Source organism: Cryptomeria japonica, chromosome 9, assembly GCF_030272615.1.
Source record: "Cryptomeria japonica chromosome 9, Sugi_1.0, whole genome shotgun sequence".
In the NCBI taxonomy this organism is placed as follows: Eukaryota; Viridiplantae; Streptophyta; class Pinopsida; order Cupressales; family Cupressaceae; genus Cryptomeria; species Cryptomeria japonica.
This window is the reverse complement of record NC_081413.1, coordinates 467,398,033-467,458,980: the sequence shown is the minus strand read 5'-3', so window position 1 is coordinate 467,458,980 and position 60,948 is coordinate 467,398,033. Positions and strand designations below refer to the sequence as shown.

The following is a 60,948-nucleotide window of genomic DNA, read 5'->3' as shown; positions in this document are numbered from 1 at the left end:
AACTCAAAAAATAAGGAAACATATATTCATGATTTCAATTCAATACAATAGTTGTTTGTGTTTATTTTCATTCTTGGAGTACTCAATAAAATACATAAAAACCCAATAAAATAAAAAGGGTACATCACAATATTGCACATCTATTCCCTACTCTTTTGATTATTTAAAAGTTGATGATCTTTGTAAACATCTTCTGTTAGTAGAGGTCTAGTATTAACATTTTCTTTATGAACATTTCAAGGCATTCCCTAAACTTCAAAGGTCAACATAATTGTGAATTCTAAAGCAATTAATTAGTCTTTTGTGGGGGGATGACCCCACAATGCAATGGTTAGCTGTGAGCCTCCTACATGGGAGTTCTTGTGGATAATTAATACATTCTCTCCAAGATAAAGAAAACTGACTTCACATGCCAACCCTCACACCCCAACTCACCCTAAATGGGGAAATAAAATAAAATTTTCTTGATTGTTGTATTTGTCATGTTGTAGTTGAAAGTGAAATTTGCAGCATTTGAGCATTTTGTTGTAACTTGTATACTATTTTTTTAAATCCCTAGCATATTGTCACTGAATAATGAAAGCAATTTAGTGGTCCATGTATTATGAAAATTGAAAAAACTTATGTTCTCTCATGTGAACTCTCAATTCCACACATGTTATGTATAAAAGATCTATAATGTATATGATGAATGCTTTATCAATATTATCATATGAATATTTGAAATTTTCCTCTATCTTAAAATTTCCCTAATTTTGTATATACATCCCTTGCCCCCAAAACACATCCCTCATCCCCTGACATCCCCATCCTGGGAACTTGGTTAAAAACCTTTCACATTGAGCTCAAGTTTCAAGTCTCCAATCCTTCCAGCATTACACTACCATCAGCATAGCAGACTTAATTTAAAGGTATAACCAAGTGCCCCAACAGGTAAACTCGCCATTAAAATACATAAAGATTACCAACTGTTTTTAATAGTACTGTAATTACTTTGCAAGAAAGTCAGAAGAAATTTATTATTCATGTTTGCATATAAACCTTCAAAATAATACTAAGATTAAGTACTCCAGATTTCTGACAACAAAAGTAGCCTATTAGCTAATGCAACTGCAGCCAACCATCAGCAATCAAAGGAGGATAAAAAAATAGCATCAACAAATATTTGGCTATCCCATTAACTTGACTCCATAATCAAACAGTAAAAAGGAAAAACATAGAAAGATTTCTTCCCCAGAGTTCTAGTTTTTGAAGACAGCAAACAGAATTCTGAAGCCACTCCCAAATCTCTCCGATACCTTGATGACATGCTGAATCACCAATTGGAGCTATTCTAGGCTTTCTCTCGTCCATGTATGGCTGCAGGATCAAGTTTTCAGCTACTTTGGCATTTATACTACCACTATCACACCAGAGCCATTCCCAGACAAAGAATATCATGGATGCAGCAGAACTTAGATAAAGCAAGAATAATAGTCTCTTTCAGAAAGTCAAGGCCTGCCTCCTTGATGGAGGGAAACTTCATCAAGATTCCAGTAATCTTAAATTGCTTTTTATAACTATGTTGGTTCTGCATTATTCAAACTATTCACAACTCATTCATTGAGCAATTAGCATTTTTTCTGAAGTTCGTTCCCTATGCTTTAATCATCACTGAAGAAGAACCATTGTTTCTCTTGGTAAGATGGGGATCACGAGTTCTATCACAAGAAAAATTAAATATAGAAGGATCCACAGGAGTTAACTCCATACATAACTCCTGTCTAATGCCAATGGTTTCTACTGCATTATTTTATTAGATTCCAAATCTTAATCAAACCAAGACTTCACCTTTCCATCATGATATTGGCATACTCCTAATCCCTCAGGTGTTGTGTTATCTTTATAAACTCTGTCGGTATATTACAAGTTGCAGGAGAGAGTGGCCACTTACCAGGGCAATTAAATATACTAGCTGACCCGTTATTTAGTATGCAATCAGTATATGCTGATCTAGTATGGTAGTCTTTTCTGATTATGCCATTGAGTTCTAGTGCATAATTGGGCTAATTCAGAAAGGAACACTACCCGTTAGAGTTAGCCATCAGTACAAAGAACATTATATTCCTTGCAAACGATAGAGCAACCTCCAACAGAACAAAGTATCCGCAGAATCTTCTGTCAACTACCCAAGGGTTTGATGGTAGCTTTTTGAGATTACATTCTCCAAACCTAGCACAACTAGTGCGATTACCTTCACCCTTCAGCTAAGCTTTATTAGACTAACATGTTCAGTGTGAAATACCACCTATCCTCCTTAAATTACAATTAAAAGTCAGTTTGTATAAATTTTACCCTCTCAAGATTACCCTGTTAAACTATTTATCAACTTCTACATCCATGGCAGAACTCTCTCCCTTTGAGGCTGCCTTCTTTCGCTTCCTTTCCACTTGTTTCTCCTTTCCCTTCAGTAATTCCTGGGAGAAGGCTTTTAGTGATGCTAATACATCTTCATTCCTACGAGCTGTAAAAAATTTAAAGCAGTTTAGCACAGACGGTAGAGAAGAGTGCGTTTCATAGGTGCTTGATAATTGTTTAAAAAAATTAAAAAATTGGCTTCATTCCCAAATATAAAGCTTCTAAGAGAATCTTTATTATCTATTGTCTATATTCTCTTTAATGCGTCAGAGGAAAACTACAAAAAATCTTACCAAGTTATAGCTTTTTCCTAGTTATAGCACAAAAACAAAGTAGTCTTATGAACTTACCAGAAAGAATGACATCGTCTATGTTAACTGATTTGCGACCTGCATGTTGTGCAAACATCTCAAGGTCCCTTGCCAGCTGTTCTGTCTTACCAGGAGAAGAGAAGATTGAGTTAATTATGACAAAACCAAGTATCTAAGCGACAACAAGCATGAAAAATGGAGGCATCAAAAGCACATAAATATAGAGTATACATAGAGAAGAGAAAAACATTTTTTTTGCATCCTAATATTCATTGGAAGAGCTATTGGACAGGTCACAATTAAAAATGAGAAATTGACAACTGTCATAATCATGAAGCATAACTTTAGGACATTACTTGTACTGGTAAAGGTTTATCCATCATGTAGGGCCACTGAAATAATCAACAATTAAATATTTTTTTATGGCAAATGTGATCCATGCATTCTTGATGACTTGCATCCTTACATTTGTTGGAAGAGTTTTTGAATGAAAAATGAAAATTTTCCATTATGAAATTCCTTGGAGGAGTTATGGGACAGTTTGTAAGAAAATGCAAGAATCAGGTAGCTGTCATACTGGTAATTAGAACAGAGTGATGGGATCACCCACCAAGGCATTCGCCCTTGGTTGTGAACACCACTTTTGCAAAGTGATGGTCAGAGACAAATATTGACAGGTCAGCATCTGACAAGATAAACGTAACTGGCCTTGTTTCTGCTAAGAAAGGGTGTCTATTTTATAAATCTTGCAGCCATTTATGTGACAATATATTCATTATTCAAAATGACTATGAAAGGTAAAATTCAAAAGGTCTATTTACATGAACATTCAATGGCATTTTAATTTTAGTCCATTTGGGAAAAATGAGGGTCTTTTTCAGGAAAATAATTCCATATAGAAGATGATTACTATAGGAAATCAAGATGATTATAAAGTAAAAGCTATGTTCCACAGTGTTTCAGGGATGGCAATCCAGAAGGGCTTTTGGGGGGGACGGCAGTATGTGTGTGTGTGAATCAGAGACTCCAATTTTAAAAGGACTGCCTCTATTCCCTCCCCTCCCCCCTTGCCTCAGCAAAGTTAAACCACCTAGAGGAGGACAACAAGGGCACAGATTTCAAACAGCTGACCTCCCACTGACAAATCACTCAATGTAAACCAGTCCTATCGATCAAAACCCCACACATGAGATATTATCTATATATATAAGGAAGCTCAAATTTTACATGTGTAGCTATACAAGAGATCAAAATACAAGTTCAGACATTCATACGGTGTGAAAACATGGTAGGTTCCCTTATAATGCTCTCCTCTCATCAACTCATGGTTACCACCCTAAAGCCTTTAATTGCTGCTCTTTCTCCCATTTTCTTGTCTATCTACCTTTTGTTATCCCAATTCGCAATTTCCTCTTTCTTCATATTGTCAATTTTGATTCTATCAAATGTCACTTATCTACTCATGAATAACACCTCCTCTTCTAAATACATACGTTTAGGTACTAAATAAAGGAAAGAGAAAGGCATGCAAAAACCAAAATTTAAAGAATTTGAGAATTGTGGAAAGGAACTTGCAAAAAGGATAGCCAGCCCTCAAACAAATGGAGTGGAAATAATTTGAAGATGATGGCATGAAACAATGTTTTTACCAAGGCCACAATTATCAACAAGACGAGCATGTTTATGGTAATCAGGATTAACAAATATTTGGGACCAAAACATGAGGGCTAGCATAAGGTTAACATTGAGATAGGGGAAGGCCTAAGGGGATTTTATCAAAATGGAACAAGGAGACCTGGTGGCCTTGAATACAAGAAGTCGACAGCCTTCTACTTGGAGATTGGCAAAGTCCCTTTGAACACCTATAGCCTCTAATTATATCCTTGCAACTTCTCGAAGAACACAAAACATTATTCATCAACCGCATTAGGTGGCTTGGGGATTTCACTACTAAAAGGAAATAATAACCATTGATACAAACCTTGTTTGGCCATCAATGTAGTCTTCCACACATCTTCACACATGATGGATGATATCTAGATCAGAATCCAAATTGTTGAAGTACTTCACTTGTAACTAATCAAATACATCACGATTGAGTGTGAAGGTATCTATTCTTAACAATGCTATTATTATGAACCCACTAATAACTATATATTCTCCATATGTCATCTTTCTTGTGTACCAACACTACCGACTATCCTCTAGTGGATGTGTTGGGCCTCAACACTCTTTGGTCCAAGAGATTCATCAAATTCCAAATTTGACTATCTATTGGATATAATTTTTGGCAGCAATGCTTTGATTGAGTCTCATGTTGCCCTTCTTGCTTTGGAGCCAATCCTTTTAGCTATTGTAAAACTTTTTTCAACTAAGCTAACAATTCCTTTGATTACTTCTTTCGTTTATTATTTTAAAATCATAGCTCTCATTGGAAAGTTTCTTGCTTCTAGTTCCAATTCTTCATTTTTAGCTTGATCGAGAATCATTTCCCATCCTTATCAACCTATATTGGTTTTCTCATTGAAGAAATATTGCATTCATTTCCCATGAGTAGGGCTGCCAAAAACAGCGTCATACATTGAGAAACAGAATATTGCATATAGCAAACCAAATTCTGCACTAACCTAATTCACCGTCTTTGACAACCAACCCAACAACCCCCATGAAGGTAAAAATCTCCTCTAACAAAATCAAGACCTTTTATTTCTTTTTGAACAATTTATTAGAAAGATACATAGATACACGTTTATTATAGACAATCTGCATTGCTATTTCATATTACAAAAAAAGCTACAACGGCTACCTTTTTTTTTGTTTTCTTACCCATATGAAATTTTCCGTATTGTGATAAGTTTCAAACCAAAAACTTGTCATTTCCTATGAGTAATACTTGATTAATTGTCATGGTCATCAATGATGTTTTACATCTATAATTAGTATCTTTGCAGGGCCAAGCAAAGGAGCTTTCCAACACATCCAATGAGGCAAATATCGGAGCTCCGATCAAGGAGAAAAGGGCAAAAAGTTTTAAAGGCATTAAATATTGTAGCCCAATGGAGAGGCATGTGCCACTCCAAAGAGGTGCATAAAATTTAAATTTGGAAAGTTGCAAACCTACATTACCGGGTCTTGTAGGGAGACCCTGGGGTCCGGGTTTGGATCCGGTTCCCTGTGGATTCGAACAGGGTCCAACCCACAACCTATGGGTTCGGCCTTGTGAACCCAGGAAGAACCTGAGAAGAATTTTGATGCTTTTCAAGGGACCTGTGAAGAATTTGACCGAAATGTTAATATTTTTTACTTTTTATAAGTGTTTTTTTAACGAAAAAGACAAATCCGACCTCCCCCACCCTAATTTGACCTCTTAAAACACCAAAAAGGTAAGACCTATTTCATTTTTGCACAATAGATTGAAAAAACAAAACTTCTTTGCTCGTAAATCTAATTGCTTCAACCCTGTCCTAAAAGCATCTCTAGAAAGCAATAAAAAAGGCTACTCATGCAAACATTAAGTGCCCTGATAAAAGTAGACTCCCCACAAGCCATAGATAGTATATTGTAGTACGTGGACAGTCAAAATTAGTTAAATCCATTAAACAATTTAACAATGAACCATTGATAAATACTTTGGAAAACAAGATACTTTAGACACTAGTCTTGGTGGCATCCTCACCATCAATTACAGAAGCTTACAACTTACCAAAACAAACTTAATTGCTAGTACCACTGCCAATGCCACTCCCAGTGGCATTTTTTGTGGTTCTTCTAATTTACCACAGCATATGGAGGATGATGATGATATTTTTTATGACCCATATGATATTTTATCGTTGATGGCTGATTGTTGACACTTGACATTATTATTTTTGAACTAAAACGCTAATATGGTGATGTATTTACTATTTTGCTATGTTTTGATTAAGTAAAAGCAGGTATTTGAAAGGTACCCGAACCTTGTACAAGCCAGGAGAACAGAACTGCTAGAAAAAAGTGCCTGATCACTTCAAAAAGACAAAATAATCCCACCGAAAGGGATCAACTAACATAACATATCATTAAAAACCCAGAACAGACAGCGAAAGGAAAGCACAGAGACAGCAAAAAGACTGAACCTAGGACACCAACAGAGACCTAAATACTATTCATAATTTCCTCAGCATGGACAACCATTTGTTTCATGTTGTTCGCTGAGGTCTTCAATTCCTCCAGCTCACGACCTTTGATGCCGCCCTTGATCTTTGTGTTAGCTCTGGTCCTCCTTTCATGACCCTTCTTGTCCAACTGCTCTTTATCACCATCCTTCTCAGCATTGTTCTCAAACCTGTTGATAAGGATGTTCATGTTGTCCACCGACGATTTGAGGATTTGGAAATTTTGGTTTGCAATCTTCTTGACGTTGAGTTCCAACCTGTCAATTCTGCTGCCAAAGTCATTCATTTTATTTGCCATTTCCTTTCTATCTCCCATCTCATTGACCTTTTTTTCCATGGCTATGATTTTTCCAACCATACATTCAATAGCTTCCGCATTATGCAGAACGGCAACCAATTCTTTAACATGTTCAACCAGGGGCTTATCACCAACCATAACTCTTGCGATAGCCTACGTATCTGTTTTCAAACTATTGATATCCTTCACCATGGTAGCGACAGTCTCACAGAAGGCTTTAATAGTATCATTGTCACCATTGCCACTTTTATCCCCTTTATCCTCCTTTTGCAGACTTGTGGTATTCACGACCTCAATATTGCCCATCACCAGGTTACCCTCCCCTTCTTTATCCTGACCCTCAACCTTCTTGTTTTCTTCAGTCTCCTCCTCAAAATCAACCAAAATGTGGTTGATGTCTGAAATGTTACCCTTTTTAGTATTCTTCCTCTGAGTCTGCCTTCCAGTAGCTTTCCCTTTCTTTTTTTTAACAATTTTTTTCTCAAAGGATGCGGTTTTAGAATCCGACATTTCTGATTCCACAATAATCCTTCTCTTCTTGGCCCTATTCTTCCCTTTTTTGCTAGTTTCTTCCGATTCTCCCTCGGTCTCCGATTCAAAGTTAAATCCGCTAGCTTCACTCTCCGTTGTCTCATCTCTTGCATTTTTGCCTTTAATAGGCTTTTCAATTCACTTCCCCTTAAGCATATTATAAACCAGGGCCATAAGCCCCTAGTGGAGGGCATGGTCGCCTTTAGGATCCTTCTCAACCTCCTTTATAGTATGATCCATTGAGCATGCTAGGTAATAGGGTAGGCTCACCTTTTCCCCATGACGAAAGTGGTTGAGCAAAACAAAGTGATGCCCGTAGGCTCTGGTAAACCTACCATCTAAGGTAATGTATGCAATAGAAGCGAGTAAAACAAACCTCCATGGCCTGCAAATTCTCTTCGGAGCATGGTAGGAGTTGTCGATTTTAATCATCTTTCTCCTCTCTTCGTCCGTGATAGGAAACTTATCTGTTGCTTTATCTGATATGCCTCGGTCCCTGTAAAATTTCATTCCCTCAGTAGTCATCCCCGTGGCCTCGGCAATGACCTCTTCATCAACATTCATCATCTGGGATCCGATAAGGATTTTGCCATTTTTCCAGTTCTTGATGAAATAGCTATGATTGTGGGGTCTTTCCCACTTAGTCGCTCCATGAAAACATTCAGACCCCCCTGCTAAAGGATATCCCAAACTTCTTTGTTCTTTCTCCAATCACAGCAGAAAGTAGGTTCAAATCTTTTCTTGTTACCTCCCATTTTTCCAGCACCTTCCTTGCAATTCCTTCTCTCAGCTTGATAACCTCTCCTCTGGTTTCTGTGGGTACTCTGTAAGAATGCCCAGAATCCGTGCCAGATAATAATGATAAGACACCTATATAAATGCTCATTATCTTCGATAAAACCCTGCATCGAAAAAGGCGGAAGGGGCATTAGAAATAATGATTGAAAGTACAGCGTTGCCTTGTCTGGCTCCAATCCTAATTAAGCAGGGATTTCATATCACTTGCAATCTCCATTTCACCATAATTAGTAATGATGTCTCCCGATTGGCAAGCCAAGTTGGCTGCCCAATCAGCACAGGAGTTGGCCTCCCTATACACGTGTAAAAAACACACATTTCAAATTCTTCACTGATTTTCCTAGTTGCTTTAATAGCATTACTAATTGACCAAGAAGGCGGGAATTTCATATTTAAACAATTGATTATGTTTAAAGAGTCTCCTTACATCAAACTTTAGTGCATTTAGCTTCCTTGGCAAGGATCATCCCATGGTAAGCCGCCATGGCTTCGGCAACATGATTAGTCTGATTTCCTATGGGAATACATTTTATGATTTTGCATATTCCCCATTCATCCCTTAGGACCACTCCACATCCTACAACACCCGGGTTACCCTTTGAGGCCCCATCAAAATTGATTTTCATCCATCCCTTGGGCGGACTGATCCATATCACACCCTCTCTAGGGTTGATCTGAAAGCACTCTTGAACCTTTAATCTCCACTTTTTGTAGATAAATTGATCATCCTTATCTTGAGGATTATCAATACCGCCTATGATATTCATATTTTCCACTATACTTCTTATTTTTTCAAACACAATTTTAACCTTAGTAGTCTTTTCTCTGAAAACTCTATCATTTCTCTCTTTCCATATGCCCCAACACATGTGAGGTAAAGCAATTTTCCATAATAAGGTTGTGGATTTATTTCTTGAAGGATGATGCCAAGAATTGAAAATCTCTTGAATCGACTTGGGGAAACCCCAACTGACTTTGAAGTGATCCAAACAACTTCCCCAGACATCAGCAGAGAAAGGGCAATGAAAGAGCATATGATTTATAGTCTCCTCATTCTGCTTACAAAGAATACAAAAACTAGGCATACTAATACCTCTTTTTCTGATATTCTCAGTAGTAAGAATTTTATCTTGAAGGGCTGTCCAGAAGAAAATATTTATCTTAGGGGTGAGGCCTTTCACCCATGCTTTAGCCCAGCATGGGCTTTCCATGTTGTAGAACTGTTGATGATACAGAGAAGCCACAGTAAAAGTACCACTAGCTATGAATTTCCAAATTAAATGGTCTTCTTCTTCAACCCTCACCATAGAGTTCATGACTTTATTCAGACTACCCAAAGACTGGTCCACCTGAGATAAGTCCTTCCACTATCCATCTTTCCAGTAATCCTCCACCTTGGTTCCAAATCTTTCCTTGCATTGGTTCTGAAATCTGTTCCACTCAGGGTTTTCATTCAAAGGGATCTCCAGAAGCCAAGGGTCATCCCAAAACTAGATAAGATTCCCTTTCCCCAATTTCCATTTTGCACCTTTGACAATTAAGTCTCTTGTTCTAGAGACATTTTTCCAAATATTGGATCCAATTGGGATAATCTCCGCTTTGAGGAAGCTTTGAAGTGTCGGACATTGACTTTTATATTTGTTATCCCATATCGTTTTCCACTCTCCTTGATTTCTATATCCTCTCCAAATCTGCTTGGCCATAAGGAACACATTTATGTCTCTTATTCTTCTAAGACCCAGACCTCCTTTATTTACAAGCTTGCAGACCTTCTCCCATGCAATCAAGTTCATTCTCTTCTTCTCCTCAACCCCTGTCCATAAAAAAGATCTCTAAATCTTTTCAATGGCCTCCGCATACTTAGCAGGAATCCTAAACATACTGATGGCGTAGAGAGGAATACTTTGAGGAGTGGATTTCAAAAGTTGAACCTTACCTGCTTGACTAAGAAGAGCACCCTTCTAGCCAGACAGCTTCTTGTGGAATTTATCCACCAAGGCTCCCCAAAAAGTATCCGGAGGATCATGGCATAAGGGGAGCCCCAAGTAAGAAGCAGGCAGACTACCAATTTTACAACCCAGAATATTACTAATTTTGATCCTCCTTCTCTCCGAGGTATTGATAAAATAAACAAAGCTTTTAGACCAGTTTATAAGTTGACCAATAGCATCTCCATAGTTATCCAAAGCCTTTTTTACTCTTCTAGAATCCTTCACTGTAGCTTTCCCCATTATTAAAGAGTCATCAACAAACTACTAATGGGAACATATTTGATCTGCCGAAGAAGGATTCAAACCACAAAACTCCCTTTTCTCAACCAGCTTTCCAATACATCTCCCCAGACATTCCACCATAATGATAAAGATAACTGGGGATAGAGGGTCCCCCTACCTGAGACCTCTAGAAGCTTTAAAGAAAGGAGAAGGAGATCCATTCATTAAAACAGAGAAAGAAGCCAAAGAGACAAGTTGCCTGATAAGGCTAACACTTCTGGAGCTGAAGCCAAAAGCAGAGAGAACATCCATCATAAAATCCCAATCCACTCTATCATAGGCTTTAGAGAGGTCAAGCTTCAGAAAAAAACCTTCTTTTTTAGAGAAAGACAAAGTGGATATTTTCATAGACAGAGATGATTGAATCCAAAATTTGTCTACCCGGGACAAAACCGCTTTGCTGAGGCAAAATGATGGAGGGGAGCAACTTAAGAATTCTAGAGGTAAGAACCTTGGAGATTATCTTATAAAGAGAGTTGCATAGACTAATAGGTCTAAAGAGATCCATTGAGTCAGCCCCCATCTTTTTGGGGATAAGAGCAATAAAAGTACCATTAACTTCTTTCAAAAAATTTCTAGCACCAAAAAACTCTTTTACAGCTCTGGTAACATCATCTCCAATAATATGCCAGTACATTTGAAAGAAGAACATAGGAAAGCCGTCCGGACCTGGGGCCTTGTTGCCCTCAAAGGAGTTGACAGCTATCAGAATTTCATCATGGGAAGGGATGGCAGTCAGGTGAGCATTCTGATCATCCCCTAAAATGGTAGGTATTCTGTTCAGGAGGTCCCTTTGGGCCTGTATATCCAAATTCTGATCCTTAGCAAGTAAATTGGAGAAAAAGTCCATAGCAGCCCTGCTCATGGAATCATCTTCTACAACACATCTGCCATTCACTTTAATTTGAACAATTTTGTTAATGGCCTTATGTCTTAATGTGGACATATGGAAGTATTTAGTATTCCTATCCCCTTCCTTCAACCAGACATTTCTTGATCTTTGTTTCCAGTAGGTTTCCTCTTTAGCTATAATATCATGATATCTCATAAGAATAGCATCTTTAGTATCTCTAGACGTATTAGTGTAACCATTATTTTGTATCTCATCCTGGATTTCCTTGAGCTCTAAGAGGGTTGTAGCTTTTGAGGTAAAGATATTCCCAAAGCATTCCTTATTCCACTTCTTAACATTATCTTTAACAATCTTCAGCTTTTTGACCACTTTGTACATGACATTTCCTTCAATACTGACCTGCCACCAGTCCTTAATCTTACTTTCCAGATCCAGGTGTCTAGTCCACATCTTTTCAAATCTACAAGGGAAATGTCTCCTTCAATACGCTTTTGCTATGTTATTTGAACTAAAACTTTAATATACATCATGATAGTTGAGTTTTGACTATTAATATGGTGGTGTATCTTGCTATGTTATTTGACTATTAGCATAGTGGTGTATTTTGAACTTAACTACTAATGCATATATGTATATATATTTTATTTTCATATCCTTTTGTACTAACAATCCCAAAACCCAAATTTTTTTTGAATGAACCTCGAACTTGAACGCGAGCTCGAACCCAAACCAGCAACTTAGTTCAAATACTCTAAAATAGCTTTTATCAAGCTCGAAATAGTAAAAACCAATGAAACTGAGAGACGCGTTTCCGACCCCCTGAGATGCATCTCGAAGCCAAAGACGTGTCTCCAATACTAGTACCGTTTCCGGAGACTCGAGGGTGCATAGGACACCAACGGTGGAAGAATCCTGACGTGTCTAACATCTCCGATCAAAAAAGCTCGATGTCTCCTAAAGAATCCTGGTGTCTCCTGCATGAAATCAAGTAAACAAGTGTCTGAAAATGTGCTAAAACGACATTTCATGCTGCGTAAAACTTTCACGAGCCATAGAAGCCCACTCTCAGCTGCCAGTAAAGAAAGGAGACCCATTCACAAGCAAATCAAACAAAAATATCCCAGTTTATTATTTTTTTTGAGATTTCAAAATTTCATTTAAATATCTGCGAGTTCAATATGTAATGAGCTAATGATAATCTAATATGAGATATGTAGTGTGAGTTTTGAACTCTTTGACTCTATATGACACAATGACATTTGTGATTTGACATTTTGATTTGTCTATTTCAACTTTAAAGTTAATGTGAAAACTTAAACTTTACCATTGTTTTTGTTTTCAAAGTTCTAAGTTATGATATTTTTTGGAAATTATTAAATTATATTAAGAAAAAAATTGTTGTCTCCAAGTACCCCCATCTCCTATTTTTGAAAATTAGTCGTACCGGTACCAATACCAATCTTCAAAGTCTCCAAGTCTCCCCGTCTCTTAGTGACCTTGGTAAAAACAAAAGTTATGCAAACCTAAAAACAAGATTTAATAATTTATAAACCCTATGAATATTTTTTATATATGAACATTGAATTTTAAATTTGAAAACAAAAGAAAAACAACATTTAACAATAAAATGCAAAAATCACTCACAATGATGAACCATTGAATGCTTAATGCAAAAAATAAGAATGAATGAATTTGTGAAATCTTACCGTGAAGGCTCGATGAATGCTTCAAATGGTTCATTGATGAAGGCAATTGAAGTCCTTCTCTTACTCTTCCTTTTGCTCTTACTTAGTGCAATGACAAAGTGTTGATGCCAATTTGGATTGACGGTGGGCATGAATATTTATAGTTTTTTAGGGTTTCGAGTGTGAGTGAGGCAACTTTAGGGTTAGGGTTAGTGAATTAGACTTTTTGAAAAAAAAGTTTTTTTCTTTTTTAAATTGACACTGTTATTTCGTAGACCGCATCTCTTTGATCATCCATTCAGCAATTTTGTCTTTTGTATGTAAACTAATTGGATTTTACGAGAAACTTTGTTAACTAAAAAGTCTGCAATTGATACTAAGAAAAGATGCAAACAACTTATAAAAACTTAATTACTGACACAAAATTCTAACAATTATTACTAAATTGAATTATTTGTGGGTGTCATTACATTTCTCCCCCCTTGAATTGAATTGCTCCTAAGTTGTTGTTGTCCTTTGTATTTTAGTAATTATTTAGTATTTTCTTACATGTTAATGGAAGATGTCAACTTTGGTCTCCGTACCACTTAATAGACTAGATGTTGTAGGATGTTTTAGAGTTTGTTAACAAAGTGGTTGAGAAGACCAAGAACATGACAAGATTCCTTTAGTGCCTCAACCCTTAGCCATGAAAAGATATTTGCAAAACAATATAGAGCTGATATATGTTTAATTACTCATTTTCTTACAAACATTCTTTCTCTTCAATCCAATATGTTGAAAAAAGTGCTTGATTTTTAGGTATTAGAGGTGTTGTCCGCTTCATCATTTTACAAGAAATTGAAGGGTAACTGCGACATTGGTTACAAAGATCTTATTCAAAACTCATATGGGAGGTTTTCATTTGTGTTGACTTGTTTTAAAGATTCTTAGCTTGGTTGATGAAAAGAAGGCCTCAATTGGCAACTTCTACATATACTAAAAGCAGTTTTTTTATTCTCAAGACTGCATATGGCACAAGAGAAGAGCACAGTATTTCTTGTAGACCAAGATAGGCACACACGCTCTACTCAACCAATGCCAAATTTTGGGAGTGGCTTATTTATAGCCTTACAATGACTACAGGATTTGGTAACACCAAATCTTACCTATACTTACAAGTTACCTACTTTATTACAGCAAAGGAGAAAATTTGTGCTTAATGGCCGACAATATCAATCCTTGCTTTATTGTACATTAAGCTTTATTTAAGGTGGTTGACATGAGGGTCTGTTGAATTTTGGACTTTCAAATTTAACCTATACTCAGAAAACTGAAGTTAATTACTAAATCAATATATTTGATGTTTAGTTTAATTACTTTCAGACTTAGACATAAACATAAATTGAACAAAATGAACACAACACACAAATACCCTGGGAAAACCTCCTAGGAGGAAAAACCCACCCAACAGATCTTCAGAACTGACTATGAATTATGTCCAATTGTAACAATACATTACTTAGCTGGTAGCTTTGATGTGGCACACCAATTTGTCTAAGCCTTTCACATAGCAATACACCTCTTGAATCTGTTTTGCATATAACAGCAAGATGACCTTCAGATGAGCAAATCTGGAAATTGTCTTTGGCTTCACATATGTCTTGCAATTCGCATCTTCTATTGAAGTTCACCCTTGTATTAACAATCGCCTCAATGCACACTTCCTTCACTTCGCATTTAGAATTCTTTCTTTCTGATTTTCGCACTTACAGAATGATTATCGCACGTGATATCATTGTGTTAATGAGGTCAAGTAGTTGTTTATTTATATGAGGCAAGAAGACCTATTTGAGATTGGCTTGGTGCTGATCCCTTTTATTTGTTTTATTACTTTATAGGGTCGGCCCTATTAGAGGGAACATGTTTCCCTTTTGAGTGGCGTGTGTCTTTTAGTTATAGGGTCGGCCCTATTAGAGGGAACACGTTTCCCTTTAGTGTGGCGTGTGAGAAGGGAGAGAAGGGCCCAGCCCTTGGCGGATTCCAATGTTGCCTTAAGGCAATTGGAATCTGCATTCCAGATAGTTACAATCAACACTCCCTCTTAACTAGGGAGAAAGATAATCTTACAACCAGGTTACAAAATTAGGGTCTAGCCCTAAGTAATACATACAATGTTTAAATTGTAATCTGAACTTAGCTGTCAACTTCAAATACTCCTTAGAGAGGATCACAACAAGTAGCCACAAATAGTAGCCCATAGTATCCATCTTGTACTGCCTGTGGAGGGTGAATCCAAAACTTTAACATGCACACTTGCAAGTCATGAATACATACACAATTATTCATGCACATCATGGATTCTTTCCATGCCATCCATCACACATATCCATCATTGATTGCCTTTGCCTCAGTCTTCTCCCAAAGAAGAATGTACCATCATAATCTTCCATCTTGCACCCAAGCATAGAGTGGAGTTACATAACCATTGTCCTCCATCTTGCACACAAGCATAGAATGAAAACATAGTCCTCCATCTTGCACACAAGCATAGAATGGAATCTAATAAACATAATCCTCCATCTTGCACACAAGCAAAGAATGGAATAAACATAATCAAAATATTGTAGTCTTCCATCTTGCACACAAACATAGAATGGAACTACATAACATAATCTTCCAGCTCGCACACAAGCATAGACTGGATCCACCTTACATTGCCCGTAGAGGGTGGAGAGGATCTTTTCTACCATCTTACATTGCCCGCGGAGGATGGTAACAATTACTCTTCTCCCTGAAAAGATTACACTACCACCTTACATTGCCCGCAGAGGGTGGTTGATACAACACAATGTATCACTAAGGTTGAGACTCCCTCTCAACCAAGGCGGTGTTCTCCACAGCTCCAAGTCTATCTTTTGAAGTACTCAAGCTTCAAGGGACTTGGTGAGAACATTTGCAACACAGGATTGTCCTGCCATAAAACATTGAATTGTCAGGTATCTCTATACAACCCTGATAATAAATCAAAACAACATAACAAAAATTTTGAGAAACCACATTGCTTCTCTTGATGCAACACTTGCAACAATGTATTTAGCTTCAGCAATACTCAATGCAATTGAGCACTGTTCCTGTAGGTCCAAGAGATTGCAGCGGGTGAATGCTTGAAGTGTTTTCCTTGTTCGTAACACTTCTTGACCAATATGAACCTAAATAGTCTTCTAATGATGGCAGCTTCAGCCCATAATCAATTGTGTCTTGCAAATATCAAAATATGTTTGGCTGCAACAATATGCTTAGCTTTGATTAGCTGAAGCACTCACCAATCAACCTGCCTCTATTCAAATGAATCTACAAGATCATAGTTGGCTGCAGACATACCCAACTTCTTCAAGTTAGTTTCCATACAAGTTTACAATCCATAATTCTAACATAACAATAGAAAACTTGACTTAGAATAATTTCATTAGAGCCTTGCCACACTTCTAACCTAGAAGTAATGCATTTTAGATTTAGATATTCCATCTCAATTCTGAGCTAATTCTTTCTTATATTAAATCATGAGACTATCTTTATCAGTCAGAGTTAGATCATCCACATAAGGAATCAGAATTAGCATTTCAAATACTTTAACGAACAGGTTAGAATCTTTACAAAACCCTAGTCTTATCAAGTACTCTTTCATACCAAGAGTTTTATTGAAGATCATAGGGCTCCCTCTTAATCCTCAATATCAGACTGATAGCCAAGCATCATAGCATCATAAGTATTCATAAACAAGGATGAGAAATGCCAACTTCACCTTTTATGAATTGGACCCATGGTGCAATTATGATCATGACATATCTTCAAACTTCTTCTAATTGAGTGTGAAGATCCTTATGCCTTATTTCAAAACTCCCTCTAAAGCCACATCAATCCAAGCTTATGGATTTTTGATGTCAGTATGGCCTTGGCCCTCGACATACATCACCTACTATATGAGGTTGTTAAAAATGACCTTGGGTGAGGATCACAACATTCATGATAAGTTAGATGCATCCCTTTAACAATATAACCAATGAAACATAGAATGCTAAGACAATACTTATGTGACACAAATTAAAAGAGCCAACCTGTAACATACAACCTGAAACTTGTACATCACCATACAGGTTATAACAAAAATCTAATTTTTTTTTTCATGAAGGATGTACAAAGAAACTCATAAGGGTTAAGTCATGTTCATTTTCTGCCTCACCAGGGTTTCCACAGATTTGAGAGTACATGCATTCAACCATTAGTATGACCTAATAGAGTCTACAATTAGCTCACAAAAGTACGATAGTTATCAACTAGAACAATTCTAAGTCAGCAATTGAGGATATAGTGTATATCATTAATTTCCATAATACTTCACACTTCATGATAACAAGTACTCAACTGAAAAAATGAGTTTTATGTATCTAATATAGAATCATTCAATTGATAGTCAAAACTCAATCATATCATAGATGAGGAAGTACGAATACCTTTTAATAATGAAGTACCACATGATGGTGACATAGAATGTTTATAAGGAGAGTGAAGTATACTTACCAATGAAGATACTAAACAAGCAATGATAGTGAGAGCCTGATAGAGAACTATACTTCCATGAATCAATAGCAATTAAAAAGCTGCAGTATATAATCAAAATAATTCTAATAAAGGATATAAAGGTATTTCAGATCAAACCTCTAGTCATCCAACAGCAAATACATCAAAGGAATTAATCTTCGGATCAAGCATAAAACAGCAGTCTAATATTATTTTCAGATTTGCCCTTTTCAGCACTCCATACTCCAACAACTGCTGGTGGTATATATATATGTGTGTGTGTGTGTGTGTGTGTGTGTGTAATGTCCCCTAATGGGACCTTCTTATATTAAGATCTGTGCATAGTGATTACAATATGGGAACACTATTGTCAACTAAGCTTGGTCTGGACACTGCACAACAGATTAGTCAACATTTTCATTATGCCTTGATAGATTATATACATATCATAGTTATATGAAAGATTAGAAAAACCATTTCTCTCCCTACACCAGTTCCCATTATGGAGCTCAAGGAGAATCACCCAAGGTGCCTCGATACTATCCCTCTCCAACAAGCCCAAGAGCACCAAGGACCCATCAACTTGGCCTCTTGGCCCACACTTGGGGTTGGCGTACCTGTTGGAGCCTAGTACTCTTGCTTCCTTGTATTCTCCCTCCTTAATTGGATGGTGAGATTGAAAGGTATTACAGACTCCATCACATAATTTACTTAATCGTCATATGAACGGTTAGAAAAGCATTATTAAACTGTCATACATATGACAGTCTATATTAATATTACTATTAAATTCTGCATAAGAACATTATCAGGGTTCATATATTAAGCATACATATTCAACTCATCCCCATGCATACCACAAAGAACAAAGATGTTACTACCTGTAACTCAATAACGGTTGTGATCTAATCCGATCCATGGTGATGTCACTGGATGCTTTTGATTCCTTTCCTTTATCTCTCAATGTGAGGGAGAGGTCACACCTCTTCATCATGTATGCCCTTTCCACAATTAGCATCCTTTGAGAGAGTGCAACTCTTCATTATTTCTGCCCTTTGAAAGGGACACAACCTTTCATGATCAGATCTGCAATTCTTATTTAGATCAGATCTTAAACACTACATAAATATGCAGCCCAAACGAAATAATAAGCCCTTAAAAACAACCTTAATCAACCAAGAACCCTCTTATAATATTCGGTTTAACAAGGACTAAATAAAGATTCTTTAAAAGTAGTAAATATAAGGATCTCTCAATAAGACGACTTTGATGACAATGAAAACATTAAATGTTAAATGAACGAATCTTTTATTTTAAATTATTGAGGGAATACACCTAAATGTGTCAGATTCACTATCAACCTGACGAAGACTTCCACACAAATTGCAAATACTACCATGCAGGCTTCTCCATTGGTTGAAGGTGAATCATATCCTAATTGTTGCAATTGCGCCCTCATTTGCATTAGGTTCGCTGATCAATGAAACTTGTTTCCAGCCTACGGAAGATGTTCACAATTTGAAGACCTAATTCATTGATCAACACGCCATAACCTAATTCTTTCTTTTGGTTTCAGTGTTGCTTCAGATCTGATTTCTATTTGGCCCTGTCACGAAAGAAGGAACAAGAGACTGAAATTACATGATTGAATCTGATCACTGGTTAGTACGAACCTGGCTCTGATACTATGTTGAATTTTAGACTTTTAGATTTAACCTATTCTCAGAAAACTGAAGTTAATTACTAAATCAATATATTTGTTGTTTAGTTTAATTACTTTCAGACTTAGACATAAACATAAATTGAACAAAATGAACACAACACACAAATATCCTGGGAAAACCTCCTAAGAGGAAAAACCCAGCCAACAGATCTTCAAATCTGACTATGAATTATATCCAATTGTAACAGTACATTACTTAGCTGGTAGCTTTGATGTGGCACACCAATTTGTCTAAGCCTTTCACACAGCAATACACCTCTTGAATCTGTTTTGCATATAACAGCAAGATGACCTTCAAATGAGCAGATCTGGAAATTGTCTTTGGCTTCACATATGTCTTGCAATTCGCATCTTCTATTGAAGTTCACCCTTGTATTAACAATCGCCTCAACGCACACTTCCTTCACTTTGCATTTAGAATTCTTTCTTTTGATTTTTGCACTTGCAGAATGATTATCGCATGTGATATCATTGTGTTAATGAGGTCAAGTAGTTGTTTATTTATATGAGGCAAGAGGACCTATTTGAGGTCGGCTTGGTGCTGATCCCTTTTATTTGTTTTATTACTTTATAGGGTCGGCCCTATTAGAGGGAACACGTTTCCCTTTTGAGTGGCGTGTGTCTTTTAGTTATAGGGTCGGCCCTATTATAGGGAACACATTTCCCTTTAGTGTGGCGTGTGAGAAGGGAGAAGGGCCCAGCCCTTGGCGGATTCCAATGTTGCCTTAAGGCAATTGGAATCCGCATTCTACCTAGTTACAATCAACAGGGTCCACCAAAATTTCACACGCAATTTACACTTTTGTACAATGATTACATCCACCTTCTTGGTGTGCTGTCATCTTGAGTTCCATTCAAGGATATGCCATCTAACAGTATTTGGAAGCAAATGGATGCCAGGTATGTTGTAGCTATCATCAAATCGGAGGACATAGTAGCAGTTATAGGAATGTTTTAGTGTCTTGACAGCAAGCTGGCCAGTGTTAGGATGATACCAGTCTCCAAGTAGCTTTGTAACATCATGCTTGATAATCCATTCAAGTTGGCTGTTTGCAAAATTGATGGCAAGATTAAGAATATAATGAAGAGTATCTTGTTCTCTCCAAGCTTTGCATGGAAACATCTTGTGCAATAGAATCTTACAGGAAGGACTAAATATCTCAATTAATTCATGTAAACTATGAAAACCTTCTGGAAACCTCCTAGTAATATCCTTGTATCCGAAGATGATTTGGGCTTCTTTGTACTGACGAACCAGGTATTAATTTTAGGATCAGACAGTAGCAAGATAATCAGAAATAACAGAACCAAATGTGCACAATAAACACCAAGTATATCCTAGGAAAACCTCCCTCTTGGAGGTGAAAAAACCCAGCAACAATTCTCAGATCTTATTATTCAATAATCAGTAGGTATCTTTACAATTTAGCTTCAGCACATGAAGCATTTAACACCAGCACAGTAGTATTAGGTCTACAAGATAGGGAGAACACACAAATGATGAACTTATCTGCAATACACAAGATGTTTGCTGCCACAAGAGAGTTCGATGTCTATTGAATGGAGTTCACTGTCACTGCAAGGTGAATTGCAGATCTGATCAACTATTCGCTGTCCAAAAGAACAGTTCGCTGCACCTAGGGTGAAGTTTGCTGCCCTCAATTGATGGTTCGCTGTCTACAAGAAGGTGTTCGCTGTCTTCAAGAAGGATTTGCTGCCTCCTTAGATGAATTCGCTGGATACTGCTGCTAAAGGAAGATATTTGCTGATTAGAGAATGTAATCGCTGTGTGTATGATGTGTTTGAACAATGATATTGACTTTGCATATATATGTGCCACTAGCATCCCAATTCACTTAAGTCGGCCTTGTCAACTTTGGCACCAAGAGGGATAGGTCATAGTTAAATACAAATGAGAGATGATCACAAGTTACATATACCGCCCACTTAGGGCTTGGCTAATACAGAAGTCATTTATGCCTTCTAAGGCCGGTAGGGCCACATACACGCTAGGTGTGCTAGGTCGGCCCTAGAAGGGCTCCGACCTAGCTACATACATCAACACCGGGTGTTTCAAAAAACTAACTGTCCTCTACTCAAATCAGGAGATAAAATATGAGTTTTTTTTAGGTGCTTGGTATGATTTGAAGGTGACCCAACCGTCATATTGAAATATAAGTGTAGGGTTATTAAAGAAATAATCTTCTAATATTTTTCTCTGGCATTCTTCAAGAAGTTCCTTGATTCTTTGTATGAGAGAAGACGGCGGGTCTTTAGGAAGAAATTTACTAGCTATATCAAATCTTCCAATAACATAAACATAATGCTGTGCTTGAGGAAGATGATAGAATTTTATCTCTTTACGGTTTCCTAATATAGTACCACTAGAATGAAAAACAAAACACTTTAACTGCTTCAAAAAATCTCATCCTAAGATAAGGTGAGCTTTATGCATTCATCTTGCCAAAAATAACATAGAGAACTAAACTCTCCTAGGTTTACAAGTATGTTACAGGGTTTTTGTTTCATAGATCTTATGATACCAAGACCTTTCACAAGGATTTTCTGCTAACTCCAATATAATAGGGGAAGGACGTGACTCTTAGCAAAACTAATAGTAGAGCCAATATCTATAAGAGTTATGAAACTCCTATTGGAACCTTCTAATTTAACAGATATAACAGGCTATAGTAAAAGACAAAACTTCATAAAACCTTTTTTATATCGGGAAGATCACACAAGAAAGGTTGGTAAAAATATAATAGACTACACAAATAATAACAGAAGATGGGGTTGGGAGCAGGTTGATTATACATAGTAGTGTGTTCAGAGTTCTCTTCTTCAGAAATTTTTTCTTCCTTTTCTTAGCTAGATAAATTATTTCTTTGAAGGAAGTCTTCTAAGGCATTAGCAAGATTTCCAGCTTTGCACTGTTATCACATTTTGTAGAATAGGTTTCTTGCTCAGATTCTGAAGTTAGTTCTTCATCATATATTGCCTTGCTGTAATATGATGTGTACCCACAGTTTGCATATGAAATGCATTCATTGCAACTGCATGAGAAGCTTCTTTTAGAAAAATCATTATCATCAGAATAACCATAAAAATCTATATATTTTGCCCTTCCTTTGACCCAAATACTTTGGGATCTTATCAAAACCAAGTTTATGTGGGTCTAGACTCTAAACAAATATAGAGCCAATGGAAAATAGGGAAAAGTAATGAATTCGTTTGAAAATTTACAATTTTTTTCTCCATTTAAGAAAAAGATCATCGCACAACCAAAATGATACATTTTGAAGAATAAACTTCTTCCATCAACAACCAATGGGAGCTCAAAATCCTTGAAGAAGAGGGTACCAACTTTACTTACTTTAAACCAGTATTTTTCAACATCTGTTGCTTTCTCATTAGTTTATTTGATATAATTCAGTCACATATCATTTATTTTTCAATGTTCACCAAGGATACAATATATCCATGAAGTTTTCAACTACTAAATGCTAACCTGGACTTCATTGAACACCTTATGAAATGCATGGCCCTAAATAAATATACCTTTGTCGCATTTCCTTTTAGAAGTCCTAATGAGAATTCTATAACACAAAAGAGTCTTAGATCTAGACCAAGGAAAGATATACTTAGCTTTACATTTTTAAGGGTTAGGATGCAAATCTCTCGTTATCAAAAGATAGGATGATAAAATAAAGAATAGTAACTTCAAGCAAAGTAGTACTTTGTTTAAGGAACACTCGTAAGACCGTGACCGAGCGTCAAATTCCGCTCACCAGTAAGGTGGCTCACATGTCTAATGGAGCATTTGGCAAGGTTGTCGAATAAGAGTTGTGAGATACATTCAAGGGAAACCCATGTCTACAATTCTTTAAAATTCGAGCAAAATTCATCCAGCGCCACATCATAGGTAGATCGTAATGCCACCAAATATTTACCAGAAAAAGGAAAAAACTCTACATCCCTTGCAGCAATTAAAAAGCAGACAAATCTAGCTAACATATGACAAGGTTGTGGCATAACATTAATGGAATACATTACAAAAGCAAACCATAACCTGACCCCAGCTTCAACCCTTAAAAAAACACACTGCAATGCAAATTTTCTTAAATTCCCAGTAATCTATTGAAGTTTAGAGAGATTTTAATTTCTGTCAAATCATTTTCGATAGCACAAAACATACCAGTAAATTTAACTGTTAGGTCGACCAAAGCAGACATCACTGGCGGAGACACTTCCATCCCGTGCTTTTGGGCTGTCAGGTTATAATTGAAAAAAGGAAATTCAAAACTCTAGTAACTGAGATTAAACCACATAATATAGACATAATCAAAATAACAGGGTGCTCTCTTTGTACCCATTTGTTAGATTCGTATACCTATTTGTTCTCTAGCTAATATAAGATGCATCTATGATGTCAATCGAATTATGATATAATCGTCAAAACAAGGTGTCTCCCTAATAGAGAACCAGGTTCAAAGCGAGCATGAAACTCTCCTGTGTATAAAATATTGAAATTGAGGATTTTGCAAAATAAAATTGAAAAAAGAAGAAGAAAAATCCAAGGTCTCATCTTTCTCCCTCTGTGGAATTAAAACAGAAAACAGTGTAGTGTTGAAGAAAAGAATTGGGTACCTTCAGCTTCAGCTGCGTTGATGACTTGGAGGCGAAAGCGGTCTCTGAGAAGGCCTGGTGCGAGAGCGTCATTCAGAGTCAGACGACCTCGCTCGTCTTCGAGTGCATCTAAATCGTCATCCCATTCCCCCATTGTTCCGAATTTTCCAGTGTTTAGTCTTTCGTTTAATTTGTAAAGGAATGAAGCGGGAAGCTCATATAAATAGGTAGTGAAGTGCGCATTCTGTTCATCACTTGAGCATCCAAGTTGTAATTATTAAGTAGCAAATTTAGCACTTTAATAGGGCTATAACATTATTTTGTTGGTAAGAGCATTTTGTTATTTATTTGGAATATTAATAATAATTTTTTAAAGAGTTAGGGTGGTTATAGTTTTTTTTTTGCGGGGGGGGGGTGGAAGATGTTCAATGCTTTTTGTTGGTGTATGTTGAGTCAATTGTAATACTATTTAGATTGTGTGAATGAATTATTGAATTGTGACTTTTGAGGGCTTATTTTTCTTTTTTTGTGAAAGGAGATGTTCAATGCTTTTCGTTGGTATAGGTTGAGTCTATTTTAAATATGGATACCTTGTTCATGGGTTTTTCAATTATTCTCAATTGTGTGGAACATAGCAAAATCAAGTGGTCTTCACCTCAACCTAGTTGGTGGAAATTAAATTTTGATGGTGTGTCCTAAGGAAACCTAACCCCATTTTGGAGTCTATTGTGTGATTTATGATTTGTATGAAAGAAAAGTATTGAAAGCTACCACTAAAAAAGTCTATCTACAAAATAACAATGAAGTGGAAGTTAAGGTTCTTCTACTAGGTCTTCAATTGGTTGGAGTGTGCAAAATTGACAACATCATAATCAAAGCTAACTCTTTGGTTATCATCCTATGCCTAAGAAATGGGCTTTCTTATAATTAAAATTCAACAATATTTTGAATGGATCTTGTGACATTCTTGATTCTATTCACAGGTATTAATCAAAGGGAGAACTTGGGAATGGATGAGAATCTTTTACATGGCCAAATTTTCCTCACATCACACTTAGTGAATTTTATACATCTTAATTACCCTACATGGTGGTGGCTTCATTCACATGAATTTTCATTATTGGTTATGTAGTACATGCACAAGCCCATTCTCGTGTCCCTTTTAAGAGATTGGGAGTTGGTAATTCCTCCTTACCCATGCTAGAGAGTTGTTAAAGATTGAGAATGGGACATATTGCTCGACGTAGGCTAGAGAGTCATTGAAGGTCAAGGATCAAACCTACTACCTTACACATGTAAGGGAGTGTTGGAGGTTAGGGATCAAACCTACTACCTAAAAGATGTTGAAACATTAGTGAAGATCAAGGTTTAAGGATATTACCTAACCCGTGCTAGAGCAAAAGGATAACATGAACTCAATGACATAATGGGGATCAAGGATTAGAGATATTTCTTGACCCATGCCAAGGCGAATGGTAAGAGAAACTTTGAACCTTTGAAAAAGAATTTTGTAAGACCTATGAGGCCTACCGGTGATGTAGCATGTGAAAATTCAAATTTGGGCCTTGGTGCCATTTTGAGTCCAAGCTAACTAGTTTGGTATTTTTGCTAGGGGACATAAAATAATAAAAACATTTCAATTATAATCATTCATGTCGTGTTGTTATATTCTTTAAGCACTATATGTTCAAGCTCTCTTCTATGGATGAAACCCCATAAGAGATCGATTAGTGGATGAAAACCCATTGGTTTCTAGAATCGGAGGATGGAAATTCCTTGGTTCTTTGAGGGCATTCTACTTAGGGAGTGCATTGGAGCTTCAAGGATTTGCAAGAAATTTTGAAGAGCCAACGTTTGCATTGGTGATTAATATTGTATGTTGTTGTGTAATGATTGTCATTGAAACACCTTGATGTAGAGATTGTATCCTAATTAATACAAGTTATTGTTGGAATTTGACTTATTTGTGCAATTTATTTGTATTGTTTGAGTATAAGTAATTATTGAAATTTGAATGTAGTTTAATGAAGATTATGTTTCTTTTTTTGGTGAATAATATCATTTATTTTTCAAATTTATTATCACGCTTCAAGGAGGTCCTTAGAACTAAAAATAAAGAGTTGGATAGAGAATTTTGATCTTCTTTAAGGGAGTCCATGGTGGAGATGGTAAGGAAGTTGCAAGAGATGAATCAATAATGAATTATTGGAAAATCTACTCCAAACGATGTAGAAGGAAGTAATTCAATAAATTTAGTTAGCTCAATTTTGAAGACTTTCAAAGCCAAATTTTTAAATTGAAATGAGATGAAATTCCTGGAAGAAGAAGAATATATACACCCCTAACATGAAATGGTGAAGCACTATGCTGAATATAATTCCTTGGATTCTACCATCCATAAAGGCATCACTTTTGTTAAGTATTATGAGATGATGAAGAGAAAGAAGCATAGAGCATGAAGGTGTGAGGATCAAATCTGCAAGGACATTCAACATTGCCTAAGAAAGATCAACATACCCACATATGATGGGTCAAGCGATTGTTCAACCGGGGAAAGGTTGTAGAATTTGGATACATAGCCCTCTTTGAACCTCATGTTTGAAGAAGAAGTCATCAATTTCACCACTTTACACCTAGGGGTGTGACTCACGAATGGCAGTACAATAGAATGACAACCTAAGGACAAAGCTCTATCACTACCATAGAAGAGTTTAGCCAAATATTGATGAATATGTTCAATAAGAAGGATTCAAAGATTTTTTCCAAGGAGCTAATGCAATTAAGGTAGGAGCGTACAACTGAGCACTATGTGGTATAATTTTAGAGGCTACCAATGATGGCTCTAGATGTGATTAAAATAAGACTAATGGTTATTTTTGTAGAAGGCCTCCTTGAATTATCAAGGATTTGGTAAGAGCATTTGATCTTAAACCCCTACAAGAAGCTATCAAAAGAGCTATGTGTTTGGAGGACCTAGTTGTTAGGGTTTAGGAAAACCAGAGCAATAAACAATATTAAATATGATGCAAAATAAATGGCAAAAATAACAATCCACAATAACACACAAATTTAACATGTTTCACCCTATGTAGGCTACATCCATAGAGAAACAATCGTCCACTTTCTTTTTTATTATCTAGCGAAGAGTCAAATTACAATCTGATGATATTTCACATTACACTACTTATTTATCAAGCCCTTTTCAGCAATTTACAAAGGTTGGTTTACATACCAAAATAATAATTGACTCCTTTATTAAACAATGATCAATTTTTGCTTCAAGAGAGCTACCCCCAAGACCTTGACTGGGGACATTGTCCCTAGAATCATGGGCTCCACTCCTAAGCCCCACAAGAGGGGGTTTTCCCCCATTAATTGATTTGGGGAGAAACACGACTGACAAAGTCACCAAAATTTAAGCCCAACAACATGATCAATTGCCACATACCAACATCAGTGGCCAAAAGCAAATCCTAGTCTAAGAGTGCACTCTTGATGCCATAATAAAATTCTCATATAAGATCATCCCTCATCTTAAAGCACTACCCCCAAAATCAAGCAAGATGGATGAGATGAAGAATGAACTCAAGAGGAAGAAGTTGTGTTTCTCTTGTAGAGAGTGATGCGCTCCTAGACACAGATGATTGGGTAAACAACAAATAAACTATATAGATGTGTTGTTAGATAAATATTTAAATTCAAAGGATGGACTAGAGATATTTGAAGAATTCGTCAAACATATTTTTGAAGAACGTGCAACCCCTAGGGAGAGTACACTTGTTGCACTCTTTGAAGACCCAAAATTTCTCCACTTCAAGGTTCATTGAGTGCTACCAAGACAACGATGACTATTCTAATTAAAAGTGAGGCCATTAACAAGTTTACCAATGGAAGATTGGTCATGAAGAGGGAATTGAAGTTAGAAGAATTTAAAGGGTTCAACGTTGCATTAGCTGATACATCCACTATTCTATGAAACCAAGTAATCGAGCAACTCAATATTACACTAGGAGATCATAATGTATGTGATGACTTTAATGTGATTAGCTTGGGAGATATTGACATGGTTTTGGGAGTATAATGGTCGCACTATCTAGAGGAGTCTTCATAGAATTGCCAAATTGTGGAACTTAGGTTAACAACAAATGGGAAGAAGATCATCCTTAGAGGGATCTCCAATGGAGATCCACTAATGGTGATAGCGAAGAATATGAAAATAATCTTCCATAGAGGCCAAGTAGCATGGAAAATAAATTACTTGATTGTTCCCACAAAGTATCTATCATGAAAGAAAGGTATACGTCATGTTGACCTTCAAAATATTCATGATGCACATTATGTATTTTTTAGCAACATGCCTCCCAAGCTACCATTAGAGAAAGGGTTCCAAAATGTTATGGAATTAGAATAAGGGGGTGAACCTATTATCACTACATCACATCACCACCCACGAGAGCATGGAAGTTGGGCATGCCTTTTTTAACGTTTGGGATTGTTTTGTTTTATCTGTTGGGCATTAATTTTGAAATCTAAGCTTGCACTCTACTATGGAGATGTAAATATTCTCTGTTGGTTGCTATACATTCTCTATTGGTTTCTACACACTTTCTTGCAATTGTTACAGTCACAATAAGGAGACTCTTTTGAACCTACCATTCTAACTGAAAACCTTTTATTTTGAACAATATTTATATTTAATTTATACATATAAAATTTAGTGATTAATGAAGAGAAAAACTATTGCAACAGTATTGATATTTATTGTTATAATTTTTTCCTTTGATATTTTCAATTTTTATTCATCTATCAATGGACTTGTTGTTCTACTCCATTTTTCTTATATGTTTTTTATATTGAAAGCAACATAACAAGGGTGTTGTCCCTATAACATCCACAACCCGAAGGTGTCCAAAATTAATAGCAAAACTATATCAAACCAGTAACAACAAAAGTCACAACAGTTCAACAGCAATAAACATAACCATTTGGATTGTAACCAGAGTCCAAAGCATCGGCTAACAAAGAAACATATCATAATAACCTAGTAAGTTTATCAAAGGAGCCAAGCTCCTATAAACAAAAAAAACAAAAAGAAAGTCCCCTAAAGCATTAGGCATTACTAGATTTTTTTACCCCCTAGCCTGCTTGCAACGAGGCATTGTTCCAGTCCTCAATTAGGAACTTAAACAGTTCCTTGTGAATGCCTTCCTCGCTTGAAACATTGCTAATCACCTTTTCCTGCATTAAACAAAGTGAAGTTGTTGAACTATGCATAACCTTGAGGCTGACTTTGCAAATGCTGCCCATTTTCAATTCCAACTCAATAAGCCCATCCTTTACCCTGTGCAAATCCTTCCCCATATCCTTCAACTCTTTCTCAACCTTCTGACATACCACACAACTCTCACCTACAACATTCATCTTCACATCTTCCTCCATGGCAACCTCCTCTAATTTTTCATCCCCAATTGGCTTCCCCTATTCGGCCCAGTTGTTATTAACTAACTTCCCTAGGTTCTTGTCCAAATTCTCTAGATTCTTGTCCAAATTCTCCCCACCATCAATATTTCCGTTGTCCCCTTTTTGTTTATAATCTCTACCCTACTCTCCTTCCTCATCTTTCGAGCCATAATCAAACAAATTTCATCTCTTACCCTTCCCAGACTCATGGGAGGCAAGTATGTTCAATCATCTCCTACCTTCATTCCTACTACTCTCCCTTTCTTCCTCTTCCTCCTTACTTGATTCATCAAAAATCATCATCTTCTTGTGGCTTGATATCTTCCCTTTCTTCTTATTGGTCAATGCCTTTTGGGTTTTGGGCATATCTATTTAGTGATTACCACTAAAGTGGAAGGGGTTCTAGGGGAAGCCATGAAAACAACCTCTAAATGGGGAATGCAGTGTTTAGTCCAGGCACTAGGTGCACCAATTAGCAAGGGGGGAGCACTTATTGTAGGGGCTTCCATAACCACAATGTTTCTAGGTGGACAAAGGGAAAGATGAAATGAATATAGCCTATAAATCAAGCCCTGGTGCAAGGGCACCAACTTTTTATCTTACTATTTCAAATCTAGAGCCTCTTTGAAATAGTGTTTCCGAGGAGCGAAATAGATAGAAAGGGAAAGAGATGGTGTCATGGTTCCTAAAATGATTCGGGAGCAGCATACGGTGGAATCAATAGAATTTACGATGACCTTTGAGAGTAAAATATTTTATTATCATTAAAGTTGTCATTTTCCAGTGGTTAGGCAATTCTTTCCTCGCATATCCACCTTACAGCTTCACAGGGGCTTCCTTCCTGCAAAAGAACCAGTTTGGACTTTCACTATTTGAAACATGGCTTGTTCTCTTCCACTTCCCACCTTCCATGGAGAGGCCAGGTTCTTGCACAATCACTTATTCACTGACCTTGAATGAGATACCACGCACAGTGACCCTCTTGTTCACCTGGGATGTAGCAAATTGAATCGACAATTCTTCATCAAACCCTTGCATCAAGTCAAGGTATCCATCAAACTCTCCTTCCTTGCAAATGTGCCACATAATTTTAATATTTTTAAACTCATTCGGCTCTGTATGTACAAGGTTTCCTCTCATTCTACAAGTAGTAAGAGTTTTTTGTAGAAAAACTAGAGAAACACAAGAGAAAATTGTGAAAAAAATTCCAGAAGAATCTCAATATATGTGAAGAAATTTTTTGAATAGGTTGTCAAAGTCATAAATGCACCCATATCTTCCCTTAATCTCTCACATGTGCCAAAAACACAATAAGCAATGTGAAGTGATAGTCAAATTGAAATCCATAGGCTTTCTTTCCCTAGGGATTAACTCATCATGATTACTCCAATTCCCACACGGCTCGCTATAATGATGTTAGTGCATAATATCATAGCAAAATGAAATACACATGAAACATAAAAGGTGGGCCCCAATCCACATTAGCGCATGGTAGTTGCCAAAGCCAGCTTGACTATGCTCTCTCCACCTAGGAGTCCACCTCATCTGACACATCATCCAAAGCTCGCATTTTTCAAAATTTAAATTTTCTCGTCATCCACATTCAAACTTATAGCCCCCAGCCCAAGTTAATAGAAGTTGCAAGAGCCAACTCCTAAAAGATGGAAATTACCCATTAGACTTCGCAGCTAGGGTCTCTCCATGTAGGAGTATCTTAACATTATTGGGGAGGGCATCCTTCCTCCACCAACATCTCCATCCCTCAAGTTGAAGGACAAGCATCACCAAGTCATCAACAACCATATTGTCCTCCCTATAGACATGCCCAATTTCTATGTACTCAAGCCCCATGAGAAACCTATGAATGTCTCAGATTATCCCCTCAATGGATCAATTAGTCTTGCACAACCCCTTAATTGCATCAATTATAAGTTTGGAATTACCTTTAATGACTAAGGTTTTCAATCCAATTGAGATGGCAACTTTGAATCCTGCAACATATTTTTCTAATATATTATTTGAGCTTATATGAAATACTTTACTTTGTTGTCATCTATGCTATTTAGATTAAACCCAACACAAAGTTCTTAGAGGCTAAAATTTTTGGACAAAATTTAAGTTGATGTAAGTTCACTCTCTGAAGAAGTCGTAGGTCACAAGAAATATGCACAAAAAGTGACATGGTAGAAGTGGTGTTCCACAAGCCATGCAGGATAACAACTAGTGACCCAATTAATGTTGGAATGGACAAAGAGAGTTGAAAAACAAGGGCCTTTAGCACAATCAACTTCAAGAGAAATACCAAACCTCCAATCATAGGACAAGGAGAAAGGGATTGCAATCACTAAAAATTCTCTTTAAAATTGTACATATAAGGAAAGTTTAAACAACTCACTCTAAGCTTCAATTTGTTTATGTGGCTCATCTGAAATCATGCTAAGTTCTCTAGGAGGGTCCACCTATTAGTGTGATTTAAGATGAGCCACCTAAGAAATTCAAATCTTAGAGTGTGCTATTTAAGTTGAAATGTAGGAACATCCAAGATCTAGGCATCGTAATATAAGAAGTAGTTGATGAGAATGTAATCATTGGGAAGCAATGATCACAAATATTTTTCACAAGTAGAAGGAGCACAACCATCCCTAATACAACCAATGAGAAGAATTGGAGGTGATGAGCCACCTACACAATAATGAGTTCTACCATGTGATTATATGCTAAGCATGCATTTTTCTTATGCAAATAGTTGAATTGCTTTCGATCTAAATAAACATACATCTAAACTAGAAGTCATCCTTCAACTCAACAATCATATACAAGAGATTATATCCATCAAAGTCAAAGATTTTTTTGTGGAAGATGAAATTCTAACCATTTCACTCTGCATACCAAGCATAGTTGCAAGTACAGATAAACATGAATAAACAGCTATAGAAACTTCCATATATGTTGAAAGCCAAAGTTAGAGATATGACAAATAGTTTGCAGGGGGATACAAACTACATTTGTATAGGTATTGTTTTGCACAAGATTTCAATGGAAACAAATCCTTTTCAAGGAAATTTCTAGTGTTCATTTTGACAATATTTAGGTAATGTTTGGATAAGATTTTGAGCATTATGGGGATAAAATATAAAATTATATCCCAATAATGTTTGACACCAATTTATTTGAATTTTTATATAGTGTTAAATATTGATTTTTTTGAATTAGACGGGTATGCCACGAATAGAAAAAGTATAGTTAAGGATAGAATTTCTACAAAGCCTATATTTTGAGTAATATGTGGATCATGATGTATATTGTATAGGGTTTTAAGCTAGTTTTTAGAAGAAATGAGATATATTATTAATAGACGAAGTGTAAAGAGTAAAAGTTTTCAAAATTCTATATTTTGAGTAATGTGTAGATATATATTATATAAGATTTTAAGAAATTTTTTAGGAGAAATAATGAAAATTTCAATTTGTAAGTTTTATGTGTAAATTTGAAATAGTAATTGTACAAATATTAAAATAAAAGAAAATTATATTAAATTTCAAGAAATTTAACTATAGTTGAAGTGACATTGAGGGGATATTCTATTTAAATTGCATAGTAAATAGTTTGTACTAAATTTTTCACGAGGGATTTGTATAGAAAAATTTTGATTAAATGATGGTATACATTAACTTGTATGATTATTTTACTAAAGCTTATCTTACAACACAAAAATTTGTTCCAAGGTTTAAGGTTGTAGCATGCTTTTAGTGAGTGGTTCTATTATTTGATAGGTTAACACAAACGGGTTTGAAGTGTTATCCACTAAGTCAATTTTACACATGAGTATTTTGGCTAACAAAACAAATTATTTCCTTTTTCCACCAAAGGTATAATATACAATGGCAACCTCGACATGTTGGTGAACAATTTGATGAATTTTTTTTTTAAAGCATTGTGTCAATAGTTGTACCATTCAAATAATTAAAAAATGTTCTCCATAGTACAACAAAGTATTTTAAAAAAATTCAAAATTTTATTAGTAATTTAACTTCACTAGCATATATATCTTTCAAAAATCTATATGATATATCTTGAGAGATATCCTAGCTTAATATTTTTAAAAAAATAATTATGATGGAAAGATTGGTATAAATAATGGCAGAGAATTTAAACAAAAAAAAAATTCTAATCCGAATTTCTATGTCTATGTAAAATTAAGTATAATTATTAAAAATATATTTGCCCCCTTATAATAGACATTCTATTATGGAGGAGTTTTAATGTGTATAGGTTCTTCACATCTTCCTAGTACCTAACATCTCTCCATGTTTTAAGAGTAGCAGAGTTCCAATTTCGTAGAATATAGAATTAATTGATAAATATGCTTATGAAAATAATAATAAAAGATAAATTATTTTATTGCAAAAATGGTTAAAAATTAAACACTAATAATAAAGACTTGAAAATGTGACAATTTTTCTCAGGCTTGTTAATGGGCCTCATTGAGTTGATCCAATAAAGAAGCCTAATGGAGAAGTGGTGTGACAAAGGCCAAATAAAGGATGGATTAAGATTAACTTCGATGGTGCTTCCAAAGGCAACCCAGGTCTTTTAGGTGTTGGATTTGTCGCAATGGATGATAGGGGTAATATATTAGCAACCAATGCATAGAAGATTGAAAATGGTACAAACAATGAGGTGAAAGCTCAAGTGGCAATCATTGCAATCAACTTGGCTTTTCACCTCTCTGTTACTCACCTCCACTTTGAAAGAGACTCCCAAGTGATTGTAAACTCAATTGTTAAGGGAGAAGCACAATCTTGGAAGTTGGACAAGTATGTTAAGCTTATTGCCTCAAAATTAAGGTAATTTTTGAATTTTAAGGTCTCCTATGTTAAGAGAGAGGGGAACAAGGAGGCATATGTCTTATCAAATTGGGGGTGACGTGTAAGAGAAGGCGATCAAAAGGTGTGGTGGGATGATTTTAGGAACTTGCACTTAGTAGCTAAGGCGAATGATGTGATTGTCGAATGGGACAAGAATCATTCTTATTGATATGTAGAAGTTTAAAATGGAAAGGGGTGAGTGACTAATGAGGGAGCGTAGTCGTTGGGCTCTCTAAGGGATGCTATTACTAATGGAGTTGGCAATGATACGTGCGATATAGGAGCGAGTATGCTTTTGATCACTTTCATATTTGGCCTTGGCATCATTCCATACTTTTTGGTTTAGAAGGAAGGTGTGTGCATAGCTTGTGGAAGAGTGCAAGGCTTTTAAGTTTGTGGTTCCCATGCAATACAGGGGCAAGTATACTCTTAATCACTTCCATATTTGGCCTTGGAATCTGTTGTCACAAAAGTTTGCACCCTTGCTAAACACTAATGCTCAATAACCTTGTGAAACATGGAAACAACCTTCAAGTGTGGGACCTTGTGCATGTGAGGTTGAATCTCTATAGAAGGCCAACTTCCTTTCCAATCAAGGTGCAGTGTTGAACCAACTCAACACTTGAAAAAATCTATTCTACTAAATTACGTAGAAAAGGGGAGAAAGAGATGCTGAAACATGAAAGAAGTGATGCACCAAGATCAAAATTAGTCTTTCCTTGCCTATGACTATACAATATATTAATAAGAACCCTCCAAAAATACACAAATTTCTACCTTTATCAATTCCAAATGACACACATGAAGATTAGGATTCATAAGATGTTGAAAGGAAAGATAGATTCACGAAGCAACATCTATGAGATATTAATACAATCAAATGATCTTGAAATAGATAAAGAATGCATTCAAACACAAGGCAAGCTAATTTGCACAAATAATTTGAGCCAGAAAAGGAGGTAAAACATAAGATTTTATTGAGGCCAAGGTAAGGTTAAATTAAAGACAGAAAAACATGAATTCTATATGAGAATCAAAGGGAGAGGACCCTAAGAATATATTACAAAGTTTCCTTTATAGCTTAGGCTTAACTCTGGTAGAACATTAGGCTAAGAAACCCTAATCGACTAGGGTTATATTACAAAGAGAGATCGAGACCAGGAATCAGATGGAAGATCTGATGTTGCATGTGGGAGCAGATCCCTAGAGTGTTACTACAGTCAATGGAGACAAAAAATCATGAAAAATTCGTGCAGCCCCAACGGGAGATGGCAACCGAAGTCCTCTCTATTTGGCCAAAAAAGTCCTCTATGCATCATAAATGTGCATGGGCAACCCTAAGAAATGTCTATAGAGCCTAGAAGGAGTAATGGCAATCACCTTGTGATATCTTGTTGGGTGAAAATTTTGTAAACTTGATAGAACTTACAAAATGTGGATTTTCACCACAATGAGACAATACCTCTCAAAAGGAAAGGTATAATATCTCCTACTTGTAAGGGAAGTCTCCCCTTGTTTATTGCTACTAAAAACCACTATCACTTAACTAGGAACTAAAATTATGCACACTAAGCTAATAAATAAGGTGTTACTTTCACCATATTCTCTTTTTTTCAGAATAGGTGTTCTTCCTTCATCATATCCTCTTCTTCCAGAATAGATGATCCTTTCTTACAATAAACTTTAAAGTACAACCAAGCAAAATTAACCAAGAATCTCATGAAAGCTCAAAGACTTTCCATGACTTCCTATAAAGCTTCAAGAACAAAGATGAAATACATATAGCACAAAGACTTCAACATACACTTCACCTTAAATGCACAAACGCAAAAGGTAAAAGCGGCACAAAGAATGCAAGTTATCTCTTTAATTGAGCATGAAATGTTAGCTTCAAATGTGATAAGTAGCTCAAAGACTACAAGATCAAGTTTGATAATATATCATTAATTATAAACATAACAAGCAACTCAAAGACTACAAGATTGGGTTTAAATCTCTTTCAGATAATACTAAAATACTCACAATCAACCCCGAATAATGTTGTCACATTACAAATTTTTTCCAACACGAAGATTAAAATCAACTCGTCTCTTCTATTGATTGCAATTTGATTTACATCTAAAAACAAAGTTTTAGAATGCTTCCCAAACTAGCAGAGTTTTGTTGCATTGCCCAAAAGATTAATAATAAGCCCCTTATTACAATGAGATCCCTCATATATATAGAGGAGAAGTGCAACATGAAACTAGGAAAAATACAACTAATTTGTGACCAAGTCAAAGGTAGAGACCTATTTGACTTAGGACACGTGCAGTCCTACATGTGTACTAGTGCATACATAGAATGACACATGAGGTGTCGGTGTCTTCTTACAAAATGACACTTGAAGTGTCGATGTAAATTACAATATTCTACTACACTAGAGATGCATAAAAATGACTAAATTTCCAGAGTCACATCTTGATTATGATCATCCTTCTTCATAAAGTCTTCATATTTTTGTCAAGTAGCCTGAATTTCATAATCATCTGGTGTTCGCAATGTTTGACGCCACTGAGGATGAGAGGAAGAGCGGATAGGAGTCTTGCTTCTTGAACTTCATTATCTTTTCCCTAGAGATGGTTTTTGATATTTGAATAGCATTGTAGCATTGGGGAAAGCATCAACACTTGTAAGGAGAAATTCATCAACTATCTTGATCATTTGTATTGAAGAGGATCATGCATTACATATGCCAAATTTGGTATCATTAGGGTTTCCAAAACCCACATTATATCATGGTAGAACATGTGTAAATCAGGCCTACAAACCCTACTTACATGTGTGCATTTGGTGTAATTCGGACTCATACACTCAATTTACACAAAGAGGCTAAGTGTGGCTCAAAGGTGCGGTTCGGGTTCCTAGACCCAAACTACACTTGGAATAAAGGCTAGGTGTAATTCAGACCTATAAACCTAAATTGCACCTTGGGGAGAAACATGTGATTGGTGTAAATTGGACCTATAGGTCCGAACTACACTAATTGAGTGCGTATCAAAACCAAGTGTAAGTCAGACCTACAGGTCTGATCTACACCTAAGTGGGAGGATCAAATTTTATGGTGGGTTTATAAACCTACAATGCACTTGAAAAGGGAAGAACTCAAACTTGGTGTAAGGCATGTGTAAGGTGGGTTTACAAACCTGCCATGCACAAAGTCTATGACACAAAGGGATGTGAAGTGCAAGGCAGGGTTGTAGATTCATCATCCACTAAGCAATGACTTTTGATGCATGGCAAGCCTGCGACCCCGACATGCACCACCCAAACATAAGCAATGGCAAGGGGTATACGGTGTTGTTCGAGTTCTTAGGCCCAAAAAACACCAATAACATGGTGTAGTTTGGGTCTACCAACGTGAACAACACCAAAAGGTGTAAAGCAAGTGCAAGGAGGAGGTGCAATTCAGGCTTTTAAACCCGATTTGCACCAGGAAGACTAAATGGTGTAATTCAGGGTTGCAAACCTGAATTGCACCCGAGCACTTAGAATTTACAAGACAGATAAAAGACCGAGAAACCTCAAATAAATGTTCTAAGATGGAAGATCATGCATGGGAAATGACACAAATTACCTCGAAAAGCATGCATATAGCATATAAGCTACAAATGGGTTAAAAATTTATAGGGTTGCCCCAATTTTTCCAAATTGGGGATAACATTGGCTTTGATCAGGGAACTTCCTTTGATCGTTGAAATGAGTGAAGGGGGTAGAATCCATAAATCTAACTGCCTTTATCATCCACTGGGATACAAAGTCAAGTAACAAAAGATATCAAAACAAAAAAGGATGACACAACTGACTAAAACAAAACACGAGTGAACTTTGTGCAATTGCACTTATTGGAAAGGTAAACTAACCAACAATGGGAATTTCTTCAAATAAATTCATTAACTGGTACTCCAAAGTAGCTACCTTTCTTCAAAAAGGTGTCATGCTTGATATGATCATAGACCACCAAGTGTAGATGAAACATGAACAATAGTACCATGAGATGATGCAATGCTTCTTAGAAGAAATATTTATATATGCTTGCCACCTCTAATGGGTTATATGTACTACTGCTCCAAAGTGAATCAATGAACCAAGATTTCTCTTGATCAACTGCTAATGTATCTTTGGCCTCACTCAACTGTATCTTCATGTTCAGGAACAAGTGTGACTTTTGACATCTTGTTAGCTTCCAACCAAGCTAGATGTCTTATAGGATATCCCCTTGATATGAAAAACTCTGAATTTGGCTTGCTAGTTCGACTTCTATGAATTTATTTCTCGTCCATATCCTCATGCGATTCATGTGATAACATGGTTGCACTACTTGCTTCATCACGTTGTTCACAAACTTCAAATTTGGAAGAATTTCTATCAAGACTCGAGCAAAACTCCTCTATTGTGCTTGTGAAAAGGTCTTGATCAAGTTACCTGGTAGTTCTCTCGTGCACAATACGTCAAAGTTCATGATCTTGAAATATAGATGCATTCTTCTCATTTTGTTCAACTTGAATGGTACCTTCATGCAAGTCCATCTTTTCACATCTCATGATGTGATGATCCTCTTTTACCAACACCTTTGAAAAGTGGCCTTCAACCTCTTGTTGTGTATTTCCCATGCTATCTTTCTCAACGGCTCCCTAATAACACACTGACCAGATATGAAAGTCGCTAGCTATGTATGCTTCCTTCTCTTGGAAGATATTAGAAGATCACTTTTTTCAGATTCAGAGTTCCCCACCATTGTATTTGTTGGTGGTGCCTCAAGTAAAAGCTTTTCTAGTGGTGAAGGGAGCTTGTTTTGATTCCTTGCAACATAATTGGAAGCATTATTTGGATAAGTCCTCATGATATCTTTGTAAGAGATAAAAGAAGAACTTTGTGATAACTGCTTCTTAAAGGCTAACACTTCATTAGCTAGCCTCTACAGCATGGGATCTATTCTCTTGATAGATGATGATTCCAAAGGAGAATTTTCTCTAGACCCATTTGACTCTATCTTTATCTTATCCATAAGAATAGGATCATCTTCAATATTGATTGCTAAGGTTTGTACAACCGCAAGGTCTTGTGGAACTAACCTTCTTAACAATAAACTCGCCTCGGGCAACTGAGCATTAATGAAGAAGAACTTCAAATTTTTAGCAGTGGGTTGAGCCACTGTTGGAATTATGTTAGACGACTTGTTAAATTTAGCCACAAACTCTAACATGGGTTCCTGTGGATCTTTTTTCATTTGAGTCAATTGTGATAGAAATGCACGAGCATCTTCTCTAGCCTTGACCTCTCTTCAAACATTGTTTTGAGTGTTTCCCAATTGGTCATGGTTTGTGGTGCAAGATGATAGAACCAGTCAGCAACAACACGTTGGAGTGTTTCAACAAAAAGCCACAATGAAACATTTTCATGTTCAACACCAAGAATCCCACTTGCAATATAGAGGGCAACAACGTGTTCATTTGGATGTTGTTTACCATCTCCATAGAACTTGGGGAATTTCTTCTGTGAGCCATCAAGAAGAGCATGTAGAGGTGGAGTTAGATTCAATGGATCAAAAGAATTCCCCCAAGGACCTTGAGCAGCCATTTTACATGTCCTTTGTGAAAAATTGACAAATTTCAATAAAATATTACAATGAATAGGATATTGGTATACTTCAACCAAAAGCATGAGGCCTTTGGATGTGTATCGTATCCCCTGTGGAGTCGCCAAAAACTTTTCTGTGAAAATTTTGTAAACTCGAGAGAACTCACAAAATATGGACTTTGACCACAATATGTGAGACAATACCTCTCAAAAGGCAAGGTATAACTCTCCTACTTATAAGGGAGGGCTCCCCTTGTTTATTGCTAATAATAACCACTATCACTTAACTAGGAGCTAAAATTATGCACACTAAGCTAATCAATAAGGTGTTACTTTCATTGTATTCTCTTTTTTTGGAATAGGTGTTCTTCCTTCATCATATCCTCTTCTTTCAGAATAGATGATCCTTTCTTACAATAAAATTTCAAGTACAACCAAGCAGAATTGACCAAGAAGTTCATGAAAGCTCAAAGACTTTCCATGACTTCCTATAAAGCTTTAAGAACAAAGATGAAATACGTGTAGCACAAAGACTTCAACATACACTTCACTTTAAATGCACAAATGCGGAAGGCAAAAGTAACACAAAGACTACAAGTTATCTCTTTACTTGAGCATGAAACATTAGCTTCAAATGCGATAAGTAGCTCAAAGACTACAAGATCAAGTTTGATAATATATCATTAATTATAAACACAATAAGTAGCTTAAAGACTACAAGATTGGGTTTAAATCTCTTTCAGATAATACTAAAATACTCACAATCAACCCTGAATAATGTTGTCACAGTACAACTTGTTCCAACACAAAGATTGAAAGCAACTTGTCTCTTCTATTGATTATAAAATTTTTTTAGAGTGCTTTCCAAACTGGTAGAGTTTTGTTGCATTGCCCGAAAGATTAATAATAATCCCCTTACTACAATGAGATCCCTCATATATATAGAGGAGAGGTGCATGATGAAACTAGGAAAAATACAACTAATTTGTGACTAAGTCAAAGGTAGAGACCTATTTGACTTAGGACACGTGTAGTCCTACATGTGTACTAGTGCATGCATAGAATGACACCTAAGGTGTTGGTATCTTATTACAAAATGACACTTGAAGTGTCGATGTAAATTACAAAATGCCACTACACTAGAGATGCATAAAAATGACTAAGTCTCCAAAGACACATCTTGATTATGATCATCCTTATTCATAAAGTCTTCATATTTTTGTCAAGTAGCCTAAATTTCATAATCATCCGGTATTCACAATGTTTGACGCCATTGAGGATGAGAGGAAGAGCGGATAAGAATCTTGCTTCTTGAACTTCATTGTCTTTTCCCTAGAGATGGTTCTAATATTTGAATAACACTGTAGCATTGGGGAAAGCATCAACACTTGTAAGGAGTAATTCATCAATCATCTCGATCATTTATACTAAAGAGGATCATGCATACATATGCCAAATTTGGTATCATTAGGGTTTCCAAAACGCACATTGTATCATGGTAGAGCAAGTGTAAATCGGGCCTACGAGCCCTACTTACATGTGTGCATTTGGTGTAATTCGGGCTCGTAGACCTGATTTACACAAAGAGGCTAAGTGTGGCTCAAAGGTGCAGTTCAGGTTCCTAGACCCAAACTACACTTGGAATAAAGGCTAGTGTAATTTAGACCTATAGACCTAAACTACACCTTGGGGAGAAACATGTGATTGGTGTAAATTGGACCTATAGGTCCGAACTACACTAATTGAGTGCATATCGAAACCATGTGTAAGTCAAACGTACAGGTCCGATCTACAACTAAGTGGAAGGATCAAATTGTATGGTGGGTTTATAAACTCGTCATGCACTTGAAAAGGGAAGAACTCAAACTTGATGTAAGGTGGGTTTACAAACCCACCATACACAAATTATATGGCACAAAGGGTTGCGACGTGTATGGTGGGGTTGTAGACCCGCCATGCACCAAGCAATGGCTTTCGAATCATGGAAAAGCCTATGGCCGCAACATGCACCGCCAATACATAAGCAATGGCAAGGGGTATACGGTGTTGTTTGGGTTCATAGGCCCAAACAACATAAATAACATGGTATAGTTTTGGTCTACCAATCCGAACAACACCAAAGGTGTAAAGCAAGTGCAAGGAGGACATGCAATTCAGGTTTGTAAACCTGATTTGCAGTAGGAAGAATAAATGGTGTAATTTGGGTTTGCAAACCCGAATTGCACCTGAACACTTAGAATTTACAAGACACACAAAAGACCCAGAAACTTCAAATGAAGGTTCTAAGATGGAAAATAATGCATGGGAAATGACATAAATTACCTCAAAAAACATGCATAGAGAATATAAGCTACAGATGGGTTAAAAATTTATAGGGTTACCCTAATTTTTCCAAATTGGGGATAATACATTTGGAAGTGGTTGGAGCATGATTAGATCCAATTCAGGTCACTAACCAAGTTGGAAATTGATTTTTCGACCATCAAGTCAACAACCACCATGGCACCTACTTGAATTCCAATGTTCACCCCCAATTTTGAATTTTGGCCAATGGATCTTCCCTTCGTGCGTAGATGAATGGTTGAGATGTTAAAAACCCTTAGAAGGAGCCTCTATGATCAAATAAAACACAGTCGTTGATCTTTTCCTTAAGAGAAATCATACGGTCATCATTTTCATGTGAAGCTCTATCAGTCCCACCATCTAGGCCGAAACCATCATCTCACTAACCGAACTGGACACGTGGTAGGATCTCACAAGATTGTAAGTTATTCCAAAATGGTTATACAGACCCTACAAATATGCGATAACATTAACTTAACTGTTAGCCGCCAATCGCAAGATCACAACTTGAAATAACGCTTGTTCTTGACCGATGCGATGATGTGACCAACATCTAATGTTAACCTCTAATGTCTCATCACAACATCGCAAGGTTCACCGATGGTTAACCTTGACCATTGCAAACTTGTGATCCAACAATCCATGTAACATTTAACCTTCTCGTCAGTCCCACCTAACATGATATTAGGTAAGATAGTGTGGGGGCCATTTTTGGGATGAATAACAGACACTCTAGCCGGTGGCATTTAAGTCATATGACCGCCTGAGTCGGTCAACAACAAAATAGAACAAGTTCAAAAGTCTCGAGACTAAGGCAAACAATGCCTTAAGGGTTTAAAGTTTTAGGCCTTGTGGAAGAATGCAAGGTTTTAGCCATTAAGTTATCTCAGATTGATTGTTTACATGGCTAAGGTTGACATAAAAAATGTCAACAGTTCATCATTCCATACTTTATGGGCAAGGTTTCTAAGGAGCGCATGAGGAACATCTTCGAGATCAAAGACCCTCTCTTTTTGAGGATGGTGGAAATGTTTTTGGGTGAAGATTATATGAGCTTTGAATTCAGATATCAGACTAATGTGGATGTGGCATCCATGTTTCTTGCTTGGTGCTTGGAGGTGGGCACCAAAGAGGATGTGAAATGAGTCATGAGGGAGTGGGTAAGGGAGGAGTGAAAATACGGATTGAAAATCCTATTGAGTATGACACGTATGGGTGAGGAATTCATCACCAAAGGTAGTGAACGGATTCAAGATATTGATTTCATCCCACCCTTGAGGCCATTTTTGGTTTGGAGTGCAAACAATGATAGAGTACAAAGGAGGGCAGAAGCTCAAGAGGGGTAGGTGCTCATCAAGAAGTATCTATGCGACTGTAGGTAGATGGAGCAAGTGTTGGGAGGAGAAGACCCTAAGAAGGGTAAATTGAAATCAATTTTTCACAAGGAAGACTATTGGATTGGCAGGGAAAGTTTGAAGGAGAAGGATCTGAAGCAGTAAGTGACAATTTGATAGTTGGTGCAAAGTTTTTTTATTCTTGAAGGTCCAGTTTCTATGTTTAGGTCTAGTTGTTTGTTTTTAGTCAAGGTTATTGTATGTCGTTGGGTCTCTTGTTGTAATTTTGGAAGGATGGTGTGCTAAACTAGTTTCTATACTCAGGCTATGGTCGTATATGTAACTCTATTTTTAGTATTAATATAATATACTATATAAAATTTTATCGATTAAAAAAAAATTGACAATTTTTCTAATTGACAAGATTTAAAATATAATTCACATTTATTTACAATTCAAAGAAAAATAAAATAATCATAAAATTCTTAAATTAAAAAATAACTTAATTATGATTAAAAGTAATATATATATATATATATATATGTATATTATGTTATGAATACTCATTATAAAAAAATTAATATATAAACCAAAAAGAAAAAATATAACATAAAAATAAGCTATAAATGGAAGAAATATGAAATGGACAACCTACTTTTTGAAATCAACATTTGGTTCATAATTAAGAAGAAGGATGCAAAAAAATAGAATTGATCTCAATTGTATGCTTACATTTCTTTTAATTAAAAAAATATTCTATGATATATATTTTTTAAAGGGGATGACCCCGCAACATGACCATAAGTCATGAGCCTTGTTGATAGGGTGGTCACAAGTTCAAAGCTCATGTCTTTCATCTTGCAGGAATGTACGCATGTGACATTGGGATGGAGGCATCGTCAGTTTGAAGTCGGTTGATGGTAGGTAGTCAGTAGGATGGCCACATAGACTGTTGATGTGGCTAGAAAGAGAGGCAGAGTTTGACTGCACCATTGTCGGCACTCGGAGATCCTCACAGGGGACTGGTGGAGCAAGTGGCCTAGGAGAGATAATGAGAGGAGAAAACTCGCATGCAATGACGAAGAGATAAGGAGAGGAGAAAACTCGTGCACAATGACATAGAGTTAAGGAGACACTTGTGTGCAACATCAGAGAGATAAGGAGACACCTGCACGCAACTTCAGAGAGATAAGGAGATGCTTGTGCCCAACATCGAAGAGAAAAGGAGACACTTGAACACATTAAATGAGGGATAAGGACACCAACAATGGATAAACAAGGAAGAAGGATGCGTGTGTGCGTGCGATGGAGTGATAAGGTGGAGATGTTAAGCACATGCAACAAAGAGATAAGGAGGTGATGCCATCGTGCGACAAAGAGATAAGGGTGTTGCTCAACATGGAGTAGTAGAATGATAGAGGATAAATAAGGGTGGAATTGCCAAAAAACATCTTTGAGGATGAGGCCCCTCAAAAGTGTGGCCTCACTGGTTCATAGCTCCAGTCAAAAGTGTTAATGACTTCAACCCCTTACTGACAAAAAAAAAAGTTTTTTTTAAAAATGCATTAGCAAAAAATATCTCTTTAATTTTTATTTTTTTGATAAGAACATATTTTAATATTGTCCTGTTTTATTAGGATATTCTATCTTATTTTTTAAGTTTCAAAAAGAAAAAAGAAAAAATATTAAAAAAATAAAGAATTGATTTTATTCTAATTCTTCATTAAAATTTATTTTAATTATTTATGTTTTTTAATAAAGTTGCAAATGATAATAAAAGTTATTAGAAAATATTTAATATATAGTTATTTGTCTTATTAAAATTTTAATTCTACGAGAATAAATATATTTTGAATTAAAAATCTATCTTTTCATTACTATCTTCTTTTGATAAGAATGTCTTCTCATGTTATCTTCTTTTAATTAAGATATTCTATTTTGTTTTTTAATTTATTCTAATTCTTCTTCTTCTTTTAAGGAACAATTTTGATAAAGTTAAATTTTTTATTTTAATTATTTATGTCTCCTTATGGAATTACAAATAATAATTAAAAGATATAGAATTAATTTTAATTTATAATTTTTTGTCTTATTAATTTTTTTGTAGAATAATTATATTAAAAAAATTATTATTATATAATTAAAAAAATCCAACTTAAAACCTAAATTGAAAGTTTAGAGAGAGAGAGAGGGAATACTTGTTTGTTACTTGTTCCATGCCACTAATTTAAGGATAGAATGTGTCCTTGGGGAGTTATGCTTAGGGTGACATGTCATTTGATTACTATCCCAATCTCTATTTATATCCCCTCTCTCTATCTCATGAACTCTCCCTATCTCTTTCTCTCTCTTCCCCCTCTATCCTTACCACCATATCTATCTTTTTCATCTCTCCCTCTTTCTATCCCTCTCCCTCCCTCTCTCCCTGTTGTTGATATGTCTAAAGTTGCATTGCTACGACTCTATCTGGCCAAATCAGAATAGAATTTACTCGTCGAGTATCCTATCCTCTCTTGTATAAGGAATCCCTAATATTGTTTTTAATCGATCAAAGGAGACAACCTCAAGGTTCTAAATGTCAGTTCTTGACTGCGGGATAACTCAATGGTCGATGTGTTTTGCTGGGAGCACAAGGGGACTTACGCTTTGCAACAAGTTGGTCTGCATCTGATTCTCAAACTAAGAAATAAAAGCAAAGGAGAAGGGTTTAGGAGACCTAAAATTAACAAGACTGGTATCCGGGTAGATGGATTCAACATAACCAATCCTTGCTTGGCCAGAATAGCTCACAACCTCGCAGGAATGGTGCAATCTTCAAGGGGACTTGGAATATTTTCAGACTGCAGGTGCATGGCTAAACACCCAATTCTGGCGCAGCTCAGACAGACACCTGCAATTGAACTAAACACAATTTTAATGGCTCAAATTAACCATACACAAGGATACACAATCAACATATCCTCGATGGTATGAGCCTGAATCCATCAAACACATGCATACCAAAAAGATCTATCTAAACTACTGAAGGAAACCATGCAAATAGACTAAAACTAAGATGATAAACACCAAATCAATGTCCATTATATTGATTCTAACTACTATTACAACAATTTTTGCAGCAATTCTATGCTACTACTAACTACTAAATTCTAACCTTCTAACAATCTATCCTATTCTAATTGTCTACAAAAACTCTAACAAGAATCTAACCCTTTACAAAAGAAAGGCCTTTGCCTTTTATAGATTTTATAATTTGAATCGGTGGCTAGGATCGACTGCATCCAACAACCTTGGTCTGCCTTCTAGAACTTGGTGGTTTTAACCCATGCCTATTCAATTCTTAGTTATCCCCCAACCACATTTCCCAGCTATCGACCACTATTTGACATCAATTCAGGTCTATCAGGTAGTTGGAAATAACTGACTTGTGTCCCCTCATTTTGAATTCATTAGACAAGGCCCACAAGTAGTCCTTTACATTTAAACAACTCAGTTTTTCAGAAACTGAATTTTTGGAATTAAATCCAGTTGTGTATTTTTTTGAGAATGCACATTTTGAGTGTTCTTGCATGTTGTTTGTCTTTGGTCTTGAGGGTGGATTTCATCTTGTGGTTTGGTGATGACACACTTCCCCATGCTTTGTTGCTTCGACCTTGCACCCTGAAGCATGTTCCTCATTCTTGCTTTCTGGCATTGCTCGCAATCACGTCTCCAATTTGTGCTTCAGGTTGTCATCAATCTGTAAACAATGAATTCCAATCCTGAATTAATTATTTTTGCAAAATTAAATAAATTAATTTAACAAACATTAAATTAATCTTAGGCAATGTCAGGCTTGTTGAAGAAAACTTGGCCCCTCTAGATTAAATGGTTTGACTCTCTTTAACTCGACGTTCTATCATGCCAAGGCAAAACTTCAACCTTGGGGCAAAAATAATGTGATATTTCCTATAAGTGTCCCCCCCCCATTATTTTATTTCATCTTTAACTTTGAGGGAGAAATTCAGGTTATTCTAGGTAAAAAGTGAGATATCGTTTGATAGTTTGGACGCCCACCATGTCATATAATTCAGCCACTTCGCCTAGAATGTGCGACTAATGGTGAAATTCGGCCCTCTCACACTTTTGTGCGATTTTACTGTTCTTCTTGCAAATTTGATTAAAAAAGCCAAATTTTGGCTTCATATGCCCTCTTGTTTTCTTTTTTGTCCCTTGGGAAGAAACTCGCTTTTGAAAAAGTCACCTCTAACTTGCCACTTTACCATTCAAAGGGGGGAAAATCGGTCTTTTGAGGCATAATGTGAGAATCGATTAAAACAATGCCTTTGTTTTTTTCTTTTTATTTTTACCACTTTCACTTTGGCATGCATCCTAGGAAAAAACTCGGCATTTTGAAAGAAAAAGGGTGACTTTAGTTAACGCCCTCCTTTCCCTTTTTGGCCTATGAGCTGATTTGCACGATCCAAATATTTGTGAGATGCTCATTCTTTGGAATTTCAGTCAACTTGAGTGAAATGCGAGAAGTTTGTGAATGCCCTCTAAGTCAAATTCGGCCAAATTAGGCACTTTGAGATATTTAATTTTATGCCTGTTGCCTTTTCTTCAACAATTTCGGGCAATTTGGGTTAAAAAAAGAGATTTTCCCTTTAAGTTTTTAACACCCCCTTCACAAACTTCAGGCATTTTAGGCATTTTGAGAGATTTAATTTGTCTAAGTTATAATGCCCTTCTTGAAATTTTGAGCTATGAATGCATTTTGTAGGAATTCTTAGACGCCTTTTCAAACTTTTGATTTTTGGCCTAATTTGGTCTTTTCGCACGAACTTCCCTTTGTTCATTTCCTTTCGGCTTACGAGCCAATTTTGGTTTTCGGCTGATGAGGTAGCTTCGACAACTTGGGTCCACAGATTCAAATTTTGGATTTCTAGTTGCAAATCGCGTGACTTTCTATGTGCTTCATTATTACACGCCCCTTCAACAGGCTTGCCAACTCTGGCAATGAGAGGGATTTGCATGATTTTGAATGATTTTTGGCCATTTTAAACATTTTATGCGATTTTTTGACTCCTTTTGACAATAATGCACTATTTAAATATCTTAAGTTCAAATGCCCATTCATGACAATTTCGGGCTACCAAGACGGAATGTACGATTTTGTTTTCCCTCTACATTGTGAAACTTGAAAAAAAGAATGTCGAGTTTTTTTACTACGGGATTGCAGGGGTGATATGAAGGCATCCGAAAATGTCTCCCTCACTTCGCACTTAGCCCCAATGACCTTGCGCAATGCCCAGGGGGGACTTTTCAACCTTTTGAGGGGTTCAGAGAGAAATGGAAGGTGAACTTCAGGCATTATGCGAATATTGTGAGCTTATTAGACAAATGATCGACCTCCTTTCTCTGTGGCGTCAACACAAGGTTTTGAAGATTTGAGATTGATTATGGATTCAAATTGTAGGATCTCCATTCTCTCCTACCACGTGGGCATATCAGACTAAAAATGGCGGGGTCATGTTATCACAAAAGCTCGCACCCTTGCTGAGCTATCAACTCAGAAACCTTGTGAAACATGGAAACAACCCCGAAGTGCGGGACCTTGCGTAAGGGGGTTGAATCTCCAGACAAGGCCGACTTCCTTCTCAATCCAGGTGCAGGTGTTGAGCCAACTCAACACTTCAAAAATTACTCCTAATCCTATCCTAACAACTTGCAAAGGAAAAGGGAAGAGGGAAATGCTTAAAATAAAAGGAGGTGATGCACCAAGAATAGATTGTTCCTCTCCCTACCTAAAATGATACAAAGAATCAACTGAAACACCAAGGAGAAGCACAAACTTCAGTTGTATGAGTGACCCCAATGCATGTATGGAGGTTAGAATTTATTGAATGTCAAGAGGGGAGAAGGTTTCCCACAAGTCACACTCTGAAATAAGTTAACACAACATATAAGAGAGATGAGGTACAAAACATACACCTATGATGAAGGTAAGGAAACATACACATAATACATAAGTTTGAAGGAAGGCAAGAATGGTGATTTTCAATTAATTATAAGGCCAATGGCCAAACTTACAGTTGCATAAATGCAAGATAAATACAAGAGAAGTGAATGAGCATGGAATAGCTCAAGCCAGTGGGGAGAGAATCCTTTACAATGAGGCTTAACAACCTTTATATAGAAAAATTGTTACAAGAGTGACCATGACCCCTATGTGTCAGTCTAGGAGTGCAGGGAAGTGCATGCACTTGACTTTTGTACATGCAAGCAACCTAGCCATACCCTAAAAAATAAAATCCTGAGAAGGGTGGATTGATTGACCTTCCAAAGTCAAAGCATGTAGACATGACATAAGTCACTACAACAAGCATTGCCTGTACCTCTCTTGATGGAAATCCTGCCAAAAATAATAAATGCACCCCTGTGGCTCCACAAAAGAAGGTGCATAAGTCACAAAAGTTGTCAGAGTATTTAAAGCTTTGAGTGTTGATCACACCATCCAGAAGTGTTGCCAACCAGAAAGAAGTCTGAAGAAACTTGGGGTTCTGGAGTTCTGGGAAAGAAGAGGGGAAGAAAAGGAAGAGAACTTTGGAACCTCAGGGTTCCGAAGTTCCGAGGAACTAAGGAGGAGGCAAGGAAAAGGTAGGACCTAGCAAAGGAACTTCAGAACCTTGGGGTTTCAAAGTTCCAGGGAAGGGAAGAAGAAGAGAAAGGAACTTCGGAACCTCAGGATTCTAGAATTCTGGGAAGGAGAAAGGAGAGGCGGCAAAGAGAAGCAACTTTAGAACCTCAGGGTTCTGGAGTTCCATAGAAGGCAAGAAAATAAAAAGGGAACTTCGGAACCTTGGGGTTACGGAGTTCTAGAGAAGGAAAACAAGAGAAGGCAAAGAGAAGGAACTTCATAACCTTGGGGTTTAGGGGAAGAAAGAAAAGGCCAAAGGAGGAACTTCCTCCGGGCAAGGCAGCACCTCACACCTCATGATTCCTCTTCTTTTCTCCTTGATCAACTGGGCAATGTTGGTCCATGGATCGTATCTTTGATCGGTTCATACTGATGGACCAAGGGTTTCATAAAATGACAACATTTTTGGCGATTTGTGTGGGATGCTTGCCTCCTCAACATGAAGTCTATAAGCCTTGAGCATCCATTGGGCACTGAGTCTTTGAAAGAACCAAAACATGTGTGTGTGTGCCATCACTTAGAGGAAAACTAGAAACTAGAGTGCACACCGTCTTAAGGAGAATACAACAAGTGCAAAATCACTTGTGAAAGCAAAACAACCTCTAGTCTAATATTTAGATAGTCATCAACACCCTCTTCAAAAGAAAGGCTTGAGATGAATCCCATTCACTGGGATTGGAAGAACTTCGCCATCAAGCCTGGAGAGATGAAATGCATTGGCCTCCTTGCAACTAGTGATAACATATGGGCCACTCCAGATAGCATCAAATTTGGAGTGTCGCCCAGCTTTGGCTCTGTCTGCATCCCACTTGAGAACTAGATATCCCTCTTTGAAGACCCTATTAGTCGCCTTTTTGTCAAAAACCTTCTTAACCTGCTCTTGGTGAGTCTCAAGTGTATGCATAGCCTGACTTCTAACCTCCTCCAGCTCCATCAACTCAGCTAGCCTTACTATCATGGCATCATTCTCTGTTAATTCTAGAAGATGTGCTAGTTCAAGAGAGGGTAACTCTAGGGAAGTTGGGAGTCTTGTTTCCTTCCCATATACTAGCATGAAAGGGGAGTTACCAATCACCCTCTTGGGTGTGATCCTGTCAGCCCATAAGGTTGTCCTCAACTTAGCATGCCATGCCCTCTGATTGTCTTTAATCGTTCTTTTAATTATTCTAATGAGGTTCTTGTGTGAAGATTCAGCTAAGCCATTACCCTGAGGGTAATAGTTGGATGATTTATTCAAGTATACACCATGCTTAACTACCCAAGAACTGATTTGGGTTCCAAAAAATGCCCTGGCATTATCTGATATGATGGTGGAGGGGACACCGAATCTTGTCACAATTCCACCAAGGAATTCCAACACTGAGGCCTCAGTGGAATCCCTCAATGTAACTGCCTATGTCCACCTAGTAAAGTAATTTGTTGTGACCAAGATCAACTTATGGCCAACACCGGAAGGTGTATTTATCATGTCGATGAAGTCTAAACCCCATGTGCGAATGGTTGATCTGCTTGGATGGGATGAAGAGGTAGGGCAACTAGTCTTTGTTTTCTAGAGAAGAGAGTACATTTCTTGCAATTCTTCACCCATTTATGTGAGTCACTGAATAAGGATGGCTAGTAATAACTATCCCTCATTATTTTGATAGTCGTAGTCCTTGCAGAGAAGTGGCCCCCTGAAGAGCCATCATGAAATTCCTCTAACAATCTGCTGACTTGGTTTTGCTTGATATATCTTAGTAAGACTCCGTTAGAGTCTCTTCGAAAAAGAGTGCCATTCACTAAGACATAGGGAATGGAATGCTACCCGAAATGCCTTCTTTTGGTTCAATCCAGACCTTGGGGGTATCTACCTTCCATTAAGAAGGTGGTGATGTCACTTACCCAACTAAATTGAGTGTTGTTTCCAGTTGGTTGATCCTCTTGTAACACAAGGGCGACCTCTGAGATAGTTTCAGAAGATGAGAGAAGTTGTTCACATAGGCCCTTGCCTCTTACAAGCTTGGTGATCTTGATGTTGATGTCATACTCCATGACCTTGGTTATCCACCCAACCCTCTTCTCACTGATGTCCTTATTTAGAAGGAAATCCTTGGCACTTGCATGTGGAACTAAGAGTTGGATCATGTTGTTGGACAAAATGTGTCTGAACTTTTTTAATGCCCTTGCAATAGTGGGGACCTACTTCTCTACATAGCTATACTTAAGCTCATAGTCCTTTATCCCCTCACTAAAGAAAGCAATAGGTTGCTCCAAATTATAATCATTCAGTTGTGTTAGGACAACTGAAATACTAGATTCTCCTATGAAGGTATAGAGGATACAATCCCTTTCATAATTAGGATTGACAAGCGTAGGGGCCTGAGAAATTGCTTGTTTGATCTCTTCAAAACTGACCCTCCCCTCCTTGGTCCAGCTGAAAACAATTTTTTTCTTCAACATGGAAGTGAGGGGTTTTACCATGGTGGCAAGGTTGGGAATGAACCTCCTCACAAATTTGATCCTATCAAGGAAACTTTGCAATCCTTTCTTGTGATTGGGGAGTGGAAGAGAAAGAATAGCCTCCACTCACTCTAGATCAATGGTCAAGCCCTCCTTTGATACAATGTGTCCTAAAAATCTTCCTTGATCAGTAGAAAATACACACTTGCTAGGGTTTAGTGACACACCATACTCCCTGCATTTCATGAACACCTGCTCAAGATGACCAATATGGTCAGCTGCATACTTTGAATAAACAGTTATGTCGTCAATGTATACAAGCACAAACTTTGCTAATACCCCTTTGAAAGACATGTCCATTGCTCTTTGAAATGTGGCACCTGCATTGGTTATCCGAAAGGGTATTTTTCAATAAGAATAGGTACCCCACTTAGTAATAAATGCAGTCTTGTATTGGTTTGATTCTTGGACCAAAATCTGATTGTAGCCTAAATACCCATCCAAGAATGAAAATCTTTCTGAGCCACTGACCTTTTGGAGAATCTGCTCCATAGAGGGAAGGGGATAGTGATCCTTGACAGGGGATCTATTGAGATCCCTGAAGTCAATACATAGTTTGGTTTCCCCGTTCTTCTTTCTTACAGGGACAAGGTTGGCCACCCAGGAGGAGTGCTTGATAGGGAAGATGATATTGGCTTCTATGAGCTTGGTCAACTCCTTACTCATTAGTGGCTCAATCTTGGGGTTTATTGGCCTTTGCTTTTGTCTGATTGGCTTTGCATCCGGGTTTAGTTCTATGGTATGTTGGGCTAAGCTAGGGTCAAAACCCTTCAAGTCTTCATAGGTCCAAGAAACTATGTCATCGTACTTTTGGCAAATCTTAACAAAGGCCTCTTGTTCAGTTGAGGAACACACATTGCCCAAATTTAAGGACCTACCCTCAACAACAACTAGCTTGTAATCCCCCCTCTTTGCAGCCAGGTTCATCTTCTTCTTGAATTGATCATTTGAGTTGAAAATGCCTTCCAAGGTAACTAGACCTTTAGGCAACTTGTTGGAGTTGAGCTGCATGATTTGATCTCCATACTGTTCTTGCAGCTTAGACTGATTTTTAGCAGAAAATTCTACTTCATTTTTCAAGAAGTTGACGATTTGTTGATCACTTTCAAACACTTGCCAATTTACCTAATTGTCGAGGATAACAGGCCTCGCAACAAGCCTGATGTGTTGCTCCTTCTCATTTGCAACATGCGCTTGTATGTCAAATTGAGCACCAACCACCGCAAGCCTATCGACATGCTTGTTCTAACCTCTTGGAATGCTCTGGATATTGAAGGCCTCAAATCCGTCAATCAAATCCCAAACCCCGTGTTTGTATGATTTGAGTTGGTTTTTATTTGTTACACTTTGAGCTCGGATGTGATTAACAACCAACTCACTATCTCCAAATACTTGTAAAGATCTGATCTTTTTGCTTTGTGCAAGTTGAAGACCTTGGATTAAGGCTTCATACACAGCGACATTGTTGGTGCAACCAAACTGAAGCCTAAAAGAGAAGAAATAGTTCTCTTGCTCAGGAGAAACAAGCATCACTCTAGCACCTGCACCGTTCTTGTTTCTTAAACTCCATAACCCCTCTAAGTCTCGTTGTGTCTTGAGGAGGTTAGGGATAGGAGTATCCTCTTTATGGATACAATAGGTGCCAAGCCTAGTCTCTTCAGTATCAGCTAATGGATCAAATTGAAAAGCAATGGCCCATTCATCCAGCAAGCAATCGGGGACCTCTTGCAAAAGAGTAGCAGGCTCATAGACAACACACTCCTCCCCCTCTTCATGCAAAGTGCAATTCATGTTTATAGGTCCGGGGGTGTAGGGCTCAATGTGGTTTTGGGCAATGGGCTCTACCTTTATGGTAACCTTGGTACCATACCTTGTTTGAAATAGCATGTGGGACCAATCATAAGACAAGTACCCACCTATATTGGCGGTGAAGTCTCTAAACAGGTAGATGGAAAATAAGGCAAGGAGGTCGATGATTGATATGTCTTGCAGGACAGTGAAACTAGGGCATGCATGCAAGGTTAACTTCAAATTTTTAACAACCTCAACTATCTTAATAGAAGTGCCATCTAATTGGACCACCCCTTTAGTCACAGGTTCTATTCTATGCCAAGAAGATCAACTACCTTCTTAGGCATGACTGAGCTACTAGCTCCTGAATCTATCATGCAATTGTGAACCAAGTTATCTCCTATGATTAAGGAAAGATAGAAGGGGGGAGGCTTGTTGATCTTGCTTGAATCTTCTTCCTCCCTAGGTTGCACCAAACTAGTGGAGACTGCCTTTTTACTAACTGTTGCCTTGTCACTTGACTGGTTGATGTCTTTTAGTGCTTCCTTGAGAAAATCCCTTTGAGATGGGATGGAAAGGGCCTCCCACATAGTGGTGTTGAGGTTAGCCTTCTTCATCTGATCAACTATGTTGAAAGAAACACCAGCTGATTTTAGAAGCCCCTTTGAGGCTACAAGGTCTACTTTTTCTCTTTGGATGACTTGGGCCTCTTCCCGCCTCTTGCTCCCTTGCATGGTATTTTGGCTTGTATCATGGATAGCTACTGTAGTCACATAAATCTGTCCACTTAATTAAATGAATACTTAGTATTTATTTGATTATTTAACCATCAATTAATAATTAATTAAATTAATATATTTAATTAATTCATCTTAACCCTCTTCTCCTATTAATTAAATAAATTATTCAATTTATTTGATTTAATTCACTTAACCAAATTCAGACCATTAATTAAATAAATAAATCATATTTGTTTAATTAAATCTTCTCTCACATTTAAATAAATTAATATTTATTTAAATCCCCCAAAATCCCACCTCTCACATTTAAATAAATTAACATTTATTTAAATCACCTTTATCCTCTACCCACTTGTATTTTCCTACAAATGCAAGTTGCACAATTATTTTAAATAAATAATTTATTTAAATCACCTTTATCCTCCACCCACTTGTATTTTCCTACAAAAGCAAGTTGCACAACTATTTTAAATAAATTATTTATTTAAAATCCTATTTATCCTCACCCACTTGAAACCTTTAATGGTTTCCCTTAAAGTATTCAAACTTGATGGCTTTAAAGTCTTCAAACTTGATGGCTTCCTTCTATAGTCTTCTTAAGACTTTAATGGTTTTCCTTAAAGTCTTCAAGCCTTTAATGGTTTCCCTCAAAGTCTTCAAGCATTTTAATGCTTTATCTTCATTTTTCTCATTTAAATAAATTAATATTTATTTGAATATTTATCCAAATGCAAATTACACCATTTGATTGAAATAAATGATTTTATTTTAATTGAAAATACCAAAATTTCTCCCACTTGCATTTTCCTACAAAATCCACTTGCATGCCTAAACCCCTTCTAGAATTTTCTAATCACTTCTAAATAACCTAACCCCTTCTCTAAACTTTGTCACATTCCTAAGCAAAAGGGAAGTCACTTCTCAAACCCTCAAAGTCTTTGATAACCATTGAAGGCTTTCAACCTTCAACCACTCAATCCCCAAAGTCTCCAATAACCATTAATGGTTACCTCAAACCCTCCCACATGGTTAAAACATTTGTTTTGACTCAACCTCTACCCAACCCAAAGGTTTCATCAGGCCATTAATGCTTTGACCATGATTATCTCTTAAACATTTGCACAAAGGTTTATCCTTGGATTAACTCTTAATCCAGTGGGTAATCTTAATTTGGACTTGACCCTTAGCCTCTAGATAACCATGAGGTCTTCTCAGGCCTTTAATGCCTCCAACCTCTTCTCTCAACCCAATCCTATGTTGACACTTGTCACCATTTTATTGGTGCCAATTGTGCACATGGATCCCCAACTTTCAAACTTGGCCCTTGATTAAACCATTCAATCTTAACCCTTCATTTCCCCATTTCTTCTATAAATAGAACCCTTCTCCTCAAGCAAAAAAAAAGAGCATTAGAGTATTGTTGTTATACTGGCATTAGCATAGAGCTTTCTCATAGCATCACTATCTACTCTTGCATAGTATTTGCTTATCATATTCAACCATCTTGAATCTCCATATGGCATCCATGGCTAGTGCTAAAAGCTGAGAGCTACACTCATTTGGGACTTGGAGAGGAGAGGAACAAGGGAGGAACAACTATGAGCATCTTGATTAGTTATTTTATTCTATGTTTATATGCTTTCTATTTCATGCTTAATATCTCTCTTGATATGCCTGTTTAGGATAATCTTTTGTTGCTAACACTAACGTTTGTTTCTTGTGCTCTTGTGTGTTGCCATCAAACAGATTTTCTAATCCTTTTTGCAGAGCATCATTTGGTGAACCCGACGTGAATCCAAACACCAAAAAGATCAACTTTTTTTCTTTTTTTTTTTAACCAATAACATGTTTGAATGTTGAAAGTGTCACACAGGTTGCGCTTTTGACACTGTTTTGGTGCGTTTGACATTATTTTGGCGCTATTCACCCTGTTTTAGTGCTTTTGCCTTCTCTGTCTTTCCCTTTCTTTTAGTGCCTCTGTGTTAAATAGTGCCTCTGTTCAAACGCAGACTAGCGCTATTGTAACAAAACGTTGTACAAATCACTTTGTAACCAAAAAAAAATAAAATTAGGCTTGTAGAAGCCCACCAAATAGGCGGATTTTACTAACTATTTTTCTCTTTTGTGCAGATTTAAATTAGATTAAAAAGTAGATTTATATTTTTTACTAACTTGTTTTTGAAGTTGGTTTTAAAAATGAATTGACTTTTTATTTTGGTTTAAAATTAACTTCACATTTCAAATTTGGGCTTTTAAAAAAAGAATCACACATTTGTTTGGGGCTCTTAAAAAGAATTTCATTGTTCCAAGGTAAAAAGAACCACAAACTTATACAAAAACAACTTTATTTTTTTGCAAGTTAGGAAACAAACTTCGTTTTGGTGCTTAAAATCAACAAGGCAAATTTTATTTCTTGCATCAAGAAAAAACTCACAATCCACACTTCCATTTTTGGTGCAAATAAAATTCACAATCAACTTGTCTCATTTTCAAAACAATTTTACTTCATGCAAACGTGTTTTTCATTAAGTTGACCAGGATTTTCAAATTCTAGTTTACTCAAACAATTGCCTTTGAAAATTAAAAAGAACACCATGATTGTTGGAGCAACATCTCCAAATAGTTAGATCACATTGCAATGCTAGATTAAAAAGAACAAGTGTTTTTCGTGCTTGGCACACTTGTGCAAAGAGTTGGTCGAGTGGTCCTACTTCTAACACACACTATCCTCTCCCTTGGCTTTCATGGTCCTAGGTGCAAGAGAAAAGTGTTAGTAACACTCAAAATTTTATCTTTTTAAGAGAGGCCTGCCAAGAGACACATCACTCTTGGGAACGACCTTGAGCGGTAAATCCTTCGAGCCGCTATAGAAATCAGGTGTGAGCGAAAGCTGTAGCCTTGGGTATAGCTGTTCCTACAGTGTAACTGGCCGAAAGGACAAATGGGCCCCACCACCAGTTACAAGGCTCTTAAGTGAGTCATTGCAGAATGAACTTATATCCAAAAACATCGAACATGACTAAACGCCTTTAAGTAGTAGCCCACCTGTTCTATTGATTGAGGATATTTGGGATATAATTTAGTACAAGAGCATAGATGGTTTTGCTCCCAAGATACTCACCATACATATTTCCTTGAGTAGAAACATAGCTTTTTGAAAAGTCACTTGTGGCTTGATAAAAGTGGTGACTCCCCCATCATAGGGATCATCTATTTGTTATGCTCGTGCAAGACTTAGTATATCACATCCTTACCTGCCAAGGCGGGATTCATAAGGTATGTAGTACCAAAGTCGAAGAAATATCAAGATGTGGGCTAAATTTATCACAACTGGCCATTTGACCTTAGGGATAAAAAGTGTTTGAAGTGTGTTCGTTTTAAAGACCAAGTACAAATTGAGCCGACTTCAGGCTTTGGAAATACACCTTAAAATACATCTAAAGGAAGGGTTATATAAAAGTCCAAGGAATGGGTTGATCTAGACCCATACTCATTTGTGCCTTTTAGGCAACATTTTGGTGTTTGTGTGCTTGCTTTGTTTTCTTGAAAAAGAAACATCAAATCAGAAAATCAATCCCAAAAACAAAGTATTCATCCAACCAAACATCTTTCAAAAACAACCAAAAACATCAAAAACAAAGTGCAAACAACAAAAGAGTCAAAATTTTTATGACCATTCTTCACATCTTGCGAAAGAAGAAACGTCATCAGAATATCAACTTGAAAAGAAGACAATTAAGCTCAAAGGCTTTGATCAAACGAAAGAAATTCTTCTATATCAATAGACAAATCTTTGTCTCCCATAGAGTTTTCTTGCATCACATGTGTCTCTATCTTCAAGGCAAAACAAACGAATTTGATTCCGAATCATTGAACCACAAAGCTTTTATGCAATATAGAGCTCTGAGTTATCACAAAAATCAAGGAGGAAAGATTAATCCCAACTTCTTCCCAAACGTCTGTATCACATACAACACAGCTCAAGAAATACCACCAACACCCGAAAGGGAAGAGATAGAGTTTGTCCCATTTGTAACACAAATTTTTTATTGAAGTTGAAAACGTTTTCATCCATCATCTCACTCATACATCATCACTTCATCATTAATCCATCCCAACTCTCAAAACATTAAGAGGTTATTGTTCCAAGTTCTCTTTTAGATATTGCTTGAAATCAAACACTTCACATCACTTTTTAGATTGTTTCTACATCTAGGATAAGCTCATCCTAAGAGACACATCTACGTAGGTTAAAACTAGTTCATGAGTGAATCCTCTCATTACTAGGTAGTTAAATCTGTAACACATCTTAGATTTCTCTACACCTTATCACATCAAATCTTATCAAACAAGCAAGCAATTCAAAGAAGGAATTTCGGTTACATCTACCTTAAAAGTGTTAAGAGATCCACGTGCAACACAATTCACCAACCATCAATCTCTCATTTCAACAAAAACTCATCATCATTTTCACACAACTTCAACAAAAAGCTTATAAACAAAATGGCCCAAACCCGATCACAGTCCAGGCAACGAGAAATAGAAAGGGAAGAAGAAGAAGAGGAAAATCTCAATGAATTTCAAGAAGCACTTAGAGGAAATGCAGATGACGAAAACCCAAGTACTCCCACTCCTGCAACAATAGAAAGGGCTCAGCATAACCCTCTCTTTAACATACTTTTTGACGAAATACTCAGGACCAATGCGGATGCTCACTTCTTAAGACTCGCTCAAGAAGGAGCAAAACTCCCCTCTGACTTTGATCTTGCCCAATTAAGACAAGCATCAGAAAGACAAAGTCGCCATGAAGAGGAAAGAGGTAGAGATCCCATCAGATATAACATTCCTCGAGGTAACCCACCACCTCCTCCTCCAAATGAAATGGAGATGTTGCGGCAACAAGTCGAGAATCTCGCCCAACAGCTTCATAGTGGTGTCAAGACTAGCCAATTCTCACTCAATGACATCTATCCCTATCCTTTTGATAGGGATCTTTACATGCCACCATTTCCAAGAGGATTTGAAACACCCAAATTTGAAAAATATAGAGGAAAGGGAGATCCCCGTGATCATGTTAGAGAATTTCATTCCGCTTGTCTTGAAGTGGCATGTGAAGACACCTACCTAATGTGCCTTTTTCCCCAAAGCTTGGGAGGAACAACCACATCATGGTTTTCCCGACTACCAGGTGGCATTAGAACATTTGAGGAACTTATCCAAAAATTCCTCACTCATTACTCTCATAACATTGAACGCGACATCACCATGGCTGATTTGTGCAACACCAAACAAAAACCAGGTGAACAATTCTCAGTATTCCTGCAATGATGGCGTCAAATGTCCAGTAGATGTTCTCTTCAGTTACCTGAACGAGAACTAGTGGAAATATTCATTTCCAACTTAAAC

General features: G+C 36.9%; 1 protein-coding gene across 1 annotated transcript; it reads right to left on the bottom strand.

The window, feature by feature from the left end:
- Window positions 1–1,005: 1,005 nt before the first annotated feature.
- Window positions 1,006–24,416, bottom strand: LOC131075924 (protein MHF1 homolog). Its single transcript, XM_058012883.2, has 4 exons — window positions 24,231–24,416; window positions 23,779–23,850; window positions 2,748–2,828; window positions 1,006–2,503 (listed from the first exon to the last, which is right to left on the bottom strand). The coding sequence occupies exons 1-4, from the start codon at window positions 24,361–24,363 to the stop codon at window positions 2,358–2,360; spliced, it is 432 nt and encodes a 143-aa protein (XP_057868866.1). The 5' UTR covers window positions 24,364–24,416; the 3' UTR covers window positions 1,006–2,357.
- Window positions 24,417–60,948: the final 36,532 nt, after the last annotated feature.

Bases quoted from the DNA above. Each gene is read 5' to 3' on its own strand.
- LOC131075924 (XM_058012883.2), bottom strand. From the start codon at position 24,363: ATGGGGGAATGGGATGACGATTTAGATGCACTCGAAGACGAGCGAGGT. The intron at 2,829-23,778 runs GTATGTTTTGTG...CTGGTAAGACAG, and splicing joins CCTAACAGTTAAATTTACTG to AACAGCTGGCAAGGGACCTT. The intron at 2,504-2,747 runs GTAAGTTCATAA...AATTTTTTACAG, and splicing joins AGACGATGTCATTCTTTCTG to CTCGTAGGAATGAAGATGTA.